This window comes from Camellia sinensis, chromosome 8 (genome assembly GCF_055761805.1).
Source record: "Camellia sinensis isolate YWXY chromosome 8, ASM5576180v1, whole genome shotgun sequence".
Taxonomy (NCBI): Eukaryota; Viridiplantae; Streptophyta; class Magnoliopsida; order Ericales; family Theaceae; genus Camellia; species Camellia sinensis.
This window is the reverse complement of record NC_138968.1, coordinates 180,076,057-180,148,145: the sequence shown is the minus strand read 5'-3', so window position 1 is coordinate 180,148,145 and position 72,089 is coordinate 180,076,057. Positions and strand designations below refer to the sequence as shown.

The window sequence follows — 72,089 nt, the reverse complement described above, 5'->3', positions numbered from 1 at the left end:
CTCGTTTGGCAGCTGGAGGGCTACCTGTCTAGTAGTTCTGAGTCGGGTAATGAGCCAAAATCTAATTCCATAGAGTCTATGGAATCGGAATCAAATTTCGGTTCTTCTGAGCCTGAGTCCGGTATTCCTGGAGGTGATAACCTGGATGCCAAGGTCTTGTCCAGGTCGTCCTTTTCTTTTACTTTTGAGTCAGTTGTAACAGAAGAGCTGGATGAGCTTGACCTTATGAATGAGAATTCCGCTACAGATTCTGAGTATTTTTCTGTACCGCTTGTTTATTGCATTAATCAGGATTTTCAAAATTTTAATGAAAACGATGATGAAGGAATTCCTTTGGTTTTGCAAAATTTAATTAATCGATAGGAGGAAAAGTTTGTAAAACCCCTTGCTGACGAAATCATTGCTTTTAATGTGGATACTGAAAAGGATCCGCGTCTGGTCCAAATCGGGTCCACGTTGTCTTCGGAGGAGCGCGAGCGCTTAGTCGCTTTATTAAAAGATTTCAAAGATGTTTTCGCGTGGTCCTACGAAGACATGCCTGGAATCGATCCTAAGATTGTACAATATCGGATCCCTCTTGACCCCAAGGCCCAACCCATCAAACAGAAGTTGTGGAGAATACGTCCGGATTGGGCTTTGAAGATTAAAGAAGAAGTTACTAAACAGATTGAGGCAGGGTTCTTGCTTGTGTCTCAGTTCTAACGTGGTTAGCCAACATTGTTCCAGTCACAAAAAAGGATGGCAGAATCAGAGTCTGTGTCAACTTCAGGGATCTGAATAAGGCTAGTACGAAGGATGATTTTCCCCTGCCATATATTGATGAATTGGTAGACTTCACCGCGGGCCATGCATTGCTCTCCTTCATGGATGGGTTTTCCGAGTATAATCAGATTCTGATAGCGCCCGAGGACAGAGAGAAAACTACCTTCACTACGCCGTGGGGAATCTACTGTTATCGGGTGATGCCGTTTGGGCTGAAGAATGCCGGAGCTACCTATCAAAGGGCTGCAACCACAATTCTGCATGATATGATCCAGAAAGAGGTCGAGGTATACATGGACGACATGATTGTCAAGTCCAAAGAAAGACAGGGCCACTACACCACCTTGAACAAATTCTTTTAACGGATTAGAGAATACAAACTGAGGTTAAATCCGCAGAAGTGTACTTTCGGTGTAACAACAGGGAAAATGTTGGGTTTCTTGATCACACAAAGGGGCATCGAGGTAGATCCTTCTAAAATTAAGGCCATCCTGGAAATGCCACCACCAAGGACTGAAAAGGAGGTGCGAGGCTTTCTAGGTAAAGTACAATTCATAAGACGGTTTATTTCTAAATTAACCTTGACTTATGATCCACTTTTTGGTCTCCTGAAGAAAGGGAAGAAATTTCGATGGGATGATCGATGTCAATTCCCTTTTGAGCAGATCAAGCAGTACCTTTAGAATCCACATGTGTTGTCGCTGCCAGAGCCAAGGAAGCTTTTGATTTCGTATCTGTCAGTAACAGACAAAATGATGGGATGCATGCTTGCTCAAGAATCTGAGGATAGGGTGAAGAAAGCCATCTACTATTTGAGCAAGAAAATGCTGGATTATGAGACCCGCTACACTCCGCTGGAGAAAGCTTACTTAGCTTTGGTATGGGCTACTAGGAAGTTGAGGCACTACTTGTTAGCTCACTCCGTAATTCTGGTTTCGAGATTAGATCCCATCAAATATCTCATTGAGAAACTAGTACTTACGGGTAAGCTAGCCCGTTGGTTGCTTATCCTTTCCGAATTTGATCTGAAGTATATCACTCGCAAGTCGGTCAAGGGAAGAGCTATAGCGGAGTTCTTGGCAGATCACCCTGTAGAAGGGGATGACAGAGCTCCGCTATAGCTCACTGATGCTTTATTAACTCTATCTTTTATGATAGACATCTCGCTTGGAGTCCGGATACGTCAAATCATCATTGAGCAGAGATATACGTCAGCCTATGAAACTATCGCCGCAATAGATGAAGCGCAAGATTAAAATCCTTGGTATTACGATATCTGGAACTTCTTGGAAAATGAGGTTTATCCACCAGGAGCAAATGCCAAGGATAAGAGGGCAATACAGCGGATGTTCATTCAATTTATCATCTGCAGAGGTAAACTGTACAATAGAGGTCATCTGGGAATGCACAAGTTGTGTGTCAAAGCAGAGGAATCAAGGCGCCTGATGGAGGCCATCCATGGGGGAGAATGCGGAGCGCACATCAACGAAATAATGTTAGCTCAGAAGTTTCTCAGGCAAGGTTACTACTAGTCCACCATGGAAGAGGATTGTATTGTTTTTTTTCGGCGATGCCACAAATGCCAAATTCATGTCAACCGCATAAATATCTCGCCGTCGAAGCTGTACAGCATGACTTCACCATGGCCTTTTTCAGTCTGAGAAATCGACGTCATTGGGGCAGTCACACCGAAAGGGTCAAATGGGCATGAATACATTCTGGTGGCAATTGATTACTTCACGAAATGGGTGGATGCTCAGTCCTACGCAGTGTTGAAAGCAGCGCATGTGGCTAAGTTCATCCGAAACAAAATCATTTACTGATATGGAGTCCTAAATGAGATCATTTAAGATAATGGCTCTCATTTGAAGAAAGAAGTGATAGACTTGTTAGAGAAATACAATGTAGCTTTCCATAAGTCATCTACATACCAGCTGTAAACCAACAGAGCTATTGAGGCCGCCAACAAGAACATCAAGAATATTTTGCAGAAGATGGTTAAGACCTACAAGGACTGGCCAGATAAATTGCCATTTGCACTCTAGGGCTACAGAACTTCAATTCGGACATCTACAGGGGCAACTTCTTATTCTCTTGTCTATCGGATGGAATCTGTTCTGCCAATTGAAATAAAAGTCCCGTCACTGCGAGTTATGGCTGAGTGTCAAATAGTATAGGCGGACTGGTAGCAGAGCAAGTTTGAAGAGTTGATGTTGTTTGATGAAAGAAGGCTGAAAGCATTATACCATATTCAAGGCTATCAACGCAGAATGGCTAGGGCTTTTAACAAGAAGGTTAAGTCCCGGAATCTCAAAGAAGGGGACTTGGTGTTGAAAGACAACCGAGCTCACATCCATGACCCAAGGGGCAAGTTCAGACCCAATTGGACTGGTCCTTACATCATCAAAACTATCTAGTCGGGTGGAGTTGTTATTCTCATGGACCTGGATGGCCTAGAATTTTCCCAACCGATTAACATGGACAAGTTGAAGAAATACTATCCCTTAAGAAATATTATCCCTGAGAGGCTCGCTAGGCTGAAAACCCGGAAGGGCGACCTAGACAAAAGTTAGAGCACAAAAAATTAGAAATAAAGAAAAACTGAGCTCGCAAGGTTAAAAACCCTAAAGGGCGGCCTTGGCAAAAGTTAGAGCGCAAAAGGAGAGAGTTAATACTCGAGTGAACTCGAACCGAACTACGTAAGGCTTGATTCCCATCTCCGGGATATGTAGGCAACTTCATCCTGAAGTTCGGCCGTCAATACCTCCAACTCAACTGTCCTGTCCATTTGTCTGATCAGGTCATCTTTGTCTGTTCTTTACCTGAAAGTTCGGTTGTGATCTCTACTCTGAGAGAAGAACTGGTTACAATGCTGAGCATCGGTGTTCAAACAAGGGGCAATTTGTGATCTTATGGATTCGGGGCTGTACATCTCGTGAATTGACTTCGTTCGTGTCAAGTGGTGATCCTTTTCGAAAATGGTCTTGGAAAGTTTTAATAAAAGTTGATTTTGTTCAAATTTACCTTTTACAACTTGGACCATTTTTTGACCAAAAGGAAAATTTTCAATGCTCACAACTTTAATTTCATTGATTTTAATACAAAATTCTCCAACTCTCGATACAAATCAAAGTTGCTTTTATTACATTCAAAAAACTTGAAAAGAAAGATCAAAGCAATAAACTAGGGGCATAGATGAGTCAGGTGTTCCTATGTCCTCCGCTCATGCTTGTGGAAGCTTCTGATGCTAAAGTAGGCCCGGTTTGTGCTTCATCCTCGAGCCAAGCCAAACATTCGCTAGAAAGGGCGCAACTGAAATTATGGGCAGGGTCCAGAAGCTCTCTCGTCCTGTAAGCAGTGAGGTACCTAGCCAAATGTGAACCTCAGATGGGAAATGAAACCGGGTACTCTACCCCTTCCTTTGGGCAGGTCTGATCATGCCCGAACTGACACCTGTTGGGCATGGATTAGAAATGAAACCGGGTACTCTACACTTGTCCTCTGATATGCTGATTGGTTTTTGTTTTTAAAAACATATATAGATGTAATAATACAGAGGCATACATGCAGTGATTATAATACTTTTTTAAGTCTTTAACTGTAATACTTTTTTTTAGGAAGTGGACAAGTTGAATTATGTTGAAAATTTATAAAATTTTAAACCGCCAAATCGATTCATATCCATCCGCCAATCTGCTCAATCCACATCCGCCGAATTGGCGGACGAATTGTCATAACCCGAACCTGCCCCTATGGGTTAAGGACATAACCGGCCAGTAATCCTAAGATTACCTACGGTCTCAAACTTAATCAAAACAAACTCAACAGAGTAAAGGGGCCAAACGGAAACAAAACTTAAAACTTTGTCCATAGAGCTGTGCTTACATGGCACATCAAATAAACCAAACATATAAACATTAATAACTCACAACGGGAAAATAGTACCATAAAGTTCTGTACAGACAGGATCATATGAGTCTAAGTCAACCCACTAAAACTATATACAGGTATACACAAAGTCCTCGCCAACATGACAAAATTAAACAAGACAACAAAAGAGCGAAGACGGGTCTCATGCGTGAGACGTATGGGCTAACTCTCCAAAACTTGGGTTGTTCCACACAGGCTTCACTGAGGCTAGGTCTGGACCTCTCTTGGCTCACCTACAAATACATGAATGAGTGTGAGCGATAGCCCAGTGAATAATATCAAATACAGAAGTTATACAAACGACATGTAGAACAACAAACTCCGAACGACCTTGGGCCCAATTCACATTTTTATTTAACATTTATATACACAATTTAAGTCAAGTGACTGTGGTTTCAAACATACTGGCCTTTGGCCCAGTTATCTTTCATTCCTGTCAAAACGGCCTCTGGCCCACTCATTTATGTCAAAACGGCCTCTGGCCCATCCATTCATGTCAAAACGGCCTCTGGCCCATCCATTCATGTCAAAACGGCCTTTGGCCCATTCATTCTTTCTTGTCAAAACGGCCTCTGGCCCATTCATTCATATCAGACATTTGTCCACAATTCAAACTAGCAAATCATAAGGCATAAAGCTTATAAGAAAATAAGCAATTGGACAAATGACAAGCTTCCAAATATCGATATTACTCACAGTGATCGGTTGGTTGGTTTGCCCAGGAGCTCGACCCTACATAGTCCATGAACACAAAAGGGTCACCAACAATTCAGTCCTTTCTTAAATTCACATTTTCCTCTTTAGGCTTTATTCTTATCTCATTAACTCAATTACAATGCTCGATGCATGCCTAAGAGTACTTAGAAGTGAAGGAGAACGGAAAACGAAACACAGAATGCATAAACGAAATTTCAGAAAACAAGGTCCCCGCTCAAGCGTGGAATTACCCGCTCGAGCGGACCCATGAGGTCTGTAAAAGTACTGGTTATGTCATTTTTACGCTCGAGCGTGAAACTTGGACGCTCGAGTAGAAGTCCATCCTACATAGCTCCCCACTCGAGCGTGGACTTACCCGCTCGAGCGGACATCATGGTCTGCAGAAAATACTGGGAGCACGAAATTCACGCTCGAGCGGTGGTTTCCCTGCTCGAGCGGACATCAAATTTCTGGATTTTCTAGAATGTGTTCTTGAGCTCAAAACGACCTCCAAAGGTTCCAAACTCATAATCTCAGCTCAAACTTCACATATTTATGTACCAACATGGTACAAACACTAAATTACAACATAATGGAGCTCAATTTCACAAAATAATCACATGCATGGCTCAAATTACACCAAACTCATTTTCATCATAACACATTCATGTATTCAAAGCTCCTATCCTCATAAATTGTACATGCATGTGATGTATTATTCTCATTCTCAACTTAGATGATACAAATGGTGGTCATAACATGAGCTTTAACCAAAACTCTACATGAATCATGTATTTCAAGCTCAAACATGCAAATTCAAAACAATTTCTTACATGCATGCACATATTGGCCCTCAATTCAACAAAACCAATTCAATTACAACCTGCTCAATCAAATTCATGTTCTTGACCATTATTCCAATTTAGATTCACAAAATCACAACTTAATATACACAAATTCACTCACCTAGGAGCTTCAAACACCCAAGCTCTAGTCAATTCTTGAGTTAAATCTTCAAATCCCCAAGCTTGAGCCAAAAATTACACAATTCTCTCCCTCTCTCTCTCTCTATAGCCGGCCCTCTCTCTATCTTGAGTTCATATCAGCCAAGTGAAGTTATATGGAGAGAATAGAGGTTGTAGTGCCTCTTTACATAAGTTCCCACTAGCACCATTTAATAATAATAAATAATTGGGCACTAATTCACTAATTTAATCAACTTAATCTGGTTCGAATCAATTTTTCAATTAAACTTCACCGTAGGCTCTAAAAATTATGCCAATCACAATGGCGTAATCAATTTCGGGTTCTGTGGCCGATAAGGCCTTCAATTTAATTTCCAAAGCAGATGATCAAACAGATATTCCTACGGTGAACAGATAGAAATTCAAAACCACATATTTTCACATAATGGCACACAAAATCATATTAAACACATAATCATGCTCATGTTAAGGACCAATTAACATATTACAGAACAGGGGTATCACACGAATGTGGATTAATTTTCTCCAATATGGCGGACGGATGACGGATTAGAGGTTTCGTAGCCGCAATCGACCCACGCCCACCCTTAGAATACACAGTGTGTAAAGCCGATCAACTGAATACTAGGTTGCCGAGTCATGCGGTAGCTCATTTCAGTCAGATTAAGCCATGGGCAACGCCAGGCTATGTCAGTAGTAAACCTGCTACACATCCATTGGCACCACCACCCCTCATTCGGGAAATCTACTAGTCGGTAGCGAAAGAAATAGCCTCGAGCTGGGTACTCAGGGCAAGAGTCCATTACCTTCAGCTTATCCATAAGCCACATCTAGGAAGGGATAAAAGAAAAGAGAGATTAAAGAATAGAGAGATATATATTAAGAGAAAAAGTGAGAAAAGGGCTTTGAGAAAAAAAATATAGATTGAGCGCTGAGTGATGTGAGAAATACATATGAGAAATGGTGGGAAACATTACTTGCAGAAGTAGTGGACTCCCCGCGAAATTAGTGATCTCCCGTCGATGGAAAGCGTCTAAGCCCATCAAAGTCTCAGCCAGCACTAAGGCAATGCAACTCTTGCCTTCTTTCAAACCTTGGGCCACTTCGACTAATCGAACGCTGGATCTGCCGAAGCTTGGGGCAAGAAGGAAATGAGTCAGTATACACAAGCAAAGGGCATGATACCGAAAACCCCGCCAGAAAAGGTTGCCTCGATCACCAATATCAGAAAATCTATGAATCAGACTGGGAATATCCAGCTCTCCATTGTGGACCAAAGATCGAACCTCGTGTAAAGTGAGCCCACACATCCGTCCCAAAGCTTGGATGTGTCCAAAACGGTGCTGAGGTATCATTTCCTCATCGCGTCGGGATTCCATTAGTGCCTGAAATTCTTCAATTGTCGGGCATACTTCTTGTCCCCCGAAGTTAAATACATGTGTGCCTGGGTTCCAACATCGAACCGCGACATGGAGGAGCGGAAAGCAAAGAGAAGTTCGACTCAAAAGAAAAAGAGCATTTAGGCCGAAGCCACAGAAATTCACATTTTTCGAGCCGTTCAAGGTGGCTATCCAGTCTCAAAGCCTGCTGACAAATAACATCTCCATTTTGAGAGCAAAATATCAAAGACTTGTGAGTTTGCCAGAAAAATAGCATGGGAGCACTATTTATAGAGTTTGAAAAGGAGCTGAGCATGACTGCTGGACAAAACTGACCGACATTACACAGATGGCTGGCCGTGCATCAGTGATAGTCGGCCGTACATCAGTGAAGCCCAGCCGGGTCTTGGTGCTGGCCCAATGCAGATCAGTTGCAGCAAAAGCTGGCCTTTGTTCGGGTGGACTTCGACTGTACTTTTTAGTTTTGTTTTGTTTGTACCAAGTGTTTGTTAGCTTTTTCGAGTTGTTTTCATTTCGTTTTTCTATTATCGAGTTGTATTTTATGTTTTGATCGGCTGTAAGTCATTAACCGATTCATGAATCAATTCAAGAGCAAAGCATTCACAGTTCCGAAGGTTACAATGCAAAGGTTAGACCATTCATTGAATGCAAATGCAGTTCATCATATTGTGCAAAGAGATCATTCAACAAAAACTTATCTTTTATAATTGGCGGGCCCAACCTTGATCATTGTTTTACAAAGCCAAAACAAAATAAAAGTCCTATCCGAAGCTAGTTTTATAACTACGTAACAAAACAAAAGCAAAAGCAAAAGCAAAAGCAAAATCATCATCGTCATCAGTAGCCTATCCTCACTCTCTTCCTCCTCGGCTGTGGAGGAGGTGCATCGCTGTCATCACTAGGGCTGCTCGACTGTAAGTCAATCTCCTCTCCCTCATCCTTAGGGGTCATGGACTCATCAAAAGACCCCTCGGAAGGCGAGCACTGCCTCACTCAACCTCTCCCCCGATCGGCGCCTCCTCGACCTCTCACTGGGCCCCGTCTCCGCCTACCGACTGCGGAAGGTCCTACAAGCATTGCTGGCGCCGACTCAAGCTGAAAAGAGGACAGTTGTCAGTAAGTGTGAACAGAAGTGTACAGTATGGCAACAACAGTAAATCGCATATAGATTGTACCTCAATCCCATGGGTGACTAAGGCAATCTGCCTCCTTCGTACCATCAACAGCAGTCGATCGATCGTCCAAAGGAGCTCGTCACCAAATGCCCGTGGTATCTGCAAAAGAACAGAATCTGAGAAAGGCAAACAGAAGTAATAGTAAAACAATGGATAAAAATGGCAGAAAATAATTTAAAGTGCAATATGGACTAACATAAAGAAATGTGTACCAACTCAATGCCAGGGACAAACACGAGCCTGCGATCCCTCTCCTTGATGTGCTCCAATGGGATCTGCTCGATCACTCCATCTGGACGCATGTATAAGATCTCGGTGGGAATCACAGGAAATCCGAGAATGGGAGCAACGGCAGGGGCACCTCTAGTGGGTGCATCGCCAGCCGCAGCAGCAGCAGTAACCTCTGGCATAGCTCGAGCCACGCCTGGAGTAAGAAGCGTCATCACTCGAGTATATAAGAAGGCAGTGAAATCCCTTGGCTCATGATGACAGTCGCCGCCCTCGCCTATCATCAAGAGGTCGAGCTCAGGACCATCTTGTAGATTATTCAATACCCTCATGCCAGGAGGAGGAGGATGTGGAATATCGGGGTCAGCAACGCCCATCGTCTAGTGGATGAACCTCTCTCCCAGGTAGTATGCCCGTCCAAAAGGGCCCTCGAATAGGATCCTCATCGTGGAGGCATGCCAGACAGCGATGTAGGTCGTTCTCGACACCGAGAGAATGCCTACCCACGGGTGCTAGTCAATCTGTGAATACAGTGTCAGATGAGCTGTTAGTGCAGTGTTAGAATGGCAGTGCGGTGTTAGAAATTAGTGCAATGTCAAAAGTCAGTGCAGTATGAGAATGGTAATATGGTAGAGATACAGCAGCATGAGAGTGACCATATAGTGTGGGAAACAGTGCAATACCTGGTCCGCCGTGATGGTGTCAAAAAAGCGACAGAAGTATGGGAAAGTGCGATCTACAAGGCGACGTCGCTCGAACCGTGAATTGTAGTACCGGGATCGGGGTACTGACAACTCGATCGGCCTCACTGGAACTGGAGCCAAGGAAGTGAAATATGTGTAGACCCAAAGCTGTAAACAAAAGGCAAATGGAATACATGAGAAAATGGATTAGATGAACAAGAAATGCAATAGTGAACAGGATGTAAAGCATATCAGAAAAGTTGGTGTAGGGTATACCTCCCAAACCATCCAGTAGCCACCGAGTGAATCCGCCTTGTGGCAGGAGACGAAGCTCGTATAGTAGTATAAAGTGGCCAGGCCTGCACCACCCCCAATCGTACTCCACCACCCGAGGAAGGTGTACCAGTGCCCCTAGAATATATAACCACATGGTATTTTCCCTGTTCGCAAACAGGGTAGTACCAAGAAGGTATATGAGAAAGCCATGGGCGTACTGGGCAACCTCTCCTGCAGTAGCTAGTTGAATGTCGGAAAAGTGCTCCGGGAACCAGCTGTAACGCACCATTCCATGTCTGGTAGCGTCTGGGATCGCCCCGAGAAGCTGGAGCTATGCATCTCTCCACTGGGTCACATCCGGATCAAAGGGGACTGGGCCGCGGACCCCAACCTGCAAACCGGTCAACATCGAGAAATCATATGGGGTCAGTGTCATCTCCCCGGTCAAAGAGAAGTGGAATGAGTTGGTGGTGTGCCACCATCTCTCTACTAGAGCCCCATAAAGCCAGGACTCTGCCCTCATTTGTATGAGCCCGGAGCAGAAGGTCCCAAAACCAGGAGCATCTACTAAAGTGCGGACCTCTGTGGGAAGCCGCTCGTACCAACGTTAGGGGCTAGATATAGAACCGTAACCACCTATCCTCCTGGCGATCACCTATCAATTAGAAGTTTTATCAGTATATATATAGCAGAGATAAGTGGTTTGTTCATCAATTTCAATTTTCAACATATATGCAAAGTAAAATACGAAAAATTTGCGTACCGTGGAGGCGCCGGCAGATACATGCTCCATGGGCTCTCGCAGTAAAGTGTCCTCATCTAGCAGTAGCTTGACTTTTTCGCGCCCCCTTTCAGAGGTTTTGAAAGAAGCCCTACAGTTCGAACTCCTGCGATTCTGAATCTAATCTCACAAGTGCAGTGTGAAATTGATAAACACCAAAGAGTCCAAATCTGGCAAATCGTTTGAAAAATTGATTTTGAATCAAAAATGCCAAAATTGGACTGCTTTGCCAGATACAGAATCGCCACCTAAATATTTTATTTTGGGGAAATTTAGGAAACCGATGACTCGTGCCAAAGGCCACATGCCTGTCATCATCAAAGTTACCTTGGCTCAGGAACTTGGGTACAAGAGGGGAAGGTCATGAATTGAGCACCCCCACTCGCTCGATCAAAGATCAGCCTCTACTAATCATGATATGATTTTTAACAACATTATATGCTCTTGTTCTTGTTATTAGGCTAGCATTACTATGTGATGCGCACAAGCAAGTATAGACTAGTTTGCTCAAATTAGAACAATTCAACTTCATGTTTGTTTTTGCAAAGGGTTTAAAATTTGCCACCTCAAGTGGGCTTAAAGTTTGCGAATTTGTCACTCAACAAAGTGGGCTTAAAACGTACATTTATTGAATTATTCCAATTCAAGCAACAAGCCTTCATCCATAGGCATTCAAGCAGTTTATAGCAATTAAGCACTTAGCCTCATGGCAAGCATGCTAAAGTACTAAAGCTCACCTAGTACTCCAAGCCAAGATAAAACAAAAGAGTTAGAAAAATACATGATTCCTAACTATACAAGATGACTAATGGAACACATGTGGTATGCAATTAATAGGCTCGGCTACTAATATGGCATATGAGGCAATTTTAGACATGCGGTCTAAGCACGTATTCGAAGAAGTATTGAAATGACAATGCAGTTTGAATGATGCGCCGAGCCTCGGTGCATGCAATACCAGATGAATGGATGCAAGCATAAGGTATGCTAATTGAAACGTGTCCCTAATCTAACCATCAAAAGCAGTTAAATAAAAGGAAAAAAGACGTGGGGTTGGAAGACACACACATTATTACATTACGCTCTCACGAAGGAGAGTTCGAATGAATAAGCTAGCTAAGCTAATTAAGCTAAATTATTACAAGACTTGAACGAATAATTAACTAACTATCTAAGATAATTAATTAAAAATTTAACTAGGCTAAACTAATTAAATATTACAACACAAACTAATTTAATTAATATAAACTAATTAGCTACAACTAATTAAGCTAATTTAAATATTACAACACAAACTAATTAGCTACAACTAATTAATTACAACAAATAAATGATCTATTGCTAATTAAACTAATTAACTAGCTAACTAGTCCGGGGAAGAGAGGGAGGCCCATGCATGCTCGGTTTTCACCCGAAGAACATCCACTGTTTGCCCTCGAAAGCCTCTGTTTGCACAACCTTTGCACTGTTTCCTTCTCCAGATCAACTCCGCCATGCTTCACAAGCACACTGCTCAAAATTCATTGGTGGCCGGCAAGCCAGAAGTGGTGGCCGAGGGTTACCGTCCAACACTGATGGCTTGTCGGCTAGTAACAGTGGCTGGCCGGCCACTGATGACACATCTTTTTTTGCTGCAACAAAGAGCAAACAAGGCAAAGAGAGAGTATTCTCACAGGTTATTTGTACTCTGTATCTCTCCTTATCATTAAAAAAACTCAAATGAGTGATACACTTGGTCCTCAAACCATCAATCAAGCAATTTAATTGCATGATGGCCAAAGAACCAAGATGTACAAGTTCAATAAATGCACAAATAAGACTCAACAATCATCACCCTATCATGCATGATCAAGGGCAATGGAGAACTAGGAAAAATTGGCACATTTCATCACTTTGAGTATGAAATGTCCCAATTTTTCTTGTGTTCAATTAACACTTGATTGAACACACCAAAACACTACCAATTTCTTTTCTTACACAATTTTAGTTTCAACTTGTTTACCCATTTTAATTACCTTTCTATTCTTTAACCAATTAAGTCCATTGGTGAGAAGTCTTCTAAAGGGGAGGAAGTGTCAAACAAGGGGTAGTTTAAGGCAAGAGAGAGGTGTCATGCCATTGGTAATGAACCCCCAAAAGAGGATTAAACCATTAAGCAATGAACCTCAATCTCAAGCTTAGACTATCCTAAGGTTGAAACAACCCTCAAAGAAAATAAAGAGCGAAGAAATGAGGGAGATTGCAGAGATTATTAGTGATGAAATGAAGTGAGAAAAGCATTAAAACATGCAATCAACTCAAACAAGTGGTGCCTAAAGGCTTAAAACACCAAACTTGTGAGGACTATTACACTAGAGCATGCAAAACAAGACTCAGATGCAATAAAAAACCAAAAACAAAGTAAAAATAGTCTACAATAGAGCTTAAAACATGCTGGAATTAAGCTACAAATGGCTAGAAAAATAAGCTAACGCATAGAGCTATCTAGGCTAGCAAACAAGACACAAGAAGGGGAGGCTAGCCCCTCCAATTTTGGACTTCAAAACATGATTTTTCCCACTGAAAATACTCTAAAATTCAGTGCTAAAAATCCCAAGAAAAGATAGTTTGAAAGTGGGAAACAAATGTGAAAAAGCCTTAAAAGCAAGGAATAAAGAAGAATGAGATACCCTCCTAACCTTAAATGGCCTAAAACACCAATTTCAGCCCACAAAAATAGGGTTTTTCATGGCTCAAAAACAGCCCAAAAACAGTTTGAAAAGATAGAAAAACAAGTGTACAAAGTAAGCTTAAAAGGGAAGTAGTATACCTCTTGAAGCAAAGAACAATCTTAGGCACTAATTCAAGCCAAAACCACTTCCAAGAGCTCCAAGAAAGCTTCAAGGAACCTCAGCTCAAAGATGAACAACTTTGGTTAAGGTAGTGTAGGCAAAAGTGTAGTGTAACTAGGCTTATATGCACAAAATTTCAAGAGAGCGAAAGAGAAATGTAGAGAGGGAGAGAGAGAGAGAGAGAGAGAGAGATTTTTGTTCCAGAATTTCTAACCTTTAAAAATGGGAGAGGAGACCCCATATATATAGATAAACAAACATTTGGCTGAGAAAAATCCATCCATACACGTGTATGGAGATGAGACTAATTGTGCCAATAGCTGGAACAACTGTCAACAAAATATCTGAAAAAAGACACTAGTGGCCGGTAGGCCACCAATGATGGCCAGCAGCCTCAATTGGTGGTCAGTAGCCACCAGGGGTTGCAGGCTTAAAGGTTTTGGTCCAAAATAGGACACAAAATAGATGGAGTTTGAAGGCTCAAAGACCGGGCATTCTGCCGAGGACTTCGGGCATCAAAACAAGCACAAATAGTCACAATCATCTAGTACACGAGCGATGACATCCAAGTCTTGGGGAGGGTCAAAAATGGGGTGTCTACACTAGCCTTGGGATGAAGCCCTCAAATCTCAAGATACCGCCTAGGGGTGGCACGTGTGTACGCAGCTGGTATGTAGCCGCATCAAAGGGCCTCTCGGTGAGGGGAAGTAATGCGGCCTCTCCTGTCTCCATATCTGTACTAGGGCAGCACCAATACCTACGGCGGGGTCAGGAATAGGTACTTCATCACTAGCCATAGAGAGGAGTTAAAAAAGTGAAGAAAAGTGAGTGGTTGGCTATTTTTGGAGTGAAAATCACAAAACCTAAACCCTAGGAAAGAGAAAGTAAAGAGAGGATAAAAAATTAAAGGGGGAACAAGATAAGTGTGGGTAAATGTTTGAGAATCTAAGAAAAATCAAGAGAAAACTCAAAACTTTACCAAATCAAAATTCAATTGGTTCAAATAGTGGAGGATCAAGAGGGTTTCAAGGGAAAATTTTGCGAGAGTTGTTGAGTAAATCAAGAACGTGGAAATCTAGAGAGAGAGAAGGGGGTGTTTTCGGATGAGGAAGTGTGAGGAAATGAGAGTTGTTTTGTGTTTTAAACAGCCACGGGCATGGCTTTTCTCGATTCTGCCCTTGTCGCTGTCAAAGGCCGGCCGGCTGTATCGAAGCCCGGCCGGCCTTCGGTGATTTCAAGTCTGTTTTTCTGTGTGTGTTGTTTTTCTTTTTGTTTTTTTTTTAATTTTATTATTGTTTTAATTTTGAGTTTTAATTGTGGGTTTTAATTTGGGTGTAATAAGGAGTTGTATGATAATAATAATAATGAAAAAAAGAGACAAAAATGAGTGATGAAAAAGAAAAGAAAAAAGAGGTAGAATAGCAAAGAGATCAAAGGAAATAAAGAGAATGGGCAAAATATCCACTTTGTTTTGTTTTGTTGCATGAGTGCATAATTTGATTTGATTTATTCTTGTTTGATTTTATTTGATTTGTTTAAACTCATTAGTTTAAACTCATGATGTAACTTGTTCTAATGATGACTTGTTTTGTTTAATTCGTAATTCATTCCGTCATTTCTTACCACACGATATTATATGTACGGTTCATTCAGAGGAGTTTCGGATAAGTCATTCGTGTCTCGGTAAGAAAACCTGCATAGCTTTGTTGATAAAATCTTTTGTGCATCTATCGCACTTGTTCACTTTATGCATCTCTCGTACTCATTCATTTGTGCATCTATTGCACCTATTCACTTTGTGCATCTATCGCACACCTCTCTTTGTCATTTCTTAGGACACGTGAAATGCGGCCCTGGGTGGGTTTTACCTCGGGACGTACGAAGTATGCGCCTGAGTGGTTATTTCTCAGGACGCGTGAAACGCGGCCCTGGGCGGGTTTCGCCTCGGGACATATGAAGTACGCACCCGAGTGGTTGTTTCTCAGGACGCGTGAAACGCGGCCCTAGGCGGGTTTTACCTCGAGACGTATGAAGTATGCGCCCAAATGGTTGTTTCTCAGGACGCGTGAAATGCGGCCCTGGGCGGGTTTTACCTCACCCGAGTGGTTATTTCTTGGGACACGTGAAACGCGAGCCTGATCGGTTTTTCTTGTTTCTCAAGTTGCGTGAAACTTAATCTTGAGCGGTTTCTTGTTTCTTGGGATACGTAAAATGCGATCCCAAGCTGTTTTGTTTCTCAGGACATGTGAAACACGACCCCAAGCGATTTTCATTTTCTTGTTTCTCGGGATACGTGAAATGCAGCCCTGAGTGATTGTTTTCTTCCCTCGTCCTGTGTTTTGGCGTGGAAAGATTGTGTTTTTAATCTTTTCACTTTAAGCTTAAAGCTGCTCATTCATGTATTGTTATGTCTTCTATATTCTACTTGTCATTGCTTATTGCATCATCTTGCATGATCATAAGTTTTCAAAATAGTCAGCTTCACGAGGCGTTTCAGTCCGTCTTTCAAAATTACATTGTGCATATCATTTGCATTTTGCCCCAGAACTACACTGGTTTGATTCCTTGCAAAGGGATACGTAGACAGCTTGTGAGCGCAACGAATTTAATTTATGTCTTGCTTTCTTGTCCAAGTCTTATGGCCTTGTCAAAATGGGTCGTCTCTGGGCTTTGACATTCGCTCATGTCATTTCATGACTTCGAGCTCTGTTAAAAAGGGGCAACTGTAGACACCCCATTTTTGAATGACCGCAAGACTTAGGCGCTTGGTTCAATACACTCAATAATAAAAGTTGAATTGTGAATTTGCAGCGATTCGAATTCAATTAAGCTCTTGAAATAAACTCAAATCTTCAATATAGACCTTGTTTGAACCTGTGAGTTCCTTTTTTGAACCTTTTTCCACTCTGAGTTAAGTTTGAACCAAAAAAAACATGGGAGGCCATCAAGGCCCGGCCATGTATCAATGATGGCCGACCGTGGTGACGAATGGCCGGCTAACCCTCGATGGCGATAAACACTGTTCTGGGCGGGAGGCCGCCAACTGTCCATTTTTGAAGATATTTATAACTTTTTGAGCTCGAATTCTATAAAAACGAAGCTCTGAGATTGTTTTGAGGGTTGAACAACAATGTAGAGAGCCTATATACACCTTGAGAGCCCCTCCTTCCTCTTTCTTCCATTGCAAGTAACCTTTGAGCTAACCTAGCCTCTTGGTTTCATCTCTATACTCCATATACAACCTTGTCTCACCACCTTAGAGTCTTGGTTGATCTTGGAGAAACATAATTCAAGCTTGAGCGTGAGTTGAAACCAAGTTTGGATCATTAACAACAAGCTTACCCCTTAAAAGGTATAAGCTTGTTATCTTCTCTCTTGCTTTCATTTCTTACACTTGCTTCATAATCCTTACTATTTTGTATTGTTTTGAATCTATTTGAAGTGTTTAAGGTTGGGTTTGAAGAGTTACCAAAAGGATAGAGAGAGCTTGCTTTTTCTACACCTTTACCTATAGCTCAAACCCTTCATTTTCCACTCTTTTTCTTTGATATTTACACTAATTTTTAGAGTTTTCAAAAGGCTAAAAATCATGTTTTGAGCTTTCAAAAGTGGAGGGGTTAGCCACTCTTCCTTCCTCTTGCTTACTAGCCTTCATTCCTCTCTTTATTGTTTAGCTTTTTAAGCTCTTTTCATGCATGTTTAGCCTCTGCTTTTCATACATTTAGGGTTGTCCAAGCCTTTTGTATTGGTTCATGCTTTGTTTATTTTGTTTGTTGTCTCACAAGTTAGCATATGTAACTTGTTACATGTTATTCCAAGCTTTCCTTTGCTCATTTCCATGTTTGAGAGTCTAATTTTAACAATCAATCCACCATCCATCTTTTTCATGCTTGAGAATGATTTCAACCGATTGAGGTTGTTCAAAACATGTAAGAAAGATTCCTACTTAATGGCTTAATCTTTTCAAAGATTCATTGCCAACGGTGTGATCTTTCTCTCATGCTTTAGAAGAACCTCTTGTTTGACATTACTTCTTGTTTAGAGGACTTTAACATCACCATGGACAAATGGACTAAAGAATGGCAAGGCTTAATAAAATTAGTTTAAAACTTGGATCAACATACACAAAGAAAGTAGCTTAAATTGCTCCAACTTGGCTGGATGTTATGCCAAGTTCCTTGTGTCAAGAGTCATCACATGCTAATCCATAGCATTTTGATGATTCTTGAAGCGTTGCAACCTCCCTCTTTGAGTTCATACTATAACAAGAGGGAGGGTTGGTCTTATTCATTGCATTTTATTGACTTTTGTCCAAAATTGCATTCGAAACCATCAAGCAATCATGTTGCTCATTGATGGCCTTTGAATCAATTTTAACCTTCTCTCGAGGCTTTCCCATGACAGAGAAGGAAAAAAGGACAAACAGAGCTTAAGAATGCTCTGTCTACACTGGTTCACCTCAGAACACAAAAACAGAGCTTTGCACCAAATTGATGCATGGCCGGCCATCTGTAGGCCTGGCCGACCATCAGTGATGCGTGGCCGACCCTCAGTGTGTGGCCAACAGTGCAGTTTTGCAGAAAACAGAAGCAGTGGCTGAAGGTGAAACACAAGCAGCTTGGACAGACAAAGTAGCTTTCAGGCGCTGCGCACACAACCTTTTATCCATCTTCCATTATGCTCTTATCAAATGCGATTAGTATTATTATCATTCGTTGTGAATAAATCTCGTTGTAATTAATTAGTGATAGCTAGTCGATTTTATTCACATGTTGTATTTATTTTAATTAGTTAGTTAACTAGTTCATTAATTCAAGTGTTGTAATAATTAGTTAAGTAGTTTAGTTATTATTCGGTTTATAATAATTAGCTTAATTAGCTTAATTAGCTTAGTTAGCTAGTTAGCTTAATCTATTCGGACCCTCCTGCGTGAGGGCATCAATGTTGTAATAATGTGTATGTCTTCCAACCCCACATTTTTCTCCTTTTTATTTATCCGCTTTTGATGGTTAGATTAGGGGCACCACATCTCAATTAGCATATCGCATGTTTGCATTCATTCATTTGTCCTACATGCACTGAGGCTCGGTTCATTATTCTAACTACATTGTGATTTTAATACTTCTTTGAATACATGCTTAGATCGCATGCTATTTACTTGTTTCATATGCCATATTAGTAGCCAGCCTAGTAATTGCATTATTGCATGCGTTGCACTAGCCATCTTCTATAGTTAGAAATCATGCATTTTTCTAACTCATTTTGTTTTATCTTAACTTAGAGTATTAGGTGAGTTTTTAGTACTTTAGTATACTTGCATGAGTGTAAGTGACTGTCATGACTAGCATGCTTGTCAAGAGGCTAAATGCTTACTTGTTAAAATGTTTGAATGCCTGTGGATGAAGGCTTGTTGCTTGAATTGGAATGATTCAACAAATGTACGTTTAAGCCCACTTTGTTAACTGGCAAAATCAAACCTTTTTCGAAAAACAAACATGAAATTGAAATTGTTCCAATTCAGGCAAACTAGTCTATACCTTGTGTGCATGCATCACATAGTAAGTGCTAACCTAATAAACTAGAACAAGAGCATATAATGTACATAAGATTCATATCATGATTAGTAGAGGCCGATCTTTGATCGGGTGAGCAGTGGTGCTCAATTTATGACCTTTCCCTCTCGTACCTAAGTTCCCGAGCTGAGACAATCTTGGTGATGACGGACACGTGGCCTTTGGCACGAGTCATGGGTTTCCTAATTTTTTTTAAAATTTAGGTGGCGACTCTGTATTTGGCAAAGCAGTCCATTTTTGGCAATTTGATTCATAATCGATTTTCCAATAAATTTGTCGGATTTGGACTCTTTAGTGTTTATCAATTTCACATTGCACTTGTGAGATTAGATTCAGAACCTTGGGAGTTCGAACTATAGGGCTATTCGCCTTCGGAAAGGGGGTGTGAAAAAGTCGAGCTACATCTCCAGGGACTAATGTAAAGACTCGGCCTTGTCTCAAAGTTTCTCCCCTAGTATTAGCTCTCACATTTGTTCTTGGTGCAGAAGTAAATCCAGCTGAACTTGCTGCAAAACGGTTAGTCGTGTCAAGTCTCATCGAGCACACTCTAATCATGTGGCCTGTCTTGCCGCATCGGAAACAAGCACCAGATGCTCGGTGGCACATGCCCCTATGTTTCCTTCCACATTATGGACAAACTGGCATAGACCCACTGCTTTGGCTTGAGCTACTTGACGATCCAATATTTTGCTTCTTCGAAAATGATCGGCCCTTCTTGAAACTGAATCCGGCCTTTTACCTCTCCATTTAGTGTTGGAGTTGTAGCTTGTTTCTTTGTTGCTAGTATGGCCTCTACCATAAATGCCCTATCAAGCACTTCCAAATAAGTAGGCAATTTCAATACGCCCAGTCGATCATACACATCCAGGTCTAAGCCCTCTTCAAATTTTCGGGCCTTCTTATAATCTGTATCGACCATATGAGAAGCAAATCTGGCCAACTCAGTAAACTTAGCCTCATACTTGGCTACAGACATTCTGCCTTGCTTCAATTCTTGGAATTCAGAAACTTTCTGATCCCGAAAGTACTGAGGAAAATACTTGTTATAGAAGATCTCATTGAATTGAGCCGAGGTCATATTCTCATTACTACTTCGGATTAATAACCACCATCTCCGAGCTTCATCTTTAAAAGTGTAAGTGGCCAATAAAACCTTCTGAGTCTTAGTATAAGGAAATACTTCATATAACTTCTCTATTTCTAGTAACCAAGTCTCCGCTTTCAATGGTTCAATACCACCCAAGAAGGTCGGCGGTTTCATCTTCATGAATTTCTGAGTGAGGTTAATGATGTCATTATTATCCACCACAACTTGGACCGGAGGAGGCGAAGAAGGCATCGGTTGTTGTCTTTGCTACTTTGTTATTGTTTTAGTCAGAGCGGCAATCATTTGTTCCATTCGGCTCATTCGAGCCTCTGCGGATTCACTTGCATCACTACTTCTTGCATTCTCCATTAGCTATAGGTAAACAAAAGAATAATAAACATAGGCAAATAGTTCTTTGCACAGTGTTTGGAATATTCACTTCCAGTTCGTTCGTTTCAATTTCATGTGTTCATGTTCTGGTACAGTTTTCTCATGCACAGAAATTAATACACACTCACACATGTAGATGGAATGCCCCTAACCCTCACTAGGACACCCTATAGCTCATATGGACTCGTGTGTCCGATATAATCATGTGCTCTGATACCACTATGTCATGACCTAAACCCACCCCTATAGGTTTAGCGTCGTAACCAACCAGTAATCCTTGGATTACCAAAGGCCTCTAAATAAAATAATTTATAATTAGGGGTTGCGGAAGCAAATATAGAAACATACATAGTCCATTAAGCTATGGAGACATATATGGAACAGAAACTTTAAACCTTTTTCACATATACACGACATTATAATGTAGTAGTCTTACATCATATTCATTACAGATATAAACAAAAGGGGGTTTAGCCCAATATACGATTAACAAAAACTTGTTCATAATCTAAAGAGAAAACAAAGCCTTATACGTTCGCAAAACATAACCATAAGATGTATGGAACCTCCTTGGGAGGCACAAAGGCTGGCTGACAAAAACTAAGACGCCAGGTCCTCAACTCTGAGCCTGGTTACGCGCAAGGTCACCTACATACATAATATAAATAGTGAGTGGAAGCCTAGAGAATAATAACAGAGTAAAGAGTTTAAATGAATGATGTCCTTAACAGAATCAGAAACTAGAGTTCATATCAAAAACAAATTGTATTCATTTTCTTGTTTAACTTCATACACAAATTACAGTTCATGCTTCATCATAAATGGTATATCCATTAGCGTTATCATGCTTGTCAATTCCATAAGGAACCTCTGGTACCGAGAGCTTATAATATACTTGAGCCACGGTATTGTTACCCTTAGGCAAGGGCCATGAGACCACGGTATTATTACCCCTGGACAAAGGCCTTGCTTATAAACCATGATATTATTACCCCCGGGTAAGGACCTTGTGCTAAGGATGCCACGAATACTTGTCAAAAATTGAACAATCATTCATTGGACAAAATGTAACATTTCATAAAACAGAGCATTCTTGTCATATCATATCATATAAGAAATTATTTTAGACATAAACATAGCTTTACAAAGTTATTACTCACAGATGGCTCCACTTGCGAATCAAACAATTCAGATAACTTGTAGCGCATGACCTACATACATACAGCAGAAACATATAATGACACACACACTCAGTTGGCACTTAACTTCTTTCGTTTCATTCTTAGTGTGTTTCTAAGTATTAACCTCTTATCGAGTTTTAATCATGGCCTAAGAATTCCTAGGATGCAATGTGGATGCTAAGATGCACTTTGGAATCCTAAACAAAGCTTGCCAAAAATAGGGGTCCCACTCGAGCGTAACTTACCCCACTCGAGCAGAAATACAATCATGTGAGGGGTTGCTGGAGCACAACTTTCTTCGCTCAAGCGGTCTGCAAACTTTTGAAAAAAGAACTGGTTGAGTGATTTTCACGCTCGACGGACGCTCAACGGTTGCTCGAGCGTGAGATTCAGGTCCTCGCTTGAGTGCAACTCTTGTTGCTCGAGTAGTCTGCAAAAACATGAAACTTTTGGGAGCTTGCATTTCACGCTCGAGCAGACTTCAGGTCACTAGAGCGGAAGTGTAAGATCACAGAGTGATCGCTCGAGCGCAGGTTCTGCCGCTCGAGCAGAAAGTAAAATTCTAGAATTTCCAGATTGCTCTTCTCAACTCAAAACTCAAATTCAACCCTTCAAACACAACTCTTGGGCCCCAAAACTTGAGAAAACAAGTCTAAACTTGGAAAACATAAAGAAGTAAGGATCATTTCATGAAATCAAGGCCCATAAGAATGTCAATTATACAAACTCAAGCTTGAATTGTAAAAACATAACATGAATATGACATGCATGGAGTGATTTAAGCTCCAAGTTTCCAAATCATGAGCAAATGAGATGTTTAGATCAAAAATTTGTTGAATTCCTTAAAAAAAACAAAGATATGGACATGGCATATGGAAATTCTTGAGACTCAAACTCAAAAATGCTATGATATATGCATGCATACATGGTACACTTCTATAGTCAACCATCTAAGTTCAATTCTTGCACTATACAACTCAATTGTTTGAATTCATGTGCTAAGTGACTCAATCCCAAAGTTAGAAGGTTGAATTCTTAAATCCAATGGTCAATTGTTTGAAGTCTCAAGCCAAACCCTCCAAATTCTCTTGTAATTCTCCTAAAATGGGCTCAATCTTCTCTTCTCCCTCTTTCTCTCTCTCTCTCTCCCTCTCCCTCTCTCCTTCTCCCTCTCTCCCTCTACATTTGTAAGCTCAAGGGATGAGGAAATGAGTGTGTAAAGTGTAATCAAGAGCTCACTTGTGCCTTATATAGGCTCAACTAATGAAACTTAATTAGTTTGAGTCAAAAATAACTAAGTGGAATTATTTTATTCTATTTTATTCGTTTTGAATCGAATATCAATTGAACTTACCATAATGTTCTAAAAATTCCAAATAACACATATACCAAGTCAATTTCGTGATCAGATGCCGATAAGGCCTTCGATTCACAAAATATAACAAGATTTCAAACAGATATTCCTATGATAAACAGATAGAAACACAAATAATGCAACACATATGCAAATAATTTAGAATTTTATCTTAATTACTTATTAAGCGTATTGCATCATGTATTAACGTTAATCAGAGGTCGAGGTTGTTACAGTAGCCAAGTTGGTTGAGGGCGAGGGACTAGGGACCTAGGAGTATGCTCCTCTCTAGGTCTTAGATTCGAATCTCACCCCTAGCTAGCTACTTGCGGGCCACTGCGTCTTTGCCTGGTCGATCGGCTCAAGGCCTCGAGATTAGTCGAGGTGCGACACTCCAAAAGAGTGCTGGCCCGAACACTTGGTTATCAAAAAAAAAAAAAAAAAAAAGAATGACAAATTAGCTTGATACCTCCTTACTTCACTTTTGGCTTTGTCGGCTTCTTTTTTTTTTTTTTTTGCATCCTTAATTTAAAATAAAAAATGTGTAAGCATGTAGAAAATGTTGCACTGACAAGTGACTAATAGGTAAGGGTGTAATTGTTTGGTTCTGAATTGGGAGAAAATTTAGCTCTAAATTGAATTCTTTAATTTTGTTAATTGAAAAATCAAAAGTGACCCAATGCCACAATTCGGTTTTTGCTGTTTTTCAATTTAGTACAAAATAACAATTCGCATGACACTTTAAGGGTTTTAAAATTTTATATAATCACATAGAAAAATGAAAAGAAATGGTGACAAATGCTCTATAAATGCATTTGTCCCTAACATTTGTTACTTATCTTTAAAATATTTAATAATTTTATTAACACATATTTTAAAGACACATATCAATAAGTTTTGAAATATTATACATTTTGCATGAAAATACATAATATCTTAAAATTTTCTTAACCTATGTAAACAAGAGCTAATATTTATATTTCGGAAATAGATCAATAGTTAGAAGTTGCCCAACTGTTCATATTTTAATTTGATGGACTCCTCTCACGTGTGGAATGATTTAGTGTACATTATTATGACCAGATTTTAGTATATAGTATATAACATATATACATGTTACTACTATCTCGGCCAGCTTTTGCTTCATTGTTCTTGGACATGAAAAGTTGCAATTACTAGATAGTTTGTCCAAAACATGAGAAATTGTTCAAGAATTTGTTTTTTCTTGGGTTTTTTTTTTAGATTGGAAAGAAGAAAAAAGAACTCAAGAAAAACCAAATTCTTGAGTTGGATAATGGTGAGCCTATTTTGGGGCATGTTATAAAAATATTAATACAAAAAATTAAGATGATTGGATATTAGTAGTTATATTTTTATACCACATTTGTTTTAAAAGAAATAAACAGCAATATAATTTCAATAATATACCATTCGTTTTTTATTTGGTGTATTAAGGACATGAATCATGTTGGACCATTTTAATATCTTTTATTTATTTATTTGTATATTTTTTGTTCATGAATCTTCTTTTGTCTTGTTCATGAATGGAGATTCATTATTTTGGTGACCTTTTGTCTTGTTCATGAATGAAGATTAATTAGAATTCATGAACTAGATGGTGAGTTAATAGTTGAATACACTCTCCCTTTTCTCTAGGTTCAGGGTTATTATTATTTTTTAGTGTATTTTGTAAATTCCTACTGGCCTATAAATAGTTTCTTTCATCTACTCTTTTCCACACCAACACACCAACTATTGTTTGTACTTGAGAGATTACTAGCAAAGAATGATCTTTTTTCTTGGTGGAGCTTTGGATTCACCATCTTGTGCAGAGTTGGTCTGAACCATGCGACAAGCGGTTGGGTTGTTGTATTCTGGAGGGAACAAGTCATAGTTTTGTGACTACTGCATTGGTGTTTGGGTTATTCCTACCGCAGTGGGCTTGATCTCCTTAAAGAAAATGAGATATCCGTGTCTCAGCGTGATTTATTTGTATCTCATTTTCTTTGCATTATTCATCAATAAAATGTAATTTTTTCTGGTATTTTCACCAACAATTTTAAGGAGATCAAACATGGAACAAGTACCAGAAAAAACCAACGGTAGAATTGGAGATCTCAACAAGCCTTTCAAGTTCAATGGAGTTTATTTTAAAAGGTGGAAAGAAAAAGTTCTTTTTTACTTTAGCCTTTTGAAAGTTGCATATGCTCTTACCGAGAAGAACCCAAACAAAATCTCAATCAAGGAGATAAATGATAAAGAGTACGAGGCACATGAAACAAAAGTGGCTTCCTACAATACAGATGAGTATAAATGTCAATTTTATCTCTTAAATTTCCTTGCTGATTAATTTTATGATTATTACTATGACACCACTTATATTTTGTCTTCTATTAATTTTTGGCATGCTCGCTTATGTCATATTAACAGTAAATATGTGGGAATCAGGAGTAGTTTAGGATTAATTCTTAAAGTGACAAAAAAATTTTGAGAAATGTGAAGTTTGCAGTATAGCAAAAATTACCAAGAGGCCTCATAAAAGTGTTGAAAAAAAATACCAAATTGCTAAAATTATTTCATACTAATTTGTGTGAGTGTGAAGGAATTTTAACTCGAGGTGGTAACCGATATTTTATCACTTTTATTGATGATTTTCAAAATACACAAACGTATATTTAGTAAAAAATAAAAGTGATGTTTTTGAGAAATTTAAAGAATTCCTTCTTGAAGTGAAAAATCAATTCGGTAAAAAGATTAAGAGAATTAGAAGTGATAAAGGTCGGGAGTATGAATCTCTTGGATTCAACTCTTTAGTTCAATCATTGGGAATTATTTATGAGACTACTCTACCATATTCACCTTCATCTAATGGCGTAGCTAAAAGAAAAAATAGAACGTTAATTGACTTGACGAATGTTATGCTTATTGATTCAGATGCTCCCTTAAATTTTTGGGGCGAGGCTATTTTGGCAGCTTGCCATGTGATAAATAGAGTGCTACACAAAAAGACTAAAATTGTACCTTATGAGTTGTGGTGGGGGCATAAACCAAATCTAGTTTATTTGAGGTTTTAGGGTTGTTTAGCTTTTGTGAGGCTTACAGATCCTAAATGACTTAAATTGGGTGAACGAGCTACCACCTGTGCTTTTCTTAGGTATGCGCTGCATAGTACAGCTTATAGATTTTTTAATATGGAAAATAATATTATTTTTGAATTAGGTGATACTATTTTTCATGAAAACAAATTTCCTTTCAAATCTAGAAATAGTGGGGGTCAAATAATTTCTGAAAATATTTTATCCGTGCCTAGCTCTTCTACTCCATCTCAAGTTTTCAAGAACAAGAAAATTCTCAAATCCAACCAAGGAGGAGTAAACGAGCTAAAGTTGAAAAAGATTTTAGCCCTGACTATTATCTTTACAATGTGGAAGAAATTCTTCTTATGGTGCAAGAAGCTTTATCATCACCTGATGCTATTTTCTGGAGAGAGGCTGTAAATGATGAGATAGATTCACTACTTTTAAATAAAACATGGAAGCTAGTGGATTTACCTCCAGGTTGTAAAACTATTGGGTGTAAATGGGTCCTTCGTAAAAAACTTAAACCGGATGGACCTATAGATAAATATGAAGCGAGGCTTGTCACTAAGGTTTTAAGCAACAAGTTGATCTTGGTTTCTTTAATACTTTTTCTCCGGTTACTAGAGTTATATCCATTAGACTGTTGATAGCAGTGGCTGCAATTCATGATTTAAAAATTCATCAAATGGATGTAAAAACAACATTTTTAAATGGAGATCTAGATGAGAAGATTTACATGGACCAACCCGAAGGCTTTGTGGAGCCTGGCCAAGAAAGCAAGGTGTGTAAGCTAACTAAATCCCTTCATAGTTTAAAACAAGCTCCTAAACAGTGGCATGAGAAATTTGATTCATGTATGCTTGAGAATGGCTATAAGACTAATGAATGTAATAAATGCATATATTATAAAACTTGTGAGAATGCACATGTTATTATTAGCCTATATGTAGATGATTTACTTATCTTTGGCTCTAATTTGTATAATATAAATGAGACTAAAAATATGCTTAATAGCCACTTTGATATAACAAATCTTGGTGAAGCTAATTTTATTTTGGGAAGTAAAATTACCAAGACTAAGGATGGCATTTTTCTTGATCAATCGCATTATGTTGAGAAAAATTTAAAGAAATATAACTTTCTAGACTGTAAGCATGTTGCTACTCCTTTTGATACAAGCATACATTTATCTGTTGTAACAAATGAAAAAGAAGTGATAAATCAAAAGGAATATGCTAGCATGATTGGTAGTTTGAGATATGCTACTGATTGTACTAGACCTGTCATTGTATATGCTGTTGGAGTACTTAGCAGGTTTACTAGCAAGCCAAGTCGAGATTATTGGCTAGCCATAGGAAGAATTATGAGATATTTATCTGGTATCAAAAATTATGTTTTGTTTTATAACAAGTATCCTGCGATACTTAAGGGATACAGTGATGCTAATTAGAACACTTTGTCAGGTGATTCTCTCTCTACCTCGGGTTTTATTTTTACCTTGGGTGGTGGTGCTATATTTTGGAAGTCTAAAAAACATACTATAATTGCTATTTCTACTATGAAAGCTGAACTTATAGTGCTAGCTTCAGCATGTGAGGAAGCAAATTGGTTGAGAGATTTGTTACATGAAATCCCTTTTTAGGAAAAACCAATTCCTCCTGTGTTAATTCGTTGTGATAGCACTGCTGCTATTGGTAGAGTGAACAATCATTTTTATAATGGTAAATCCAGACCTATTCAAAGGAAATACAGTAATGTGAGATCCTATTTGAGTAATGGCATCATAACTGTGAATTATGTAAAATCTTGTGATAATCTTGCGGATCCGTTAACCAAGGCCTTGGTGAGAGATAGGGTCTGGAATACATCGAGGGGGATGGGTTTGAAGCCTATAAAATTATAAACCATGTATGAGGATACCCAACCCAGGGACCAGAGATCCTGTAACTAGGTTCAATGGGAAGAACGAATCATATGGTGGTTGTAAAAAATGCACTCCTTAATATTTTGTTGTCTATCCCTATGATGTAAGTGCATTTGTCCTATAATGTTGGAGGGTTGAGTTTTTATACTCTTAATGAAATTCTGTAGCTCTTGTTGAGTGGGGTGTGTCAATTACAGGAACATCCTTGACAGATTTCACCTATGTGAGCATGAAAGTGGGGCTGCTTTCTATAAGAACAAAGCTTATTCTCAAATATGCTCATTAAAACTGAGATTAGCACAAGGCCGAAATGTGCTGGCTATTAAAGCTCATGTCAACACCTGGACTATTATGTGTGAGCAGTAATACTTTATTTCCCCCAAGTAGTCATAGTTCAAGTCTGAGACCACTACTGACTCTGGAGTAGATGTTACTGTTTCACTAATAAAGGTTCAATGCAGAGCACACATTCATGATGCATACTAGTCTATCTTTGTTTGGTAATCTCTCTTGTCCTTGTTGATATTAAAATGAGTGGGGGATTGTTGGACCATTTTAATATCTTTTATTATATATATATATATATATATTGTTCATGAATCTTATTTTGTCTTGTTCATGAATGGAGATTCATTATTTTGGTGACCTTTTGTCTTGTTCATGAATGAAGATTAATTAGAATTCATGAACTAAGTGGTGAGTTAATATTTGAATACACTCTCCCTTTTCTCTAGGTTCATGGTCATTATTATTTTTTGGTGTATTTTGTAAAGTCCTACTGGCCTATAAATAGTTTCTTTCATCTACTCTTTTCCACACCAACACATCAACTATTATTTATACTTGAGAGATTACTAGCAAAGAAGGGTCTTTTTTCTTAGTAGAGCTTTGGGTTCACCATCTTGTGCAGAGTTAGTCTGAACCATATGACAAGTGGTTGGGCTATTGTATCCTGGAGGGGACAAGTCATAGTTTTGTGACTGCTACATCAGTATTTGGGTTCTTCCTACCACAGTGGGCTTGATCTCCTTAAAGAAAACGAGATATCCGTGCCTCAGCCTGATTTATTTGTATCTCATTTTCTTTGCATTCTTTATTAATAAAATATAATTTTTTCCGGTATTTTCACCAACAAATCATTATCAATATCTTTTCTGCAATTGGGGTTGTTGCAGCTGGTGAGCCTTACAAGATTTCTTTTGGTCCTTTTTTTCTCGACTAAAATCAATAACAGGATTGTTCTTTTTATTTTGTGTCACCAGAAAAAATAAATAAATAAATAAATAAAAGGCTCTTGCTGTAGAGGCGATAAAATGTTGAACAACAGGGATCAAAATTTACCTGAAGATGTTGTGAATGAGGTACTCTCAAGGCTGCCTGTGAAATCCCTGTTGCGATTCAAATATGTCTGCAGGTATTGGTACACTCTAATTAAAAGCCCTAATTTCATTAGCAAGCACTTTTACCAGGAAAACAATAATGGTCGTCTCCTTATTTAGCATTATATTTCCGACATTGATAGATATGCTATCGCTCTTTTCCCCGATGAAACACCCGCTGGCATACCACCTTTGCATGAAAATCTTGATCATCTACAGAGCCCAGAATGTATAGGCAATGTTGTTGGCCCCATTGATGGCATATTTTTGTTGCACATTCCTGGGTATTATAGCAACAGTGACCATATGGCTCTATGGAACCCTGCTATGAGAGAGTTCAACTGCCTCCAGGTACTCGAACCTATCTTTCTACCGAATTTTCATGCCCTTACAAATATGGTTGGATTTGGGTTGGACCCATTGTCTAGGGATCACAAGATATTTGGATTCGCGACTTTATTGAAAGCATTGATGATGAAACATATGATATAGATTATCCTTATCATGTTGCTACAATATACACTATGGGTAATGATTTGTGGAGACATTTCGATCTTCTTACAATACCTAAATACCGTAATATCTATAATTCTTTGTGTGCCACATCCATAAATGGAGCATATTATTAGCTGTCTGGTTTGGATTATAGTGAACATAGGATCCTTTCATTTGACATGCGGCTGGAGGAATTTAGAGAGATAGAAGGGCCTGATCATCCTGAACCTAAATGGAGGTTTCTTTCATTGTTCAATGATTCTATTGGTTTGTTCCTTTGTCAAACTGGTGTGATTTTGCATTCTACTATTGATATATGGGTGATAGAGGAGGAAGGGTGTTGGACCAAACTAATAACAACAAATCCCTTTCCAGAAGTTTTTCTTCCACATGGGTTTTGGAAAGAGGAGCTTTTGTTTGACAGTCAGACGAATGAGCTGGTGTTGTACAACCATGAAATCCATGAAATGAGAAATCTTGAAATCTGCGGATGTGGCAATGCTCTTGGCCCAAGGATCCTCTGTCCCTAAAAATTCTTGTCCAAAATCAATGGTTGTAAGTGATTTGAGACAAGAAATAGAGATTTTTGGAGACAGAAGATCCTTGCTAATGCTCTTGGGCTTTGGGCTATTTGTTACAAGGAGAGCTTAGTTTCAGTGTTTGGACAAAATGAAGAGGAGGGGCTACCAATTCTCTAATGCGGTTCATGACTTCTTTATTACTGGTTGCTGCACAAATCTTTAAATTTATATTTTGGGAAACAAAAAAAACACTACATTATATTTTTTATTCTTCTATTTTCATTTTTAAGATGCATACTACCTGTAGAAAAAATGGTAAAAACTATAAAACATAGAGAAATTATTTAGTGTTATTTGAATAAATATAAGTGTTGCCAGTGGCAAAGGGAGTGAAGGCCGGGAGTGGGTCACGTGCCCCTCTTGGATTTTGGGATTTTTTTTTTTTTAATTTTGCAAACATAAAGAAAATATTTTAAATAAAAAAAATTACAAAAATATTATTAGAGTGAAATGTCAATGACATGTTAAAAATTATGAGAACAATAATGGTTGTTTTAATTGAAAATGAAAAGACTACTATAAACCATATTATCTATGAAAAAGTTTGAATGTAACGGTGATATCATTATTATTGACATGCAAGTATAAGTAATCTCACTATAAATATATGAAATTTATTGAATTGTTAGTTACATTTGATATGTGAGGTTCCCTCTATATGTGTTTATGCACTATTAGTTGGTGATATCGCATATCAATGGTGACATGGTATTACCATTATATTGAATTTTTAATCAAATTTTGTATTAAAAAAAAATTATCATTATATAATTTATTTTAAGACTTATATCCATTTTTTTTTTTTTTTTTGTATTGTTCACTAGTTCCAAATGATATTATTTTTTTGATATTTCTCAAAATCAATAGTAAAAACTTGCGTGAAATATTTTTGTAAAAATTTCCGATATTGTAATTAATAAGTGGCCCTTCTAATTTAATTTTCTAACTCTGCCACTAAGTGTTGCATGTGTTCTAATTTTATAATTGTTAATATAAATAACACAACTTATTACTTTTGTGTTATTCATTCTTCAAATGTGTGATGTACAACATACAACATATCCTAAATGATCAAGACTTTCTTGATTCAATCGAAAAGGCAAAAGACTATTTTGTTGGTTTTGATTTTAAAAATATTTATTGAAGGTTGGAGATTTGATTACATATGGTATGATTTATTCCTGTTTTAGAATAGTTATAATTTCGTTTGTGAAAATAAAAATGTCAATGTATAAAGATGGTAAATAGAGATCTCATTTTTATTCTGGGATTAATGAGTTTTTTTTTTTTTTTCCCAACAAAACAAATGGCTTCTTTATTAAGCCTATTGGGCCCTAATTCACCCTAACATCTTGTCTCCCTCTCGTTCCTCCTCAACTTGTTGGTCGTCGCCGCCGCCGCTAGCCTTGCCTACTGTTGCTGCTGCCGCTAGCCTTGTCAGTCGCCGTCGATCATCCTCTCAGATTGCCTCCACTCGCCTATTTGGTAACTGGTAAGTCTCTTTTTCTCTTTGCTCCCTGATTTACTCTCCAGATTTGTTTCTCTTGCCCTTTTATTTACTCTCCTTTTACTATCCAGGTTATGGGCATTTTTTTTAATATTATTTTTTGATCTTGGAGTGCAATGACCACAGTTGTTTGTTTGTATTAATTTGGACTAATTAATATTATTTTGTGTTAGATTGTGGCTGATTCTTATTAATCTCTCCTATTGAAATTGTGGAGATTTTAGGTATATAAACATCTCTCAACCACATCGCCCTAAGCAATTTCTCTTGTTCGAGGATCAATCATCTGATTTTGCATTTTAGGTTTCTCTCGTCTCTCTCTCTCTCTCTCTCTGCATTAACATTTTCATCATTTGAAGCTGGTTCTCTGTTTTTTACTTCATTTTTATGTGCTTCTTATCTGTCAATTGTCTGGTATTTACCGATCTATTCATATGTTTTTGGTTTATTGATTTATTTCCATGTCTTAGAATCTCTCCATCTATCTCTCAGAAATTCCATATATTTCTATAGGTGAACTTGTTTATCAAAAAAAAAACTCAAAACTAACCGGATGAGTTTTTTTTTTTTTTTTTTTCACAGTTCCAGAAATATTAATAAATTTTTTGAATTCTCAAAAAATAATATTTCATCTTTTTTCAAATGTAACACTTTGCCAAACGTTAAGACTTTTGAAGTGCAATGTTATATCTTTGCTATTAGTTCAAAGTTATCAATTCATTCCTCATTCTTTCTTTAGGTAGTATTCTGCTGTCACCTTTCTTAAAAAAGGATTTGATTCATGAAACATTATTTGAGAGAGGTAAATTGTCGCACAACAACTGTGATCACCGTGATAAATGATTGTTTGATGTTATAGAATTATATATATTTTTTTTGATTTATTGTCTCAAAATCACATACGATATGTCAACCTATATTTCTTTTTATATTATTTGGTGTATTAACGAAATGAATCATTATCAAAAAAATTTTGCAATTGAGGTTGTTGCAGCTGGTGAGCATTATAAGATTTCTTTTTGTCCTTTTTCACTCAACTAAAATCAGTAACAGGTTTGTTCTTTTTATTTTTGTGTCATCAAAAAAATAAGGCTCTTGACAGTAGGGGTGGTAAAATGTTGAGCAACAGGGATCAAAATTTTCCTGAAGATGTTGTAAATGAGATACTCTCAAGGCTGCCCATGAAATCCCTGTTGCGATTCAAATGTGTCTGCAAGTACTGGTACACTCTAATTAAAAGCCATGATTTCATTAGCAAGCACTTTAACCAAGAAAACAATAATAGCCATCTCCTTGTTCATCATTATATTTTCGACATTGATAGATATGATATCGCTCTTTTCCCTGATAAAACACTTAATTGCATATCGCCTTTACATTAAAATCTTGATCATCTGCAGATCCCAGATTATATAGGACATGTTGTTGGCCCCATTGACGACATATTTTTAGTATACACTTGGTATAATGATGGCAACCGTATGGCTCTGTGGAACCCTACTATGAGAGAGTTTAGACGCCTCCATGTACTCAAACCAATTTTTCCATCAAATTTTCATGCCGTTGTAAATGTAGTTGGATTTGGGTTGGATCCGTTGACTAGGGATTACAAGATTATTTGGATTCGCGACTTTTATGAAGCGATTGTTGATGAATCAGGTGATGACATAGATTATCCTTATTATGTTGTTGCAGTATACACTCTAAGTAAAGATTCATGGAGACATTTTGATCTTCTTACGATACCTATAGGTCGTTCTATCTATAATTCTTTATCTGCCACATGCATAAATGGAGCATATTATTGGCTATGTGCTGTAGGTAATGCTAATCAGTATGGCATCCTTTCATTTGACATGAGGCTGGAGGAGTTTAGAGAGATAGAGGTGCCTGCTAATACTGAACGTAAATGGGGGTCTCTTTCATTGTACAACAATTCTATTGGTTTGTTCTTTTGTCAAACTGATTTGACTTTGGAATGTATTATTGATATGTGGGTAATGGCGAGGAAGGGTGTTTGATCAAACTAGTAACAGTAAAACCCTTTCCAGAAGTTTCACGTTCGCGTGGGTTTTGAAAGGAGAAGGAGCTTTTGTTTCAAAGTCAGACGAGCGAGCTGGTGTTGTTCAACCATGAAACTCATGAGATTAGAAATCTTGAAATGTACGGATGTGGCAGTTTTCTTGGGCTTTAGGCTGTTTGTTACAAAGAGAGCTTAGTATCATTGTTCAGACAAAATAACGAGGAGGGAAGGAGGGGCTACCAATTCTCTAATACGTGTTGGCACCATAAATCTGTAATTTTTATTATTATTTATTATTTATAAATTGCAGTACATGTGGCATCCTCCTACTCATTTGGAAGTTATGAGAAGTTATGAAATGTGAAAAGATGATAGAGAATAAAGTGGAGAACATGGAGCATGAAGTGAAGGTTGAAGGAAGTTATGGAAGATCATATAATATGAAATGGAGGAGGTGGAAGAGTGGGGTAATTTTAGGTAGTTTTTTCCTACAAATGTTTGCCTATAAATAGCCATTCATGGCTACATTGTAAAAGATCCATAATTCAAATCAAAGACAATTGATTTCAATATTTCTTGTCATTTTTCCTTATCTTAAGAGTAGTTTAACATAGATTTATATTTCGAAGCATTTATGTTCAGTCTTTCCTTTTCAAAGCATTTTATGCACTTCCTTCTCGAAGCATAGGAGTAGAGGTAAGTAATGATTACTTTAATTGTTCACTCAATTGTCTTTCTCTGTCTCCCTCATTTTTTTTTTAATTTTTCTTTCCTCTACACTTGGCAATTTTGAAGTCCTCTTTGTTGAGGCAAAAGAACCGTCAACGCAATCGCTTGATAATTAGCTTGAATTTAATCTGCAAAGATTTTTCAATCCTTATTGGCACGCTTGCATTTATGATATTTTCCTTCGTAAGAAAAATAAGCCAACAATTTTTGGCACGCCCAGTGGGACGTCAAGTGTAAGAAATGAAAAATGAATTGGATTTGGCCATTTCAAATAGCCTAGATGAAATCTATTGGCGTAAACAAAAAATTTTGGATCTTCAAGAAAAAATCCATTTTCTTGATGAAATAAACTTTCATCCCTTACAATATTATTTGGCGGAAGAAAAAAGAAACCATCTAATTGAAGAAATTCATCAACTTGATATGAAAATTCGCCAATGGAATGATGAGTTATCAACTCTCACTACCAAGTCTTTAACTGAGGCTTTAATGGCCGAAATTGGTGAATATTTTTAGAATTTTTCCATGGTTAAAAATAACAAAAGCAAAGAGTTGATGTAGAGACCTTAAATTTTGCTAATTACACTTGAAACCCTAAGTGTTGGGTTAATCGCATTTTAGTCCCAAATTTCATAAAATTTTACAAAGTGGCCTAATAAAGGATAATTTTCCCGTATATTATCATAAGTAAATCATGGAACATCACTTTATAATTGGAAGTACCCTAAAACTTGGTTTTTATTTATTTACCTCCTAGTTTATGAATTAATTCATACATTTTATTTTTATTTCTATTTTTGTTTTTGTTGTTCTTTCATTTATTATTTATTTGAATATGTACATAGGTATTATAAATAATATTTTGGTGGAAAATTGGTTGAAAAATAAAATAAAAAATATCTAGGTATTTATGCCTTCCTTAGTCATTAAGATAATTTTCTTAGCCATTAAGGAACAATAATTGAGCAAGGGTACAATTGTCTTTTCAACCTAAATCCCTTGCCTATAAATTGAGAACATTTTCCACATTCCCTACACATATTTTCAGCAGCCAAGGAGAGGGTGAGAGGAGGAGATTGTGAACTATAAGGAAGTGAAGAAGAAGAAGGAAGAAAAGTTGTTTTCTTGAGTTAATGTAAGAACACACCCCTTCTATGTCTTCTCCAATTCTTTCACCCATTTCATCATATTTTCTAGATGCCCTCTTGTGTTTCATATTAATGGTAAATAGGGTTTTTGATGTGTATGAAAGTGTGGGTTTGATTTAGTGACTTTGCCTTACCAACACTACAAGAAAATGCAGAAATGGCGACTAAAAAAATTATTTTCGTCACTGAAAGTGTCATTTTCGGCGACTAAAATGGAATTAGTAGCCAAATGTATAGTTATTGGCGACTAAAAATCAATTTAGTCGCCGATTATATGGGTTTTACCGACTAAAGGTTTTTTAGTAGCCAAAAGTGACGGTTTTTGGCGACTAAAATAATTTAGTAGCCAAAAGTATAGGTTTTGGCGACTAAACAACAGTTTGGTCGCCGATTATACGTGTTTGGCGACTAAAAACAGTTTGGTCGCTGAAAGTGAAGCTTTTTGGCTACTAAAAAAAATTTAGTAGCTAAAAACAGGCAATTGGCGATTAAAATTCAATTTAGTAGCCAAAATGGGACGTTTTCGGCAACTAAAAACAGGTTTAATCGCCAAAATTGTTTATTTTTAGGTGGAACTTATTTTTTTAGTGACTAAAAAATAATTAGTAGCCCAAAATTATAGAATTGGCGGTTAAATAATGGATTTAGTCGCCAAAAGTGGCCTCAATTTTTTTTTAGTAAATAATTTATTTTTTACATAAATTATATTGAATAAAAATAATTATATATATATATAGTTTTATATTAACACGGGTCAATATACTATATAAATAATATATATTGCATATATATTCATGTGGTGTTGTAGTGGCATAGTGAAGGGAGTGTGCTTCTAAAGGTTTAGAACCTGGGACAGGTTGGTGGTTCAAATCTCAGAAAGAGCAAAAAAGTTAGTATTTTTTTTTTTTTTCACGGAAACATCTTTGGCGACTAAAATTATTAGTTGCCAAAAGTCTTTATTTTGGCGACTAAACGGTTTAGTCAGCGATTCAGTGAGTATTGGCGACTAAAGGATTAGTCGCTAAATGTATGATTTTCAAAAGTGTAAATCACTATTGGCGACTAAAACTTTGGTCGCTAAAGACTTGTTTTTTGCCTACTAAAAAAGGTTTAGTCGCCTATACCTCCGGCGACCATGTATTCGCGACAAAAGCGGTGACTAAAAATTTTAGTCAGGGAAACTAAAAAGTCGACTTTTGGCAACTAAAAATGGACTTTTGGCGACTAAAAATTTAGTCGCCAAAGGTGATTTTTCTTGTAGTGCAATTTGTCAAATTATGCACTGCTGCAACTTCTCTAATTTAAAAGAAATATCAAATCTACTTATTTCTCAAATCTGAATTTAATGTAGGATATTTGGTGTGTTTAAAGCTTGTAATAATTTTATTAGCCCCTCCTTGTGTGATTTTAGGGCTTGGATATTGTGTTTAAAAATCTAGTCCTGAGTCTCTGAAAAACAGTCCACTTCTTTCAATTTTATAAAATTCCAGAAAAATCATCTCATGTTGGTTCTTCTGTCAAACTTTAGAGTTCTGAGTCCTCTTTTCAATAGAATTTATTTGGGTGAAAATCATCGGGTAGATTGAGAGGAAAGCTAGTTTTCCCAAAGGGTGACAAATCTGGACAGGTTCTAGAATATAGCTTGTAAACGAATTTCTGGAGGTTCTATACAAATTCTGAGAATTGGAACTAAAACTAGACAGGTTGATTATCATTTATGTGCAATATCAGCCCCTAATTTGACCTGGAAGTATTTTTACCAAAGCATTCTTGTTAGCCCTTCAGAACTGAACAGTGCTGGAAAAGGTGTTTTATTATGTTAGCTGTCTCCAAGTATTTTAAAGCATGTCTAATGTTGTTTGCTTTCCTTACCATACGTATGCATGATTATTATGGGCTATATCTCCTCTCTTATGTTTGTCTCATGCTCTTTTATATTACCGAATTACTGAATGTGACTAACTTACTTGGTAAACGATCTAATAAACGGGAAATGATAAGGGGTTGGCAATGGGTGACGTTCATATTAGTGTTGTGGAATAATTTATACATATGAATGACATAAATTATGATGGGACTAAAACCAAATGAGTTAAGTCTTGCGCAAGCGGTCTAAGCGAGCCCCTAGGTTGACACGGATGTATTTAGACTCTATGCAGTGGTTTCAGGGTGTAAGCGAGCCCTTTGGTATTGTATGTACATGGTGTAGGCGAGCCCTAGGCACGATTTGGGTGTAAGCGAGCCTACTTGTTTGGCCGTCCCTTTTGAGCTCCATCAATGTCACTGACCGGTAAATAACCAGGAGGTGGGCATAGGTGGTAAGGTCTGCAAAGCAGCAAAAGGGGGAGTTCTGAATAGTCCGGTGTTCAATCCTTGTGGTTGGGTAGAAGGATCTCTTTGGGGGATTCTAGATGTCTTGTCTAACTACTAATTCATAGAACCTTGTTGTAATATTGTATGTCATGTTACCTGATTTGTTCTGTGAATGGCTGATTGGTTGATAGAAGATATGGAGATGTATGTGTTTTTACTAGGCATTCCAAGCTCATGGCGTGTCATGCCAGGTGATGAAGCAGTTTACAATGGTGAAGGTTATTTCAAAGGCAAATAAGATGAAGTGTTGGAGCTGTGGTACATTTGAAGACTTAGACTAGTAGTTTTTTTTTTTTCTTTTTGACTTTTGGTTTGACAACGTTTTGGTAATCCTGTAATGGAACATAAACGAATTATATGTGATATTAACTCTGGTTATATATGCATATTAAGATGTTTGGTTATCTATCCTACTTATGTTGCATTATTGTATGTATTTAACGGCCCGGAAGTTGGGGCGTTACAGTTGATTTCATCAATGGCTGGGGGGTTCAAGAGCCCATTTTTAAAGAGCCAAATTATGAAGTTAACATAACGAAAGAGCATGTTCTTGAGCCAAATTTGGCTAAGAATGATGTTCCATGCATGATTCGGGGGGTCCAAAAACCAATTTTTAAAGAGTCAAGTCATGAAAATAATACATCTATAGGTGATTTTCATAAGCCATTAATGGCTAACATGGAAAAACAACCCACTTTGCCAAATAATTATAAAAATCAATTCGGCGAAAGTCATGTTTTTAAAACAAACATGGTCAAGAATAATGAACAAGGCACTGTTCATGAATTCAAAATTTTTGACATTTTTCAAAGTGTCAAAAACTATGAATTTTCATAGTCACACTATACCATGACTTTTGTTGTTCAAAATCCATTTTGGATTTGTGGATCACATAACTTTGATGGAATGGCTAACAAATAATATTTTGTTATTGCAACATATTGGGCCAAAAATATGCTTATTAGTTGATCCATAAAACCATCACTATTTCGTTTTGTGGTTACCTTCGAAGCATGTCCCAAGACACTTCGAAGCATGTTATTCATTGAAATATCATTTTATAGCCATTAGTGGCTAGTTAAAATGCCAAACTAATTTCATAGTAATCCAACTCTTTGGATTTGGTTTGAAGAGATGTCATGAGCACTTTCGAAGGATGACTTTGATCCTTTAGTAACATATATGACTTTCGAAGGGTGGTGTAGACGTGCCCGCGTGGGGCCTTCGTGCTACAGTTCGGACTCGATTTCGTCACAGTTCTTAATCTGAACCAAAGAGTCCAAATCCAGCAAATCGTTTTGAGAAAACAGATTTTTAGAAAAGAAGTGCCAAACATGGACTACTTTGCCAGATACAGAGTCGCCACCTAAATATTTTATTTTGGGGGAATTTAGGAAACCCTGACTCGGTACCAAAGGCCACGTGTCCGTCATCACCAAAGTTGCCTCGGCTCGGGAACTTGGGTACGATTGGGGAAGGTCAGCTATGAGCACCCCCGCTCACCCGATCAAAGATCGGCCTCTACTAACCATGATATCTTGTTTTGAAAACAATATATGCTCTTATTCCGGTTATTAGCCTAGAATTACTATGTTATACGCACAGCAAACAAGTATAGACCAAATCGCCTAAATTGGAATAAAAACATTTCATGTTTGTTTTGAAAATGGTTTGCTACTCGTAAGTAGGTTAAAATGCAGATTTTGCCACCCTTAAGTAGGCTTTAGAAAAGATGGTTTTGCCACTATCTAGTGGGCTTAAAACTCACAGTTTTAGTGCATTATTCCAATTTAGGTAATTCAACCTCCATCCACAGGCACTCAAGCAGTTATATCACATAAGCAGCTAGCCTCATGGTAAGTATGCTGTCATGGCAACACTCACACACATGTGGCATGCTAAAGCACAAAGAGCTTACCTAGTACTCCGAGCCAAAACAGAAACCAGTTAGTAATCATATGCATGATCCTAGTTCATGTTAAAAATGGCTAATGCAACACATGCAAAATGCAACTAAGACGGGCTCAGCTAATCTACAATGACATGTGAAACGCAGCAACTAACACATATTCAATTTGGAATTGGAATACAAATGCAATTAGAATGATGCGCCGAGCCCGGTGCGTGAAAAACGAATGGATGGATGCAAACGTGCTATCATACTGTATGCTAATTGAAACATGCCCTAGACTAACCATCGAAAGCTAGTAAATAAAAGGAAAAAAAGACGTGGAGTTAGGAGACATACACACAATCACGCACACTTATTACACAATTGCCCTCACTCGGAGGGTCCAAATAAATATTACAGTCCGAATAAATAATACCAAATTAATTATCATAGAATTTTTAATTAATTAACAAATTAAATATAGAAAGAATGTGGCCACAGCCCCGCCTCGGGATGCGTGAATGATGCATGCTTGACTCGTCTCGCTTAGAAACTCACTGCCATAGCACTGTTGCCTCTATTTACACTACCTCACCCCTCTGAAAATTATGAAAGTCTCCGGAACTGCTTTGAGCTTCCTTCTGAGTGCTGTGGAGCGCCACTGGCCAGAGCAAAAGGCCACCGACCATGGGAATACGGCTATCGGCCAAATATGGTGTCATCGGCTGGGCATTGATGGTCGGTCGGCACTAAAGATGGCCGGTCGGCCATTTCTTCCTGTAGAATCCTACAATTGACAGCAGCAGAGGGCAAGCAGTGCATGGCATGGAATTTTCAAGCAAATATGTGCATGGCCACTGTCCCTATCATGCTAAGGACTCAAGGGAGGGCGGCTCTTGGTACTTTGGCCATCAGTCACGCACTTCAACGGATGATTGCCAAAGGTACCAAGTTTGCAACTTAATGTAAATGCATGCAACAAACAAATGAATGCTAACACCCTATCATGTTGAGATCAAGGGCATCGGCGACCAAGGATTGAGACGTATTTCGTCACTTTAAGTACAAACATTCCTCAATTCTCATGCTTGGTTTGACACCCCAAACCAAGCATAATGTAATGCAAGTATGCAATGTACCTCACATATGTAACATGGGTCAAATATGCAACATGAAGCTAAGTAAGCAAGGCATGCCAAATGCAATGCAAACTAAACATGCCAGTGTGTAATGTACTAAAGCATGTAACATGCGATGTAGTAAACATGGACAAATATGCAATGGGACTAGCATGTGGCAACACATAATGAGCCAAATATGCAACAAACATATGACAAACATGTAATGGTGGACTTAAACCATAAAGGACAGATCTCAGCCTTGCCAAAACAGTAGCCAAAAGTGCCAAAAATGGTGGACAAGTGGTCATGTAAACATGCACACCAATGAGCCAAAAAACCCAAGCATGGAAGGCTACTCTCAAGAACACTCAAAGGTGGTAAGCATGGACATTAAACACTCATGTTAACTTCTTAAAAAAAAAAACATGTGAATGATGATGCCAAATCATGCTAGAGAATAGATGCAAAATGAAAGGCATTCAAGGCCACAAATGGGAGCATTACTCAACACCTACCTCAAGCAAGCATGGCATGAGCTATACAACCAAAAACAGAGTTTTAATGCACCAAAATAAGTCCCAAAACCCCCTGATATGGCAGCTGAGAAACACAAAACAAGAGGCATGCACAAAAGGCCATACATGGAGCATAGGATCATGTCTCTCCAAAGCATTGAAAGGGTAACAAAATGCAAACATGCAAGCATAAAATGTGGACTGAAATGGCCTAATAAGTGATTCCAAATCACTAAAATAACCAAGGTAGTGCATGCTAATGACTCACACACCCGAGGCAAACATGCTATAATGCAAAGGGGTTATCTAAAGCATGAAATGCATGACCAAATCAACACTCAACAGACCTCAAGCATGGAAAAATATGACTAAAAGCTTCACAAATTTAGGCAAAAATGTGCAAGCATGATGGTCTAGTGGCTAGATGCACTTCTAGGCAAAATGGGGGAATACAAAGCAAGTGCATTAAGCATGGGAGAGGCCATTAATTCGACCAAATACAGAGGTAACATATGACCAAACAACATCCAAAAACCTCTGAAATGGGGTCAAAAACAACCAAGCACATATGCTACCCTTATAAGCCAAAAACATGCACAAATGAGAGACCAAGGGAGAGGGGTATCCCTCCCCTATGCAAGACCTCAAAACCTCTTCTTCACCACTGAAAATCCACTGGATTTCAGTGGTGAGAAGGCCAATACACCAAAGCAACCAAAGCTTAACAAAGAAAGTGCAAAAAGGGCCAAACAAGGCCTTAGAGGGGGACGTCGACCCCCAACACCAAAACAACCTTAATGAAGTATCTTAAGCATGAAAATACAAGACTTTTTTCAGTTATACACAAAGTCTGAAACAGTAAGTAAGATAGGCTAAAGGCTAGTGCAAGATTGGGGAATATAAAGTAAGTAATGTTACCCTTGAAGAACCCTTGAAGAACAGCAAGCTCAAGCCCCCTTTTGTGATCAAAATCAGCTCAAAACTTCAAGAACAAACCCTCAAGGCCTCCCAAGTCGAAGTATGGTGTAATAGTGTGTGTTTTAGTGCAATACTATGAACTAAACACACTTTTAGGCTATAAAACACACACAAAATGAAGAGAGAGAGAGGGAGATATAGAGAGAGAGTGTATATCAGATATATATATTTTTTTCCTCTGGTTTTTTGTTGAACCCCCAATAAAGGAGAGGGTGGGGCTCTTATATAGGCAAGGGAAAGCTTAAAGCTTGCAAGAGAAGCTAACAAAAGGTCAAGCCTTCCTAAAGAAGCCAAGGCAAAGGGGCCAAAGCTTCCTCAGGAAGCTGGGACAGGTGTCCAAGCTTCTTGAGGAAGCTAAGACAAAGGTCTAAGCTTCCTCAAGAAGCTAGACCAAAAGGGTACAAAAAGGCTCAAAACAGCCACACCCGTGCACGGGGAGCAGGGTCTGTGCATCCTAGCTGGCATAGCTGGCACGCACCAGGCCTGAATGGTGCAAAAGGGTAATATCGGCCAAGAAAGGAGGTCACCGGCCAAACAGAGTGCCGGTCGACCATACAAATTGCCGACCGGCCATTGGTATCAAGAAACCAAGGCCGGTGGCAACAATGAATGGCCGGTGAGGTATGAAGAAGACCGGTGAGGTGTGGAGATGGCCAATAAGCCATTCCCTGCCCTCCAAAGCAAAAACACAAGTGTTTGGTGTGAAGCCAAACACAAAACGGTCGAGTTGAGAGATCCTGAGGTAGGGCACGGAGCCGAGACCTCCGGGAACTCAAAACGAACACAAACATGGATAATCACCGAGTGTTCCAACGGTGACGTCCAAGTCTTGAGGACGGTCAAAAATGGGGTGTCTACAGTTGCCCCTCTTTGACAGAACTCGGAAGTCATAACAATGACGGGAGTGATTGTCAAAGCCCAGAGACGACCCATTTTTGACAAGGCCGAAGACTTGGACAAAGCAATACATGCTGCAGATAAAGGTATGCGCCCAAAGGCAGGGGCAAAATGCAACTGACAATGCAAGAAGCCAAGCATAACTTATGATCATGCAAAGAAAGCTGTAACGAAGCATAATATGCGACAGTTTTAAGCTAGGAAACACAAATCCAACTACATTACAACACAGGAAGGATGTTAGAGAATCATGCAATTCTCGATACGTCTCACTCGGAGGATACAATACCTGTCTGGTTCGTCTGGTTGCACCAGCTTCAAATGAACCGTTCATACAATATCGTGCCTGCAAAAGAAGGCAACTTAACAGGTACGATGTTGTTAGCAACATGCATATTAATGCAATTGAAAGTGCGTGACAACACAAAGCAAGTGGGAAGCATAACAATGCTGTGGAGGCCCAAACACATGTAAGTAAAGAACACGCGTCAACGTGCACAATGTGTATGAAGAAATTTGAACACATGTAAGTAAAGCAATGCACGTATGCAAGCAATGTGTATATAGGCACTTGAACACATGTAAGTAAAGCAATGCACGTATGCAAGCAATGTGTGTAGAAACTTGAAATTGAACACATGTAAGTAAAGCGATGCACGTATGCACGCAATGTGTATAAAAAGGAACTTGAACACATGTTAGTAAAGCAATGCACGTATGCACGCAATGTGTATAAAAAGGAACTTGAACACATGTTAGTAAAGCAATGCACGTATGCACGCAATGTGTATAAAAAGGAACTTGAAATTAAACACATGTAAGTAATACTATGCACGTATGCACGTAATGTGTATAAAAAGGAACTTGAAATTAAACACATGTAAGTAATACTATGCACGTATGCACGCAATGTGTATAAAAAAGAACTTGAACACATGTAAGTAAAGCGATGCACGTATGCACGCAATGTGTATAGAACCTTGAAGTATGGTAAAGACAAGTTATTCATGATGTTGAAAATGTAAAACACTGCAACACAGCATAATTTAATCGATTTGTGGAGTTCACAAGATATATAAAAAGGATACGGGAAGGGGTGTTCCTCGTACACAGAGCACCGCTCATAGAAGTCATGGCCTGAGGTCAACTCGAAGGCCTACTAGTGTTCCGAAAGTGCACTTCCATGCACTGTCTTGAGTAATGAAGGTGCCAAGCCACATAGTTGACCCGAACAAGGGCACGGGAGGTGCATTGACCGCAAGGGGAGGTCAGCGGTATCAATTCCGATGCTTTGCTGCCCTGTTCTTCTTTTGCTTTACTGTTCTTTTTACTGGTAGTTTAAGCACGTTGCACTGCCTTAGGCAGGTTTTACTTTTTTCAAAAGTGCATACTTTGCAAAACACATGAGGGAAACGAAGTAGCTATTTTGTTCAAAGAAGAAGGTGTTACACCTGTGCTTTCTATGCATCGCATCACATGGTATCTCATAGCAATGTGAACGGAATTGAACTTGGTTTGAAAATTGAATACTCACGTCATAATAATCAGGTAGTGAACCGACTTACAACTCGATAATCAAAGAAAATAAACTTGATAAGCTAGCCAAGTGCGAGTACAACTCGATAAGCAACGCGAAGACTTAAAGAGAGTGAAATACAACTCGATAAGTAAATTTACAACAACCCGATAAGCAAATGGACGTGATGCCGCAAAGATCATCATTGGAGGGCATTGGAAGTGATGGTATTCCCCAAATTCTCTGCATGCCCAATCATGCAAACAGCTCAGGGAGCAAGAAAGAATACCACCAGCCACAGGGGAATGCCATCGGCCTCAAGAAATGGCCATCGGCTAGAATATTTGATCAATCGGCCAAAAGTGCTGGCCAGTCGACACTATATTTGGCCGGCCGGCCATGAATGAAGGAATTACCAGAACGTTGACACCTGTCCTCCACTCACACCTTATCCTCTACAAAAGGCCTCAGCTTCGTGGTTTTTCTCAATTCAACACTGATTTGCTCCAAATGGAGGAGTTTCTTGCCTAAAACCTCACAACTTGGCTTGCTAACTTGGGTGGTTCGGAAAAGTTAAATTTCCAGGATTTTGGCGTAAACGCACTATTCACGCTGAGTCGCACTCCGCTGCACTTTCCGTTTCTCCATGCCGCGGCAAGGTTTTGGAATCTGGTAACATATGTCTTTAGCTTCGGCGGGCAAGAGGTGTGTCCTACCTTCGAAGACTTCCAAGCTCTGATGGAATCCGAGCGTGATGAGGAAATCTTGCCTCAGCTTCGCTTTGGCCACGCCCAAGCCGTAGGGCAAATGTGTGGGCTTACTATGCACGACGCTCGATCTTTGACTTGCGATGGAATGTTGGATATTCCGAGTTTGATTTGCCGATTTTCTGATGCCGGTGACCGCGGCGACCATCATTGGCAAGGCTTCTGGCGACATGCCCTTTGTTTGTGCATGCTATCTCATTTCTTGTTTGTCTTGGGCTCCAGAGGGTCCAGCGTCCGGTTGATCGAGGTTGCCCAAGGTTTGAAGGAGGGCAAGAGCTGCATTGCCATGATATTGGCTGAGACATTGATGGGTTTAGACGTCTTCCATCGCCGAGAGACGACCAGATTTGCGGGGAGTCCACTACTACTGCAGGTAATGTTTCCCGCCCAATCTCATATATGTGTTGCTCACATCACTTGGCCCTCAGGCTCGATTTTTCTCGCAAAAACCCTTTTCTCACTTTTCTCTCATCGTACATTTCTCTATTCTTTATTCTCTCATTTTTCATCCCTTCCCAGGTGTGGTTGATGGATAAGTTGCAGGTTGTGGACTCTTGCCCAGCATACTCGGCTCGTGGCTACTTCTTTCGACAACGTCTAGTTGATGCCCTTGATGAGGAATGGTGGTTCGATTGGATGTGCAATTTGTCTACAGATCGCATTGCTTGGTGGTGTACTTGGCTTAACCTACCGGCGATGGGCTACAGCATATCCCGGCAGACTGGGATTCAGTTGATTGGCTTAACTCACTGCATGTTCTACTTCCCGTTCCGGTTCCAGCGCCAGTTCAGCCATGATTAGATTTGTCCACCGAAAGGAATAGCCTACTCAGCTGCGTTCCCAGTCCGAGGTGCGCAGCTTGCTCGACAAGCCGCAGTGTGGAGGACTAGAGAGCTCCTGGCCCCTACTCCCACTTTCAATTGTACTTTGTCTGATGAGTGCGTAGATTGACTCAATGAAGAGGCGCAGATCGGGCCCAGTTTGGCATCGGAGACTTCGACCAGCTCTGGGAGGAGGGGGCAGGAATACCTGACTTATCTATGCCCCGGATTTATTGCTTTATTAGTACTTTCAAGTTTTCTTTATGATTGTAATAAAAAGCAACTTCAATTTGTATGCAAGAGCAAGAGAACTCTGTATTGAAATCAATGAAATTGAAGGTTGTGGGTACTGAAATTTTTCCGCGTTGGTCCAAAAATGGTCTAAGTTGTAAAAAGATTAATTTGAACAAAGTCCATCTTTATTAAAACTTTTCAAAACCATTTTCGATATGGATTAGAATTGGACACGCCTGAGATCTGTCATTGAGATGCACAACCCCAGATTCCAGCAACTGGAAAGTTGCCCCTAGTCTGAATAGTACCGCGACACTGCATGGCAACGGAAAGTTACCCCTAGTCTGAAAAGCACTGCACCGGAGATCACAACCGAACTCTTGAATGCTGAATAGACAACGGTGGCTGAGATGATCAAATGGACAAAGTTGATCGGGGAAAAGTTTATGGCTGAACTTTAGGATGAAGTTGCCTACGTATCCCAAAGATGGGAATCAAGCCTTACGTAGTTCAGGCCCGGGTTCACTCAAGTATTTTCACTCTCCTTTTACGCTCTAACTTTTGCCAAGGCCGCCCTTTGCGGGTTTTCAACCTTACGAGCTCAGTTTTTGTAATTTCAAATTTTTTCAATGCTCTAACTTTTGCCTAGGTCGCCCTTTCGGGTTTTTGGCCTAGCGAGCCTCTCAGGGGTAATATTTCTTCAACTTGTCCATGTTGATTGGTTGGGAGAACTCTAGGCCATCTAGGTCCATCAGAACCACAGCTCCACCTGACCAGATTGACTTGATGATGTAAGGGCCAGTCCAATTGGGTCTGAACTTGCCCCTAGGGTCATGAATGGGAGCTCGGTTATCCTTGAGCACCAAATCTCCTTCTTTTAGATTTCTAGACTTAACCTTCTTGTTGAAAGCCCAGGCAATTCTGCACTGATAACCTTGAACATGGTACAATGCTTTCAGTCTTCTTTCATCAAAGAGCATGAGTTCCTCAAATCTGCTCTGCTGCCAATCTACTTCGACTATCTAACACTCAACCAGCACTCTTAATGACGAAACCTCAATTTCAATGGGTAGAACGGCCTCCATCCCATAAACCAATGAATACGGAGTCGCCCCAGTAAAAGTTCTAATTGAAGTCCGGTAGCCCCACAGAGCAAACGGTAGCTTATCTGGCCAATCCCGGTAGGTTTCCACCATCTTCTGCAGTATGTGTTTGATGTTCTTGTTGGCGGCCTCAACCGCTCCGTTGGTTTGCAGCTGGTATGTGGATGACTTATGAAAAGCCACGTTGTATTTCTCCAACAAGTCAATCACTTCCTTCTTGAAGTGGGAACCATTATCTGAAATGACCTCGTTTGGGACCCCATAACGACAGATGATGTTGTTTCTGATAAAATTCGCAACATGTGAAGCCTTCAACACCGCATAGGACTGGGCTTCAAGCCACTTCGTGAAATAATCTATCGCGCCCAGGATGAACTCATGCCCATTCGACCCCTTCGGAGTAACAGCCCTGATCACATCAATTCCCCAAACTGAAAATGGCCATGGCGAAGTCATGTTGTACAGCTTCGATGGCGGAATATTCATGCGGTTTGCATGGATCTGACACTTGTGGCATCGCCAAACAAAGCTGATACAATCCTCCTCCATGGTGGACCAATAGTAACCTTGTCTGAGGATCTTCCGCGCTAGCATTACCCCGTTCATATGTGCTCCACATTCTCCTCCATGGATGGCCTCCATTAGGCACTTCGATTCTTCAACTTCTACACATAGCTTATGCATTCCTAGATGACCTCTCTTATACAACTGACCCCCGCAGATGATGAACTGAACGGTCATTCTTCTGATTGCCCTTTTATCCTTGGCATTTACCCCTGGCGGATATGCTTCCTTCTCCAGGAAATTCCAAATGTCATAATACCAGGGGTTCTCATCTTGAGCCTCATCTATAGTAGCAATCGATTCGTAAGCCGGCACAAATTTTTGGTCGATAATGACTGGACGCATCCGGACTCCAAACGGGATGTCTATCATGGAAGATAGAGTTGCTAGTGAGTCTGCGAACCTGTTGTTTTCTCTTAGTAGATGGGTGAAGTTTAGCTTCTCAAACCGAGGAATCAGCAGGTCCAAGGTCTGGTGGTACATTATCATTTTTTCTTCTTTGACCTTCCAATCCCCCTTAGCTTGGGATATAACAAGGTTCGAGTCCCCAATGACGTTCAACCGTCTTGACCCTAGTTCTAGGGCTGCTTCTAGACCGGCAATGCATGCCTCATATTCTGCTTCGTTGTTCCAGACTTTGAACCAGAGTTTGAAGGCTAGAAGGATACGGGAATTGTCGGGTGCTATCAGCAACACCCCTATCCCATACCCATACTGGTTTGACACTCCGTCAAAGTACATCGTCCAACATTCGTCGTCGACGTGCAAAATGGCCTCATCTGGGAATAAGTACTCAACTGCTTCACCTCCTTCCACTGGATGGTCGGCTAGGAATTCTGCTACTGCTCTCCCATTGACTGACTTGCGCATCACATATTTCAGGTCAAATTCAGAAAGCAACAGCAACCAACGAGCTAGCCTACCCGTAAGTGCCGGTTTCTCGAAGAGATATTTGATGGGATCTAGTCGTGAAACCAACATTACGGAGTGAGCTAACAGGTAGTGCCGCAGCTTCCTGGTAGCCCATACCAAAGCTAGGCAAGCCTTTTTCAACGGTGTGTAGCGAGTCTCATACTCTTGCATCTTCTTGCTCAGATAGTAGATGGCTCTCTCCACTTTGCCCTCTGATTCTTGCGCGAGCATGCAGCCCATTGTAGTCTCAATTACTGAAAGGTACAATATCAACGGTCTCCCCAGCTCTGGCAATGACAACATGGGTGGGTTCTGTAAGTATTCTTTGATCTATTCGAAAGCAGTTTGGCATCGGCCGTCCCATTGGAATTTCTTTCCTTTCTTCAAGAGGCCAAAAAGTGGTTCACAAGTCAAGGTTAATTTTGAGATAAACCGTCTTATGAATTGCACTTTACCCAGAAAGCCTCGCACCTCCTTTTCAGTCCTTGGTGGTGGCATTTCTAGGATGGCCTTAATTTTGGAAGGGTCGACTTCGATACCTCTCTGTGTAATTAGAAACCCCAGCATTTTCCCTGCTGTAACACCAAACGTACACTTCTGAGGATTTAGCCGCAATCGGAATTCTCTAATCCTTTGAAAGAACTTTTGCAAGGCGGTGTAGTGGCCCTCTCTTTCCTTGGACTTGACAATCATGCCGTCCATGTACACCTCGACCTCTTTGTGGATCATGTCGTGTAATATTGTGGTCGCGGCCCGTTGATATGTAGCTCCAGCATTCTTCAACCCAAACGGCATTACCCTGTAGCAGTAAGTCCCCCACGGAGTAGTGAAAGCAGTCTTTTCCCGATCTTCAGGTGCCATCACTATCTGATTGTAGCCCGAGAAGCCATCCATGAACGAAAGCAAAGCATGCCCCGCTGTGAAATCCACCAACTCATCGATATGCAGCAAGGAAAAGTCGTCCTTCGGACTAGCTCTATTCAAATCCCTAAAATCCACGCACACCCGGATCCTGCCATCCTTCTTCGGCACCGGAACTATGTTGGCCAACCAAGTCGGGTATTCTGATACCAGCAAGAACCCTGCGTCGATTTGCTTGGTGACTTCTTCCTTAATCTTGAGAGCCCAGTTCAGGCGGATCCTCCTGAGTTTCTGCTTAACGGGTCTGGCCTCGGGGTCAAGAGGGATCCGGTGCTGTACAATCTCAGGATCGATTCCAAGCATGTCTTCGTAGGACCACGCGAAAACATCTTTGAAATCTTTTAATAAAGCGACTAAGTGCTCGCGTTCCTCCAAAGACAACGTGGACTCGATCTGGACCAGCCGCGGGTCCTTCTCAGTACCAATATTCACAGTAGTGATTTCATCCATTAAAGGTTTAACAAATATTTCCTGCTCTTGATCAATTAATCGTTGCAAAATCAGAGGAATTTCTTCCTCGTCGTTTTCATCAAAATTTTGAAAGTCTGAATTAATGCAATAAATCAAGGGCACAGAAAAGTACTCAGAAATCACAGCGACTTGATTTTCATTAAGCAAATCCAAATCGTCCGATTCTTCGGTTACAACAGACTCAAAAGAGAAAGAAAAAGACAACCTGGACAAGACTGTGGCATCCGGGTCATCACCCCCAGGAATACCGGACTCAGACTCAGTTGAGCTGGAACCTGATTTCGACTCAACAGACTCGGTGGAATCAGATTCCGGCTCACTACCTGACCCGGTGCTGCTGGACAGAAATCCCTCTTCATATTGCCAAATGAGAGAGGGTGCGATGGATGCATCCAAAATGTTTGCTGATAGGCCCGTAGCCGTTTCATTCCCGATCATGGACACCGAGAAGTTATCCCCCAAGCACTTCTGTTCGATCGGAGGATCTGAAAGTAGACAAGCCAGCGCTACCCCCATTTCAATTTCAGCATCTTCAGACTCCTCTTTCTTGCTCTGCTTATCCTCAACTGTTAGGTCCATCTGCTCTTTGGCAACTTCATCCCTGGATAACTACAGGTCGAAGAAGATCTCAAACCCTGGCATGCGCTTCCTCTCCGTATTCAGCCACGGCTCTGGGAAGCCACAAAATGGAAAGTCCTCCCCCTCCCAGATGAAGCGTCCGTTTAGGGTACCCTGGATGGGCCGGTGCATCAATTCAAAAGGCTTCCCTGCCTGCTTCGCTCTGGCTCTCCCAGCCATCTCCTTGCCTTTTCTTATCCAATCCTCTTTGATGGGTAGATAACCCAAGCCAAATGTGTGTGGGTTGTGTGGCACTTCGGCCAATACTGCAACGCCCTTGCGGCCGCTCTTTCCTAATCCCATCCCGGGGATGTGTTGGAGCTTGTTCATGAGGTATACTGCTTGAGCACTGACATACACCCCCTCATTAGCCGCCATGATGTTCCGCACAACCCGAGCCTCAGCTAAGGTAAAACCTGACATGAACACATCCTCCATACCGTGTTCAATTTCCAAAACCGGCGTGGATACTTCTGGTGGTGGATGGATCGATGAATTCCCAAAAACAATGGCTACTCCCTTTCCATGGGGATATTTCACCATCTGATGTAGGGTAGATGATACTGCCTTTACCTGATGCAGCCACGGCCGCCCCAAAAGCAGGTTGAAAGTTGCAGGAACCTCTAACACATGGAAATCTATCTCATGCTGTCCCGGCCCAACCTTAGTCTGAATTTTTACTGTCTCCATGACCTCCCTGCTTGTGTTGTCATATGCCCGAATCACCTGGGCTGTCGGCACAAAGTCTGCAATCTTTAAACCGATTGCATACGCTGTCCTTGCCGGGCAAACGTTGATGGCGGATCCAGTATCAACAAGAACCACTGCGATCTATTTGTTTCTACATTCCACCGAAACGTAGAGTGGCTTGTTGTGGTTCGCCCCTTCGGGTGGCAATTCCTTGTCGGAAAAAGTCAGCATTGGGATAGCTCTTCCCGGAAAAACTAATCCCACCAGCTGTTCTGGCGTGGTTTCTATTGAGAGCTTGGCCTTGTCCATTGCCAATAGGACGGCCTGTCGATGAATACGTGATGCCATAAGCAATCCCCAGATAGAGATGTCTGCTTGTATCTTTTTCAACTGCTTCAGTACAGCTTCTTCTTCGAGTTGCTTCTCTTTCTGTTTCTCCGTCTCCTTATCTTTTCCAGACGCCTCTGGTTGATCTAGTTGTGGAGGTTTGAAATACCGTCCACTTCTGGTCATATGATCAACTTCGCCGATGTACCAGGTATCATCTGGTTGGTTGCTCCCCCAATCCTCATCCGTGTGGGCAAGGCATAAATCATCGTCCTCCCACCACATTCCATCGGCAGCTGACAGACACCTGTCCGGTTCCGGTATGACTACCCTCGTACCCGCAGTACCCTCCATCCATATGCTCGCAGCATTCTTTGTTTCTGTGTACATAGCAGTTTCGGTCCCCTCGTGGTTTTTAGCTTTCCTGATTCTCTCAGAATCCCCAAATCTTTCTTGTTCCAACTGCGTCAGTACAGCTGGCTGTTCAATAATTCCTGTATTCAAAATGCTCCAATCCCGAACGAAATTCTCGACACTGGCGTTCTTCGGCGACGTACTCTGCCTGTTCGTTACTGACATTCTTGCCCCTGCCGGGCCTCGTTCTGGTCGGGACTTTTCCACAATATCCGGTTGATCATCCAGCCACCCGGTAGCCTCTGCCGATCCCTCATAATCAAACCAATTGACTGCTGCGTCCCCTGGATCTTGGTCATTGAAACACCGGAGGTTGGCAAGGTCCTCTTCCACAGCCGTCAAACCTTCTGTCCTCTGCCCAAATCCATCCCCTTGGATCACACACAGCTCTGCCCCTGCTAGCAACTCTACACTTGATCTATCCTGGCCTGCCGACAAAACGTAGTCACTCGGACTGTATACTATTCCAACAAAACTCCCAGATTCCTCAGATTCTAGCTTAACAACCTCATGCTCCTCTGAAATCTCCCCTTTTTTGTCTTCGACAGTCACCACCATTGGTCCAAGTTGGGTTCTAGAGATGTCCAACATGCACAAGTCAGTGCAGTCAGGGAGGAACACCTCCAACTTAGGTAGGTGAGAAAGGGTGATATATATGCTAGGATCGTAAGCCATGACCCCAGTCTGGATAAAGTTGATTCTTTTGGGAGGTGGAGCTTGGTTGTGTGGTGGGAGAGGGTTTGTTGTAACATTGGGTTTCTCATGAGGCAAAATCACCCCGTTATCAATGAGATCTTGAACCTCATGACGTAATCGGAAGCATTGGTCGGTGTCGTGACCGTGCTGTTGGTGAAATGCGTAATATTTGGCAAGGTTATGGGTGGGGGGAAGTTTTTCCGATAATGGCCGCTGCTTTAGGGGCTTCAAGTGCCCTTTTCTGATTAAAACCCCCAGAGCTTTGGACAGGGGCATATATAGTGGAGCAAAGGTTCTTTGGTTTTTGGGTGGGTATTTGGCTGTTTGTGTATGGCTTCCGGACGCACCGGAGAATGGCGTAGCTGCCATGGTTCTTGGAGGGGGGGTGGTGACCATGCCCACTTCAAAGGCTCTTGTAGTTGTAGCGCCGCTCAGGCCTGTATTAGTGTTGCGGTTGAAAGTTCTTCGGGGTTGTTCTCTGTCATTATCAATCAAGCCCTGCTTCAAGGCATCTTCAATCTGTACTCCCATCTCGTGCAGATCTGAAAAGGTAGGGAAGGGGAGCACGATCATTTTCTGCATTAGCTTGGGCTGGAGATTGCACATAATCATCCTGATATGATCTTTATCTGTGGGCCTTAGGGTCATCATCGAGGCCTTGGCCCTCCATCTGGCCACGAACTCTGAAAAGCTCTCCTTAGGCTCCTGCCTTGTCGTCTCGAGGTCACGGGTCGTAACCTCAATTTGCGTGTTATAAGAGTATTGTGCAATGAAGGCCTCAGCCATCTCATCCCAGTTTCTCTTGACGTCATCTTCTAATTTGGCGTACCAGATGGCCGCCACACCCGACAGGGTCCGGCCGAACAAAGATAGCTTCTGTAGTCTGGTGAGGCCCATCGGCCTTAGGATATCTGAAAACAACCTCAGGTGCACAATGGGATCCCCGGATCCATCAAAACGGTCAATGTATGGTATCTTGAACTGATCTGGCAGCGTCACAGCCACATCAGTATACCCGTCCTCAATATCAGGGATGGTCTTGACTCCCTGGGATTTCTTAAACATCTTTTCCAGCTTGCTCAGTTTTAATGCCGTGGGATCCACTTTGAACTCGAAGGGAGAATCCGATGCATTGATAGGCGTGGGTGCCTTGGATAGTTATGGTAGAATCGGGGGCAGAGCTGGCCCCGTTGGAATGTCTGTATCCTTTTGGACATTTTGGACATTTGGTGTCTCCTCAGGTATCGGAACCCTTGGTGGGGGAGGAACCTGGTGTGAAGTGGATGCTCCGGTTTGCTGCTGTAACTGGGTAATTAACTCCGCCTGTTGGGCGATAACAACGGCTTGCTGTTTGGCGAATTCTGCTTGACGAACAGCGTCCTCTTGCATGGCTTTCATGCTTTCCTGGAGTTGGCGCACCATGTCTTCCATCCCTGACATACTATCCTGGTTTATCTGAACTGCCGATGTATCTGCCTCTATAATAGACTCGGGAATTTCAATCTGACTGTTCACAGACCACTGATCTGGCAATCCTGGTACCGATACACTGCGTCTTCTTGAACTCCGTCTGACAACCGGGGGTGAGGAGTAAAACACTGGTTGTCCGTCTACCAGATCCTCAGATCGATGGAGTTGGCGACCTCTAGTCCAGAGTGCTTGGGGAATATCTACTGGGTCAGAAGCAATCGTGCTAAACTACCTAGCAAGAAGATAAATAAAGCAATAAGGAAATAAATAACCAGACAAACGGGCAGCATAACGGCGTAAAATAAATACACACAACACACAGTCGGGTATCACAACACGTGGCTGGTAAGCTGAAAACACTGTTCCTCAATACTTATTTTTGTCCTCAAATCACTGTTCCCAAAACTGAACTTGATACCCGCAAATAACTGATTCTCAAACATTGAACTGGCGCCCGCAGGCTTGATGCCCAAACTTGCAAACTGATACACACATTCCCTGTAGAGACACACTCTAAAGCACATAGCAGATAAGTGAGAGCCAAAACACCCCTATGTTGGGATAGGGTTTCCCTGTCCTATTTTGTCAGGAGCTAGGATTTCACTACGCACGCAGCGGTTTCAAACAACCTATCGGGTAAGCAACCTATCCTAGTTTCGAATGGTCACTATGGATTTCGAATATGCACTAGGTCGAATGGTCAAAAGGGGTGCCCCGGTAAAATCGGGGTTTGTGTTCCCATTCTGGCAGAGCCCATAACCGGTCAGCCTTATGGCATACTTTGACAAAGCAAGCCTCCAGCAACTGTTCAAGAATAGCATATGACAAACACGGTGTCCTAGGCGCACCAATGCACATGCAATGCAAAGAAACACATAAGTGTAATCAAAATAGGATACCATGCGTTCGAGTCAAGTTCTCTAACTCTCCAGCAGAGTCGCCAGAAACTGTAGACGCGCCCGCGTGGGGCCTTCGTGCTACAGTTCGGACTCGATTTCGTCACGGTTCTTAATCTGAACCAAAGAGTCCAAATCCAGCAAATCGTTTTGAGAAAACAAATTTTTAGAAAAGAAGTGCCAAACATGGACTGCTTTGCCAGATACAGAGTCGCCACCTAAATATTTTATTTTGGGAGAATTTAGGAAACCCTGACTCGGTGCCAAAGGCCACGTGTCCGTCATCACCAAAGTTGCCTCGGATCGGGAACTTGGGTACGATTGGGGAAGGTCAGCTATGAGCACCCCCGCTCGCCCGATCAAAGATCGGCCTCTACTAACTATGATATCTTGTTTTGAAAACATTATATGCTCTTATTCCGGTTATTAGCCTATAATTACTATGTTATGCGCACAGCAAACAAGTACAGATCAAATCGCCTAAATTGGAATAAAAACATTTCATGTTTGTTTTGAAAATGGTTTGCTACTCGCAAGTAGGCTAAAATGCAGATTTTTCCACCTTTAAGTGGGCTTTAGAAAAGATGGTTTTGCCACTATCTAGTGGGCTTAAAACTCACAGTTTTAGTGCATTATTCCAATTTAGGTAATTCAACCTCCATCCACAGGCACTCAAGCAGTTATATCACATAAGCAGCTAGCCTCATGCTAAGTATGCTGTCATGGCAACACTCACACACATGTGGCATGCTAAAGCACAAAGAGCTTACCTAGTACTCCGAGCCAAAACAGAAACCAGTTAGTAATCATATGCATGATCCTAGTTCATGTTAAAAATGGCTAATGCAACACATGCAAAATGCAACTAAGACGAGCTCAGCTAATCTACAATAACATGTGAAATGCTGCAACTAACACATATTCAATTTGGAATTGGAATACAAATGCAGTTAGAATGATGCGCCGAGCCCGGTGCGTGCAAAACGAATGAATGGATGCAAACGTGCTATCATACTGTATGCTAACTAAAACATGCCCTAGACTAACCATCGAAAGCTAGTAAATAAAAGGGAAGAAAGACGTGGGGTTGGGAGACATACACACACTCACGCACACTTATTATACAATTGCCCTCACTCGAAGGGTCCAAATAAATATTACAGTCCGGATAAATAATACCAAATTAATTATTACAGAATTTCTAATTAATTAACAAATTAAATGTAGAAAGAAGGTGGCCACAGCCCCGCCTCGAGATGCGTGAATGATGCATGCTTGACTCGTCTCGCTCGAAAACTCACTGCCATAGCACTGTTGCCTCTGTTTACACTGCCTCACCCCTCTGAAAATTATGAAAGTCTCCGGAACTGCTTTGAGCTTCCTTCTGAGTGCTGTGGAGCGCCATCGGCCAGAGCAAAAGGCCACCGGCCATGGGAATATGGCTATCGGCCAAATATGGTGTCATCGGCTAGGCATTGATGGCCGGTCGACACTAAAGATGGCCGATCGGCCATTTCTTCCTGTAGAATCCTGCAATTGACAGCAGCAGAGGGCAAGCAGTGCATGGCATGGAATTTTCAAGCAAATGTGTACATGGCCACTCTCCCTATCATGCTAAGGACTCAAGGGAGGGCGGCTCTTGGTACTCGGGCCATCAGTCACGCACTTCGATGCACGATGGCCAAAGGTACCAAGTTTGCAACTTAATGTAAATACATGCAACAAACAAATGAATGCTAACACCCTATCATGTTGAGATCAAGGGCATCGGTGACCAAGGATTGAGACGTGTTTCGTCACTTTAAGTACGAACATTCCTCAATTCTCATGCTTGGTTTGACACCCCAAACCAAGCAAAATGTAATGCAAGTATGCAATGTACCTCACATATGCAACATGGGTCAAATATGCAACATGAAGCTAAGTAAGCAAGGCATGCCAAATGCAATGCAAACTAAACATGCCAGTGTGTAATGTACTAAAGCATGTAACATGCGATGTAGTAAACATGGACAAATATGCAATAGGACTAGCATGTGGCAACACATAATGAGCCAAATATGCAACAAACATATGACAAACATGTAATGGTGGAGCATTACTCAACACCTACCTCAAGCAAGCATGGCATGAGCTATACAACCAAAAACAGAGTTTTAATGCACCAAAATAAGTTCCAAAACCCCTTGATATGGCAGCTAAGAAACACAAAACAAGAGGCATGCACAAAAGGCCATACATGGAGCATAGAATCATGTCTCTCCAAAGCATTGAAAGGGTAACAACATGCAAACATGCGAGCATAAAACGTGGACTGAAATGGCCTAATAAGTGATTCCAAATCACTAAAATAACCAAGATAGTGCATGCTAATGACTCACACACCCGAGGCCAACATGCTAGAATGCAAAGGGTTTATACAAAGCATGAAATGCATGACCAAATCAACACTCAACAGACCTCAAGCATGGTAAAATATGACTAAAAGCTTCACAAATTTAGGCAAAAATATGCAAGCATGATGGTTTAGTGGCTAGATGCACTTCTAGGCAAAATGGGGGAATACAAAGCAAGTGCATTAAGCATGGGAGAGGCCATTAATCCAACCAAATACAGAGGTAACATATGACCAAACAACATCCAAAAACCTCTTAAATGGGGTCAAAAACAACCAAGCACATATGCTACCCTTATGAGCCAAAAACATGCACAAATGAGAGACCAAGGAAGAGGGGTATCCCTCCCCTATGCAAGACCTCAAACCCTCTTCTTCACTACTGAAAATCCTCTAGATTTCAGTGGTGAGAAGGCCAATACACCAAAGCAACCAAAGCTTAACAAAGGAAGCACAAAAAAGGGCCAAACAAGGCCTTAGAGGGGGAGGTCGACCCCCAACACCAAAACAACCTTAATGAAGTATCTTAAGCATGCAAATACAAGACTTTTTCAGTTATACACAAAGTCTAAAACAGTAAGTAAATAGGCTAAAGGCTAGTGCAAGATTGGGGAATATAAAGTAAGTAATGTTACCCTTGAAGAGCCCTTGAAGAACAGCAAGCTCAGGCCCCTTTTTGTGATCAAAATTAGCTCAAAACTTCAAGAACAAACCCTCAAGGCCTCCCAAGTCGAAGTATGGTGTAATAGTGTGTGTTTTAGTGCAATACTATGAACTAAACACACTTTTGGGCTATAAAACACACACAAAATGAAGAGAGAGATGGAGATATAGAGAGAGAAAGTGTATATCATATATATATATATATATATATTTTTTTTTTTCCTCTGGTTTTTTGCTGAACCCCCAACAAAGGAGAGGGTGGGGCTCTTATATAGGCAAGGGAAAGCTTAAAGCTTACAAGAGAAGCTAACAAAGGGTCAAGGCTTCCTAAAGAATCCAAGGCAAAGGGGCCAAGGCTTCCTCAGGAAGCTGGGACAAGTGTCCAAGCTTCTTGAGGAAGCTAAGACAAAGGTCCAAGCTTCCTCAAGAAGCTAGACCAAAAGGGTGCAAAAAGGCTCAAAACAGCCACACCCGTGCACAGGGAGCAGGGTCTGTGCATCCTAGCTGGCACAGCTGGCATGCACCAGGCCTGAAAGGTGCAAAAGGGTAATACCGGCCAAGAAAGGAGGTCACCGGCCAAACAGAGTGCCGGTCGACAATACAAATTGCCGACCGGCCATTGGTATCAAGAAACCAAGGCTGGTGGCAACAATGAATGGCCGATGAGGTATGAAGAAGGCCGGTGAGGTGTGGGGATGGCCAACAAGCCATTCCCTGCCCTCCAAAGCAAAAACACAAGTGTTTGGTGCGAAGCCAAACACAAAACGGTCGAGTTGAGAGATCTTGAGGTAGGGCACGGAGCTAAGACCTCCGGGAACTCAAAACGAACACAAACATGGGTAATCACCGAGTGTTCCAACGGTGATGTCCAAGTCTTGAGGACGGTCAAAAAATGGGGTGTCTACAGGTGGTTTTGTCATCAATAAACACCTTCGAAATGTAACATAGGACGAGAAAACTTTCGAAATGTGTATCTCCCTTCAAATATATGTAAAATGACAATTAATTAATTGTCGAATAATGCCTATTTTTGGCATGATAATTAGTGGCTTTACTGATAACCGTTTTTATAGTCATTTGTTACATGAAAATGTAACTAGTATTCTACAAAAGTTGGTTTGAAGAACAATGGTTTGGTGTCTTCGGAGAATTAATAATTGGTTCGAAGCACAAAATAAATATTTTCATTAATTATGTGTAAACCAGAACATACAAAATTTGAACAACCACAATGTTGGCCAAAAGCTGCTTCGAATGCCCTTTTGCCATAATTTTGTAAGCTTCGAAGCACTCCATCTTGCATTAACAGCTTCAAAGAAACAATAATGGTGGTTGTGAACCTTTGAAGCTTTACTGAGTATTTCCAAGGATGTAATTTGTCCTTTGTCGACACTTTCAACCTTCGAATGATGATTTTGGTCCTCTATACCACCTTTGAAGCTTGTTACTAGTCCATAATAGCTAGCATGTGTAACAGTTTGTTAAGGTGAATCATGTTTGAATATTGGCTTTGCCTTGAAAATATGAGGTTCTGAATGATTCTAAGTGCAAGCAACATCAACCTACTTCAAAAGGTTCCAAGTTTTCTAAATGTTTGAAGTACGAGTAAAATAAAATTGTTTAATTTCCTTTAATGGATTGATGCAGATTCGAAGTACATATATAATATCCCTTCAAGGCATATATATATATATATAATTTGAGACATCTAATCATAATTTCACACTCATTCGAAGCACTTTATTGGTGCTATTATATCATTCGAAGCACTTTGTTGATATTATTCGAAGTACTTTATTGCTTAGATTAGTCATATGCTTGGTTCAGCCCTTCAAAAATTCAAGTAAACATCATTTTTAAGGGCCGCGGGGGATAATGTTGGTACCATAAATCTGTAATTTTTATTATTATTTATTATTTATATAATTGCAGGACATATAGCATCCTTCTACTCATTTGGAGATTATGAGAAGTTATGAAATGTGAAAAGATGATGGAGAATAAAGTGGAGAACATGGAGCATAAAGTGGAGGTTGAAGGAAGTTATGGAAAATCATGTAATATGAAATGGAGGAGGTGGAAGAATGGGTAGTTTTAGGTAATTTTTTCCTACAAATGTTTGCCTGTAAATATCCATTCATAGCTACATTGTAAAGATCCAGAATTCAAATAAAAAATAATTGATTTCAATATTTCTTGTCATTTTTCCTTATCTTAATAGTAGTTTAATATAGATTTATATTTCGAAACATTTATGTTTAGCATTTCCTTTTCAAAGCATTTTATGCACTTCCTTTTCGAAGCAGAGGAGTAGAGGTAAGTAATGATTACTTTGATTGTTCACTCAATCGTCTTTCTCCGTCTCCCTCAATCTTCTTTTAATTTTTCTTTTCTCTACTCTTGGCAATTTTGAAGTTCTCTTTGTTGAGGTAAAAGAACCGTCAACGCAATCGCTTGATAATTAGCTTGAATTTAATCTGTAAGGATTTTTCAATCCTTGCTGGCACACTCGCATTTATGATATTTTACTTCGTAGGAAAAATAAGCCAACAATGCGGTTCATGACTTCTTTATTACCAGTTGCCGCCAGAGCCTAGGGTTTAGGAAACCAAATCCAAAATGACCTATTATTATTGTTATCGGATTGTCCTCTTCGGTTTCCTTTTGTTTTTTGTTTTTTTTTTTTTTTTTTTTTGTGTAGGTTGTCTCATTAGTTTATTTCTCTGTTTTGAAAATTTGTACTTTTTTATGGATGTTGAAATTAATAATTCGAAATTTTATTTGTTGACCTTTCTTTACTTTTTATTATTATTTTGAAGAGCAATATTGCATCTCCTAATTTCTACCCCCAAACTCCCCTCGAATTATAACAATTTATTATTTGTCATATCATTGGGAGAGTTTGGAAAAATTAGGGGATGGAACATTTTTCACACTGTTTATCTCAATCTCATTATTAATTGACTACTAGGTAGCTTATGCGATACACGATAATTTATTTTTAAAATGAATAATTAATTTTGAATCTTAATATTTTGTGTTGAAAATTTTTTACAATTGAAAGCCAAATACAAATAAATTTGCTAATGGTTGATAAAAATTTATGTCACTATGTGTTATCCTTTGTAAAAGGCTTATAAAAAAAAATTCAAAGAATTTTTAAAAATTATATATTTTTAACTTGAAATCAAATCATCATTTGTATTAATTAAATTTATCAAAAATTATGAATTTCACTTATGTCAAAATATATTTTTTTTTTTTTTTTGAAAAAAATAAAAATAACGAAAAAAATTTATAATATATATAAATTATGACTTGATTATAACTCATTTTGTATTATTTTGATTATTAATTGAAAAGACTTTTACTAATTTCTTATGTTTTTAGTTGTATTTAAAGTGATGCATTAGATCTTTAATTATACCTTAAGATGGGTTGACTCAAAGGTAGGATCATAAGAGTTATTCACATTTATGCATAAAAAATTACAAATTCAAATCATAAATAGTGTATTTAAAAGGATTTAGACACAAAATCTCTATAACCTTAATAGTTCCAGTTCTTAAAAGGATTCTGATTAATTATATGACACATTATAATAATCACAAGTTTTTTATTTCAGCTAAATTATTTTTGCATACCTTTTTTGGCAGAGCTCATGAAGATACATTTTCAATAATATTAAAAATGCAAAATTTTTATTTAAAAACTATTTAAAAAATATCAATAGGTGCCTTAAATATATACAATTATTTTTGATGAATCATTATTCTTTAAAATAACACTCTTATCATTTTTCATTTGGCATTTGTTAATTTATCTTCTAAAAATTTAAAAAAAAAATATTGAATTGTATTATTTCAATTAATTGGTATTAAATTGGACGCCACATGTATTCGTAAATCATTTCTAGAAATAGCTATCGAAACCTTGTGTGAGTGGTTTGTCCGGGTCGAACAAGACGAAGTTGAGTTAATTAGGACAAACAGATATTTGAATAGTCCTAAATCCCATATTGTCAATCCGTCTGCCCCACTCCGCTAATTGAGTTATCAGATTACAAGTATTTTTATAGAATTTATAATTAAATAAATTTTTTTCTAAATAAATAAAGAAATGATGAATAAAAAGTAAATTATCATTAAATGGATATACATGGACACCTGATGAAAGTAACACATTGGCCATTTATTAGTCTTGTAACTTTCTGCTAGTATCAATTAGGCCCAACATAGGCCGACGTCCAAAACATCTGAAATTAAATCCAAACGGGCTTCCAAATGTGAGCGAACACTATAAAAGCTTAAAAGCTAGGCCCAACAACTCTGGTAATGAAGGAGATGCTTGAGTGGCCTTTGGGCTACCTCCAGCTCCAAGATCTCCGGCCGATGTTCAAAGTCCACTGCTGTTGCCTTTCTTGTAATTAGGGATGACAATTTGCACCATCAAGGAAAGGATAGTTTTTTCTTTATCCATCCTGTCCTAATTATATTAATTAAATACTTTATGCATACTATATATATATATATATATATATTTCATTTTCACTTTCACTTTTTTTTTAACTCTCATTTTTTGTTTATTTAGCTATCATTATTTATCAATATTTATTGATCATATGTTATATTATTTTTCTTTCATTAATTTGTTCTTTTAAGAATGACAAATTAGCTTGATAGCTCCCTACTATGAAAAATGTGTAAGCATGTAGAAAATGTTCGCGCTGACAAGTGACCAGTAGATAAGGGTGTAATTGTTTGGTTCTGTGGGAATTGGGAGAAAATTTAGCTCTAAATTGAATTCTTTAATTTTGTTAATTGAAAAATCAAAAGTGACCCAATGCCACAATTCGATTTTTGTTGTTTTTCAATTTGGTACAAAATAACAATTCACACGACCTTTAAGGCCATGTTTATTTGGGCGGACTGAATTAGGTTGGATTAGCATTCCCATGACTAATAGTCCCAGGACTACGAATCCTTTTGGATTATGTATCATATCCTATGTTTGGATTGAGTCAGGATTATAAGAAATGACTAATAGTTTAGACTTTGGCTTAATCCTCTAATTTATATCACACCCTCTTTTTGTAGGATTGAATAGTCCATCATATGTGGGATACCATATCCGGATGGATTGTCAGTCCGTATTTCAATTATTTAACCAAATATCGGATTAATAATTTTATTGGACTATTAATCCATTTCCAAACTCATGTCCACCCAAACAAACATGACCTAAGGGTTTTAAAATTTTATATAATCACATAGAAAAATGAAAAGAAATGGTGACAAATGCTCTATAAATGCATTTGCCCGTAACATTTGTTACTTATCTTTAAAATATTTAATAATTTGATTAACACGTACTTTAAAGACGCATATCAATAAGTTTTAAAATATTATTCATTTTGCATGAAAACGTATGATATTTTAAAATTTTCTTAACCTATGTAAACAAGAGCTACTATTTATATTTCAGAAATAGATCAATAGTTAGAATTTGCCCAGTTCATATTTTAATTTGATGAACTCCTCTCACTTGTGGAATGATTTAGTGTACATTATTATGATCAAATTTTAATATATAGTATATAACATGCAAACATGTTACTACTATCTAGGCCAGCTTTTGCTTTATTGTTCTTGGACATGAAAAGTTGCAATTACTAGATAGTTTGCCCAAAACATGAGAAATTATTCAAGAATCCGTTTTTTCTTTTTCTTTTTTTTAGATTGGAAAGAAAAAAGATTGGAAGGAATAAAAAAGAACTCAAGAAAAACCAAATTCTTGAGTTGGATGGTTAGGTATGGTGAGCCTATTTTGAGGCATGTTATAAAAATATTAATACAAAAAATTAAGATGATCGGATATTAATAGTTATATTTTTATATCACATTTGTCTTAAAAAAATAAACAGAAATATAATTTCAATAATAGACCATTCATTTTTTTATAATACAAATATAATCTAATCATATGATTAACAATATTCGATCACATTGGTTTTTTTTGCCTAACTATTATACTCAATGGACATTTAAAGGTGAATGATTCAGAACAGGCCCACCAAGCTCAACTATTTCTCTCAGTTGGATGTTAGTTTTAAAATACCATACGGTATTATTATTTACGCTGCTGTGCTGTTATGAACATTAAAAAATAAAAATTTATAGAATGAGATACATATTCTCATTATGTAAAAAACATATGTGCACTTAGATTTATTCTTATTCATATAGTGCTATCAACTAATAATGAAAATAATATTAACTGGTTTTGTTAAGCAGTTAGGCGATAAGAAATTATTCACATAGTATTTGATAACTTTTTATTTGTTGGAGAGAGTGTGATATTTTAAGTCTATAAAAATATATATTTTTAAAATTTTATTTTGCCAAATATTAGTTTGGCATTCAAGGACTTTGCTTGTGCCCGATACCCACTATTTTATAAATGAGGAACCTAAAGTTAGTCTCAACAATGGTGGTGATATTGTGTGCCCAACCCTAAACAGATCTAATAATGAATCCTAATAATAATTATTAATTATTATTATTATTAAAATAGATCTGTTTATTTATTATCGGCATCCGACATTGCCCTTTCGGGACATGTGACATACGCTACAACCACTAATAGCCATTCTGATGGGTCAAAATCATTCCTATCGGACGGCCAGGATACAACAACATTGTTGATCTTATGGAGTAAGGGTAACTAACCTGATGGCCATTTGGTAGGACCTGTTGGCAATTACCCAAGCATTCAAGGTTTATTTATTTTATGAATTATAGTATTATTTGATAATTTTGATTAAAATTGTAAATGAGTTGAGTCAAGTTTGGTTGAACTTAAAAAATTGAGTTTGAGCAGTTAACTTTATTATATAAATTAAGGAGTTCGAGTTCAAAGAAAAAATTAAACTTAAATAAATTAGTAGATTAAGAAGAAAAAATAGTAAAATTTACGAGCAAAATATATATATATAAACCTCATATTAATAATTAATTTCATCAAACAAATATGTAAATTTAAACAAACACCAAACATAAATAGATTAATAAATAGTACATTTGATATATTATTAAAAATAAATATTAACTCATACTCCTTGCATTCATAGACCTTGTGGAGCCTAGGTTTACTTGAGCTTGACTTCCAACCAAGCCTAAAATTTGACTTTGAGTTCTTTGATTTAGTAAACAAATCGAGTTTTAAATGAGCCAAACTCAAACTATTCGTGAATAGTTTAATTTATTTACAACTCTAATTTCGACTTATCTTGCTAAATTTTCATTCTAACTACAACCGAAAGTTAGAAAAATTGTTTATCATTACTTATAAAAGTAAGATGCTATATTAACTTTTCACTCATAAAAAAGTAACTAATCGTTACAACTTCTCAAACGTATTAATTTTTTTAACTTTCTTAAAAAAATAAATAAATAAAAAATAAATCAGTCCCAAAAAGCCTTATTGAGGCAAATACTCATTACAATTAAATAATGGGAATTTTAATTAATAATATTACAATTAAAATCATGAATTATATGGCATGCATTTTCCAACAACTTTGAAAACCTCTCCTTTTCGTTGTGTTTGTTTTCATATAATTGTGAATCTCTTTCAAGCTCAAACAGGCTGTTGGGAATCAAGCCACGTGGTCTGTCTCTCATAATTTAAATCACAAACACCATATTATTTATATATATATATTTGTCCTATGGTTAATGTTAATAATAGCATTTGGGAACGGAATAAAGCAAAGAACGCTTTGGTAATGGCCAGGGAGAGGGTTGTCTTCCAAATCATGAATGTAATGTTTATGTCAATATATAAACCCTTCCATTACTCCAAATATATATATATATATATATATATATATTAATTATTATGAATTTTAAAGTAAAGATAGTGGGAGCATTGTGGGTATTACTGTATGTTTGACCTGGCCTCCTTTGTGGAAAACCCTAGCCACAATACATATCTTTTAGCCATTTTGAATTTTTTTATATTTACCTGAAAAGAGAAGAAAAGAAAATTTGAATTTGATTATACTATTAAGAAACTAGTGAAAAGAAAAGGCCTTGATTTGCACAGGAAAATATTAAGGTATGTTGCATGCCATATTCAGGCGCGTTTTGGCAACATGGTAAAAAGTCAATTTTTTGATTTTTTGATTTTTTTGAGTCACATCATCTCCCTATTTTTTTACACCAAAAAAGTCAAAAAATTACAAAAAAACTAAAAAGTCAATTTTTATCATCTTCCCAAAACACTACCCAGTAATGTAACAAATACAAAAATTTTACATAGAAAAAGTATACTTGACGAAGGTAGTGCTGTCAGTATTATATTTTTATGCACTTTTTTTTATAAATTAAAAAAAAATTATGTGCACTTTTCCCAAAGCTCATCATAGGCAATTGTAAGTGTGATGTAGGGGCATTTCTGCATTTCATAGTTTTGTGCATGTATATGAATTTTTATATTATTTTGTTGATATGTGATATGATGTCGAGGTTGTTTTGACAAAAGGTATAAAAAGCCACATGCACTTCAGACATGGCTTAAATTCATGCACAAATAGTTTTGCAGATCTTTTAATATATATATTTTTTATTTTGGAAATATAAAGGTACATCTATCTGTCTAGTGGCACCAACTGTTATCAATTTATGATGTTAATTACATGTTTCCACTGTAATTCATACATGCATACACTATCTCATTTTTCATTTATCTTTGTGTCTGTTAAGAAAAATGAAACATTTCATGATAGAAATGTGATAAAATTTTGATTGGTGTAAACCAATAATAAAAGTTTGTGTTTATTGCTAATAATACTAGTGATGATGTCCTTGTGCAATAAACACAAACTAAAATATTCTTCCATAGTTGGTGAACACTCCGATTATTAGTTCAATACATCTATGTTATTGTTTGGCGTGCACAATAGTTGTTGGACTTGGTATAATTTTTCTTAAATTAAAAAATCATAATTAAAAATTTAAAATAAAAAATACATTTCTTTAAATTTCCAAATAATCAATTTTTTTCAGTCTGCTTCATATGGTATAAGCAGAAATTACACCAACTCTAACACAAATTTTCAAAATTATATATATTTATAACAACTCCAACAATTTGCATCAAATAGAATCATTGAACAAGAAATTATTTATTAACAATATTGATTTTAATTCATGACAAAGCCTGGTTTCCATACACATACATGCATAACAAGTATTAATAATTGTAACAAGTATTAATAATTGTATCTTTAAAATATAATAATAATGTTATGATTAACATATTTTTTTTATCATATAAAAATAATATTAGCAAGTAAAAAAATACAATACAAATTAACAAATTTTATAAATTTTTCTTACATTTGCTAATATATCATTTATCATGTTATTAAAGCATATCTAATTATAAAAAAAAAATGAAGTTTTATTATTATTATTATTACAATACAAAGCAATTAGTAATAAGAAAAAAAAATTATAAAACTTATTAATTTGTAATAATATTTGTCATAAATAGAAATATAGATATTGTAACAAGTATTAATAATTGTATCTTTAAAATATAATAATAATGTTATGTTTAACATATTTTTTATCATATAAATATAATATTAGCAAGTAAAAAAATACAATTGTTGGCTACATATTTTGTGCAAGCCAGTGACAATTCGACGCGTGGCAAAGTAAGGGTAATATGAAGAGACCAGTCAAGTCTCCGATCCTGATCATATACGTGACAGTTAATATTGGTTGTTATAAGATCTGAGTAGCAGTGGATCAACAAAGAGATGCAAAGTGACGTGGCTTCAACGGTTACTCACATTCAAATTCAAATATAGGAAGGAAGTCTAACTGCAAGTGAAAGCGTGGTGGGACTATTCATAAGGCAGCATGATCAGCGATCACAGAGAAGCAGTTCGACGGTTTGAAGTGCAGTTCGATGGTTATCTTTGGGGAGTATAAATAGCAGGGAAGACCCCAGGAAAGAGGAGAGGCTCAGATCTAAAAAATCAGTCTTACTTTACATATTTCATTCCAGTTTTTATATTTCTTGTTCTTTACATTTCTGTACTTTAAATTCCTGCACTACACTTCATTCATAGGAGTAGTTTCAAGTATATTGTCGCTGTAAATCTCTACGAGGCTAAGTTTGGATCATTGTAAGTTTTTCATACTAATGACATGCTGCAATTGTTCTTTATTTAATTGTTCTTATGCTTAAATTCTTCTGAATCAAGCCACCAGTAACAATCCTCTCCATTGAAGCTGAAAGAACTATAACACAATCGTCTGAATAATTTGTTGACAATTAAAATTCTGTAAGGGCTGATTGATCCTTACTAGCACACTCATAATTACAAAAATAACTTTCGAAAGCCAAAAAGTCAACAACAATACAAATTAACAAATTTTATAATTTTTTCTTACATTTGCTAATATATCAGTTATCATGTTATTATAGCATAACTTATTATAAAAGAATTTAAGTTTTGTTATTATTATTACAATACAAAGCAATTAGTAATAAGAAAATATATATATATATATAACTTATTAATTTGTAATAACATTTGTCGTAAATAGAAATATAGATATTGTTATTATTTGAGTAGGACCTCCCAATCACATTGACAAGACATTTTTATTTTTAAACATTCATGAAAGTCTTGTCTCTGACGGTTCGTTTAGAAGTACTATTTTAAATTTAACATTATAATAATATTATTAAGAAAGAGTCAACGATGTGACCTGTTTGACTAGACTTATTCGTTAGCCACATTCTATTCCATTACCAACTAGCCGACCCCTGGTTCATATTCTCCATGTGTTAGAAAGTCACAGATTAGGCTCGTTAAGGGTTTCTTTGAATGTGGGTTGTTTTTTTATCTTTTTAATTTTTTTGGTTATTATAGTTTTGGATTAAAAAATTTTGTTTGAAATAAATTTTTTAATTTTTATGAGAAAAAATAAAATAATTATAATTTAGATATGACATTTTATCTTATTAAACTAAAAAGTCTATTTTATATTTTTGTGATTATTTTAGTCAAAAAATCTCCGTTTAACTTATGTCAAATGAGGGCTAAAAAGTATTAGATCAGTTACCTTCTATTTATTTGAATGAAATTAACAAAAATACTTTTTATGAAATGTTTTACAAAAAATTTTGTTTTTTTTTAAAATATATTTTTAATGATGATGGTAGTGTTAGAAATAATGGTTTTATAGGTATATTTTGGGCTAACTTTGAGCCTAAATTTAGATGGGACCCACACGTCTTTTGGGGTGGGTCTAAAAAGGTGACGTGTTCTTTGTCGTATGGGAAGTCACACGGTGAAGACGTTTCGTCAAAACCATTGATGAGTGAATGAGAAATTGACTTCATTTTCGGGTTCGTAGAATGGACAATTAAATAAGTAAATATGGATTTTTTGCAATGGGTTGTCCCACATTGAAAACTTAAAAGAACTTATGTATTTATATAAGTTCTAAGTAGCAACATCTGGGTTGGGCCCCAAGAGGTACCCCAAGTTTGTAGAAGCGAGGAGTAATGAACAAAGTAAACATTGGCTCAAACCACTACACACGCGCCGCCGTCGATCAACCGACCGAACTAGTTGTGGTTCAAGTCAGTTCTAACATTAATATTTTGGACAAAATTTATTTGAATTTTTTCAAACTCTTGCAAAAAAAATTACTTGAATTTCAGAATGAAATTAATTTAATTTTTGCACCAAATTTTTCTGTCCAAACAAGCCTCCACCGATCCATTTTTCAACTACTTGAAACTACCCAAAAGTTTCGGACAGATTCAGTTCTTCCCAAACAGGTTTAAAACTGCTGCAGTTTCCAACAGATTAAGGAGTGGTTTGGCATCACCCATATAATCCATCTTTTTATCTTTTTTCTATCACCATCACTTCTCTACTTTTCTGCACATCTTTTCGTAAAAAGACAAAAAGTGCACTTATTTAGATCATCCCAAACAACCTTCGAAACAGTGTTGCACCCGTTCTGTTTGAATTCGTATCTGTTCCAATTTAAAATCACACTTGTTCGCCCCTATATATTCCAGTACATTCTAGCAGTTTGTTGCATCTTAAAAACATCCAGAAAAAATCTGTTCCCTTCCCATTTTACTCTTTCTTTGCATAATTCTTCATATTAATTTTTAGGGAATACTTTGAAAGTATAGAACACAGGTTTTGTTTGGAGTGCTACTGCAATTTGTGAAAATCATTGTGTCCTGAAAGATAAACGCCATTTTTCTGTAAGTATTGTAACGGGCAAATCTGCCTTAAGGAAAGAGTGTCAAACACTCGACTTGATCTTTTAAATATTTACTCGCTTCGGTAAATAAATTCTATAAGTAATTTATTTTATTTGTTTGATATAGTTTCAAATTATTTATTTTACACAGAAGATTGTTCTAACAATCTTAAGACATATCCGAATTATTCTGTTTATACAAAATTTTTCGTTTGTTTCCTTTTTTTTTTCTTTTTCTTAGAAGAATTATTTTATGTGGTTTTACAAAATAATATTATGGTTGGAAAAACAAATAGTAGTAATATACTGTTTATTTTCTTTGACAA

At 38.5% G+C, this 72,089-nt stretch overlaps 1 protein-coding gene and 1 long non-coding RNA gene across 2 annotated transcripts; one reads left to right on the top strand and one right to left on the bottom strand.

The window, feature by feature from the left end:
- Positions 1–19,988: 19,988 nt before the first annotated feature.
- LOC114285150 (uncharacterized) lies at positions 19,989–20,660 on the bottom strand. Its single transcript, XM_028228155.2, has one exon. It carries the CDS (start codon positions 20,658–20,660, stop codon positions 19,989–19,991), a length of 672 nt encoding a protein of 223 aa, XP_028083956.2.
- An 11,482-nt stretch (positions 20,661–32,142) lies between these two features.
- Positions 32,143–34,369, top strand: LOC145796760 (uncharacterized). Its single transcript, XR_014337273.1, has 3 exons — positions 32,143–32,284; positions 32,517–32,602; positions 34,121–34,369. It is a non-coding gene; the product is annotated as an uncharacterized LOC145796760 (long non-coding RNA).
- Positions 34,370–72,089: the final 37,720 nt, after the last annotated feature.

Bases quoted from the DNA above. Each gene is read 5' to 3' on its own strand.
- LOC114285150 (XM_028228155.2), bottom strand. From the start codon at position 20,660: ATGCCTTCTTCGCCTCCTCCGGTCCAAGTTGTGGTGGATAATAATGAC.